Here is a 72089-nt window from a genome sequence, read left to right as displayed (position 1 = left end):
TAAGGAGGCTCAGGTGGAGAGGTGCAAGGAAAGCAGCAAGTGGTAGAATTTTTGCTAGAGAAACAGGTGGAAATAAGCAAAGTAGGAAAAAGTGGAGTAGGAGAAGGCTGCGTTAGTAAAACATCAAAAGAGACTGAAGAAGGGGAGGTGGGAGGACACATTTGGGCCAATAGCTAGCAATGCAGAGGCAGTGCAGCATATAAGCTGTCAGAGGAAAAAAAGGACAGATAATACAGCCAAACATCACCTGAAGGTTAGCCCAGCCATGGATATTTTTGTATGGAATTTAGCAAAACTTTTGATTTAGAGGAAGAAGCGGGGAAAAAAGCATCATTGTAGTAGCTCTTCAAAGTCAGCTAACTATTTGAAGAGCCATACGTGGATTTACTTGTAAAGAGAGATTTTATAGCAAGAAGTGGGGAATATTATGCTAGCATCTGATACAGAAGCAGCAGCCAGTCCCTACCATATAACTGTTCTGTGTAAGACCACCAGAAACATGGACAGAAAAGAAGTCACAGCACAAGGGATCACGCAAGGTACAGGTTCCTCACCTGTCTTCATGGATCTTTGCTCAGTGAATAAATTACTGAGCACTCAATGAGGTATTCTTTAAATATATTCTCCTTCAGGCCTTCAACGCCTTTTTTCATTACAGAGCCACCTAAAAACAGTGAGATTAATAGCTACGGCTTCAGTAAGAGGAAGAGACCCCCAAAGGGGTTTTTTTTGTTTATTTGTTTTACAAAACAATACAGCTTCCCTTCTCAATTGGACAGCTGCATCTGGAGTCAGAATTTTATTCAAACCAGCATGAGTCAATGTTAAAATTAACAGGAACAAAAGTTCCCAGGAGATCTTTATCATTTAAGGCAGTAGGAACCTCATGAAGAACATTAGGTTTCAAAAGCTTTTCACTAATTTGTACAAAAGTCTTGTATATATGACTGAAAATATTCTACAGCTCTTGACTGTATGTTGGAAGAATCTCTAGACTATAATTTGGATTTTTCTTTAGATAGGCAGTACAAATTCAGTTATGTTCTGGATCTGGATCAGATTGTTTCTGTCATTTTTGTTGAAGCAGGGAATAGTTCTTTAGAGGGGCACATATTTTTTTTTTACTGTGAGATTTTTTCTGTCACTGCAAAAATGTGTCCTTTGCACACCTCCTTAGTCTTTAATTTCATCCATTGGTACAAAGGAGCCAATAACTCTGCTGAGTTTCAGCCAGTATGGTGAATTTAATTTTGCAATACTGGACTGTCATTGCATAGTTGCAACACAGTGTAACATTCCATAAAATCAAGCAATCTATTATCTACTAGAAATGAAAGAGCTTTTCTTTTCTTCATTCTCCTTTTTTCTTTTTCACTTTGTACTAAGTGATAGTATAAATCACATTTTGTATTTATTTCAGGAATGCATGTTTGTTCTCCTGTGATGCTAAATAAATCTCTAAATTTAAACTGTCCCTAAAAGATTTTGGTTTTTTTGCTTCTGCTTAGCATATAGACTTAGACAGCCCTATGGTGGGCAAATAATCTTTTTGTTACGTGATGAATCTGCAGGCCCTTCACAACAAAAGATCTCCTAAAGCAGCAGGGCCAATCCTTTAAGTTGAGAAACAGTATATCAATAAAGGTCAGTGTGACAACGTGATTTATTGAAATACTGTGCTGCTCCTAGCAGTTAGTATTTTATATTATATGATACACGGTAGGTATTTTTATTCGTATTTGGGTTCCCCACTGAAACCTTGTTCAGCCTGTTTTATTATTTATTGTTGCCTTTTAGAGATGAAAGAAACCAATTTATTCAGCTTTTGTAACCATTCCTAACAGGTACAAAGAGGTTAAGGACTAAGAGAAAAAATCAATTGGTTAATAAAATAGTTAATTGACTAAATGCTTCTTCCAAGAGGCCATGAATGCAGACTGTGCAGAACCAAAGGAGGTTGGTTTAATTATAATGGGATCTCACTGCATAAAAGCCTTCTCTGCAGATAAGGTTTTCAAACTTGAGTGTGCTTGTTCCTATTTTTTATGGTTTACACATGCAGGTACCATAATTAAATCTTTTCACAATTTTTAGTATCTATTTTCTCCTTTTATGGTCATGGCAAATGGCAAAATTACAATGAAAGCATATCTAAACATTGAAAGATCAGTCAACATGTTCATTATACATCTGGAAAGATTTTTAAGATAAATGTATAGAACACTGATGAACAAATACCTCCCAATTCTGTCTCATTCTGCTGGACTGTCTGGCAGGTTTTTTTAATTGTTTTTATGATGCTGTTACTCATGAAATCCAGGATTTTTAAAAGGCACAGGGAGGTGGAGAGTGACTCCCTTTAACCACTTGTGAAATCCTAGCAGAACAACATCCAAAATTGGTTTCAGGCACAGTAATGCTAGGTACTGAATGCCTTTCAGAAAAATACTGAATGTCTTCAACTCGCTTTGATGTAGTATAGTCATTGCTCTATGGGAGCTCCTAAGCATCTGAGCTCCCCTTATTTTCCTGGTATGTTTAATGTAGTTATAAGCACATTTTAAACAGTGATGTCTAAGGGACACCATTAAAACTTTGAATGTACTTGGCAGTAGGTAAATTCACTTTTTGCCTAAACATTATGCTACAGCTCTCCAGTATTGTAAATGTAAAAAAAAAAAAAAAAAAAAAAAAAGCAAAAATTATAGTTGCTTGTGAGTCTCCTTATCACATTGCACCAAAAAGGCCAAGGCATGTAATATAGGATCTGTGTAGGTTCCTTTCCTTGGCTAACCCTCCCCAGTCCTCATCTCTGGAATCAGGAATCTGCTAGCTCACAAAACATTTCAGTGGTGAATGATGAGGTTGCCTGACTGAACGCTGAGAGGAAAAGCACATGATGAGGCATGTCACGTTGTAGAGGATTTGGGGCTAATGAATAATGATAGTAACTGAGGTGATATTCAAATGATGTGTACACAGGTAATAGAACAAGAGGATTATTGATTGATTAACAAGATACTTTGGTGGTGACAGAAGAGAGCACTTTGAAATATATTTGCATCAGGATATGCACAAACTATGTACATTTTTCATCTTTATATACTAACCCTGGTTTTCCCCCCATGGTGTTGTAGCCCATTCTTTCATGCAGGTTTTTCTGTATCCTTTCAAATTTCCTGGGGTGAGGATTGCTTTCATTATCTGAGAAACAGAAAAACCTACTGGTGGAGTATTTGGGATACTCTAACGGCTTAATACCTGGTATTGTCAGCACCTCTGTTATCCTCACATACCATGGCAAAAACAGGGAAGGAGCAGCTGAGCCATCTCTTGGTCTCTTCCTTGTAACCAGCATCACGGCTGGGATTCAGAACAGAGAACGATATTCACAACTGCTGAGCATCATCAGTTCTTACAGACATCAGTGGAAATGCGGTATTTGGCCCTGGTAATACTGGCAACAAATGCTTCTGTGCCTCTGTGTATTTGACATTTTGACATTTAATTTCCAAATATCGACATTATTGTCCCTTTATCAATAAAATGCCTCTTGAGGGCAAATATCCTTTACTCTATCCCAAAGACAATGGGTCTGCTTTTACCTGTGTCACAGTTATCCAGCTCAGTTGCACATAATGGCATTTCACAGCTCCCCACCTCCCCACTGCACTTACCAAGGTGTCTCTAGTTCATAGAGTCTGTCTACAAGCTCCACATTTAATTGAAATATATTTTTAAAAATCTTGTGATTTCAAGAACGTAAGTTCTGCTGATGTCGCTTAGTGTTTCATTTGCCTGACTCCCAACAAGTACATGTTGATAAAGGACACGATGTGAATGGCAAGGCACTCTCATTGACCTTCACTGTTGCCTCATATTGACATTCAGGCAGGAGAGATATTCAAACAGTTAAGGTTAAAAGAAAGGAGACTTTGATTAACAGCAAAGTAATGCATTGAAATTCCAAATTATGTAGGAGTCTGTTCAGGCTACAATTTGTCTTGTTTGTTTTTAATTTTAGATTCAATGTCAATGCAAGATTTTAACTCTCTGGTTACAGTGCTTTATCCATATAATTCTCTAATGTAATTGTGATATAATCCTCAATTTTATTAAGAGCCAAGTTAAAACACATCAATGTGTTATTCAGAATATTACCTTCACTGGCAGTTTAAGCTAGTATAATGGCCTGGGAAATACTTTTCTGAGGAAAAAGTATATATTTGCTTCTGCTATAGGGGGCACCTTCAGTATTGAAAGGTGAAGTAAACACTAGTGTTGAACCATCACCAAAGCTCCCGAGTCAGAACACTTCATTTGTACAGCCGTAAAGGTGGATTTATGCTAAAATGTCAGGCTCTGCATTGTAATGGCTGAAGACTGGACTTACATTTCCTTGTGCTGTAGGAGTGGTAAACTGGCAGAGGAGCGGAGAGGGCAGCTGGGGAAGTAACTTCTAAAACCATCGTAACAGGATTTGTTAGAGCTTGAATGTCCAGCCATTCAACTCTGCGATGTCTACCATTGTAGCACCTAACGCTTTTGTGGGTTGCGGTTTCGTAACAATGACAAGAAATTGATACTAATTTTCATTTTACTGCTCTAAAAAGCACAGCAAAAAATGGCTGGTAAAAGATTTTCTAAAAAGAACTGTTCACATCTTTCATTATGAAAATTGAAATCGTGACAGGCTCTGTTGGACATGGTGCTTTGTTGCAGTTAAGCTACCCTGGCCCAAAAGCTGAAAACAGTGCTAGCTTGAGATGTTAAATGCTAAAATCTTTCTCTTTTCCTGGTGGCTTCCTTGTCCACAAAATACAGGCACTGACATTCCAGCACATGTTACTGAGAGGGCTGCTTCTCCCACATTCAATTTTGATCCCAAACAAACAGCTTGTGATTTCATGTTGGATAATTGGGCTTTACCTGCCTTTTAAACAAAAATCCTTGTCCTTTTATAAACTGCTTGAGTTGGGAGACATGCAGAGCTTTTGCTGAAAGAAATGCATTAATCCTTTTAGGTTTGATAAAAGGTTCTTTTATACTATACTGTATAGTTTCCTGCTGTGGGACCACATTTGTGTAGAATCTCCATTTGTGGGAAAAGAAAGACACAGACTTCTTCTAATGGCTTGAAGGAAAGACTGATAAAGGAAAATAATACACACCTGGACTTAAAACTGAACAAAATTCAGGGGAGGTTTATTACATTAATTGGAGTTAATGGACATGGTCTGTCCCTTTTCTTTGTACTTCCCCAGTGTGCTCCCAGGAACTGTAGGTGATCACCCTTTCTTTGAGGCTGGCGTTGTAGCAAGTCCAAAATTGATCTCTCTACAAGGATATGCAAGGCCCCACCATACTCTGTTTTCCTTGTTCTACTGCTGCATCCACTACGGATGTAAGTCCTGTGTCTGACAATGACAGGCTAAGGCATTTCAATAATCTACGGCCAAGCAAGCAAAACAAATGCCTGGTTTCTTTTGTTTCAAACCCCACCTGGCCTGGATTTATTTTGGCACCTCTGATATTTTGTTATTATGACCAGACTAGTGCTGGTCATTGCTGGGCAACATGACATTCAGTTTTCTTGACTTACTGTATCCCACACATCAATAGTGACTAGTGTCAAGCCATTTAGACTACTACTGTTCATTGATCAGGTATTATTAGTTTTTTATTTCTCTGTCTCTTTTTATTTAGAACATTTCACTTTTACCAGCCCAGTGGAGTAAAATATTTTGACCTTCCCTTTGGACAAGGCATTATGTGTAGAGCAGCTACAGTAAAACTCAGTACAGATCTTCTAGGAATAGTTCTCCCTGGAAACCTTTGTGCTGTGTATTGAGCTTGTGTCTGAGTCCAAACTCAGTCCAATTAAGCCTAGTTTCAAAAAACAATGTAAGCAAAACTTTTACAGATAAGTTCACATTTTATGATACGAATTTGTCTAGCATAAACAACAAACTCATCATTGTAGCACAACCAGGAAATGAGATCCCACTTCCAGTATTCCTTTGCTTCTGTGCTGTAGAACATGAAGGAGTGCATAAAAATGCTCAGGAAAAGGTCAAACATATGAAATGTTGGGAAACAATCCTGGCCACAAGGTCCACTCCATCAAACAGAAGCTAAACCTAAGCAGATGTCTGCTGTACCTTGTGAAGAGCTAGTGCAGGCTCTTCTCTATCCTCCTTTCGGTAAATGGGAGTCTTGAAAAAAAGGTACCTGTGTGTCTGACTGCTTTCATGATGGTGATTCTGGGCTGACATAGTTTTGTGCAACCTCATAAACCAAGCACTATCCAATTGTGTTAATTTTTCTGCTGCTTATAGCTAATACAAGGTATCAGAAATCTGAATTCTCAACTGCATCCTGAGCCAGGAGATCATCTCTGAAGGCTTGGGTTTAAAACACATCATGTTTTCCATGTGTGTTCCTGTGCCCTCTGTGTTGTAAAGTCTCAGACTAGCACACACAGAGGCGTGCAGTCACATCACATAGTATTACCACCTGTAATTCAATATGGTCAAAACAAGACCAGGTTTGACAAATCCTCTGGACTGAAGCTTAGTTCAGAGCTGAAGATAAAGTCAGCATTTTAGTATCTTATGAGTCTGTTATTTTTGACAGTAGCAAACCTATAAGGATATAAATGCAGCATGGCATTCTTTTAGGACATCCAGTGGAAGCATTAATAACAAAAAATGTACTCCTAAGAAAATGAGCAAAAGTCAGTTCAGACGCTGTTATATGCAAGAGGACTAAAGTCTCCTGACCCAGAAAACTATGGCATACGTAAATTATAGTTCCTATTGATGTTAATCCTCTTCTGTTATGTCTTTGATAGGACACCATGGCCACAATTTTTTTCTTTATAAAGATACTAAATTTGTTATATTATAGATAACTATGATATAATTTACACATTCTCTCTAGCCAGTTAAATGGCTCCATAGCATTATTTATACAAAAGAGAGAGCTGTGACTTCATTAGAAAACAAACAGATGAATAACAAGACACCCTTCTTTATACATTGATTAGGGGGATGGCTGATACAGTAATTAAACCAAAAAATTCTGAGGATCAAAAATCATTTGTGGTGTCCATTTGGGGAACAGTCAGTTTCTCAGAATACCCCAGAAAGCTCAACTGCCTACCAACTACCACAAGTGTTTTGGAATCTGTTCCCTCTGCTGAAGTCTATTAAAATGTTCCCAGACAATACAGAAAAATTCAATTTTTTTTTTTAAATGTAGATGTTAATAAATTCATGTGAGCTACTTCCTGTTAGGAAATATGGAGAAGTAGTATGTAAAAAAAAGTGAGTGTTTAAGTGTTTGAGGAAGGCAGAAGTATTAATGACAGGCAGTATCATAGTCTATGATGACAGCGTCCAAGAATTTACAGTTTTACAGAACCCTGCAAGTGGATCTTGCAAAATCTGCATTTCGGGCATCTTCAGACATCCTCAGATGATCTGTGAGTATATAAAAGGTGTCATTGCATTTATAAGGTGAAATTGCATGGAAATATTGCCGAGGTGTCTCATCATACATTAAAAACAAATGAAGCAGGAATATTCACAGAGACTGTTTTATAAACACCTCCAACTCATCAGAACTCCATGGGATCCACCTAACACAGGCATGGCCTTTTGTCTTTATGAGAAACGTCCTTTCTCCATAGATATTAATCATGCTGACTTACATTTTTGGAGTGTTAAATTCAGCCCACCTTAACGTCACAAATAAATTCAGTCCTTGAAGGTGATACTAACAGACTGCTGGCCCTATTGTTTAGATTGCAATGTTCTACCTAGAGCTAGTTTGAACTTTTTTCCTTTATATGTTTTCAGTTGAAAATGTGACTTTGGCAAAATAAAATTTAAAAATATGCATGAAAAAGTCCATTTTGTCAAAAAGTGATCCATGAGGGAACCTGAATGAGTTTGAAAAGCAATAAGCTAGCTTGGTATTTAAAGGGGTTTTTAATTATTAAAACCTTGAGGGATATACATTTTTGCACCATTCATTGAACTGGAGGTGCAATTTATTTAATAGGCACACATTTTACTGGGCAACTTACGCCACTAGAAAAGGATTTCAAGCCTCAGCCAAGTGGAAAATATATCCCAAGGTATCTGTGTTGCCTAGTAAAACTAAGAGATTTAAAGAGTCAAGATACAAGCTGACTGTGAAAGCACCTACCACTAATATAAAACTATGCAGTTCTAAAATGATGCTGACAATCCTCACAAACCTTTAAATAGCCATTTCCAAGCTGGCAGATCTAAATTGCAGGAAAACAAAGTAATCACTCAAGGAATTCTTTGCAAATGAAAACAGTTCCTTGTTGTTGCTTTGTGTTCTGGAGCTTCACAAACAATAATACAGTCTCAGAAGCCATTTTCCTATTTCCTTTTGTATCAAGTACTTTTTCTGTAAAAGTAAATACTCTTGTCAATAATGAAAAGAACTTGTTGGTAGGTACTGCTAAGCACAAACAAGAACCGTACATTTTAAAGCTGATTTAAGAAATACATAATATATTTGTGTGTATCTTATTTTTATGTAAAATAAGAAGAGAAGTTGCTTCTTATGTCACTTCTGGCCTACTGTAACTGTCTGAATGACACCTTTGCTGGGTTTGTATTTGTGTAAAAGCCTAGTTCAAGGTTAGTACACCATGTGAGATATTAAGTATTATTACAAAGGACTCAGGGTTTGTGCTGCCTCTCCACAAAGGATGACATACAGAAAGCCTCTTCAAAATGGAAAGAGGAGAGTCCCCTGAGTGAAAATACCCCTGCAGATGCTTATTCGACCTGGCATTTGTGGCAGTTATAAAAATAAAACCAAACTCTGATACTTGTCTGCAAGAAAATAAATGCTTATAAACATTGTAATTCATGATATGAATTAGAAGTTTGTAGAATGGCATAACACAGCATGAAATTAGATTGCAGAGTGAGTGCAAAATACAAGTCTAAAAAACCCGAGAGCTCTTCAGATGTTCATCTGGCAAAGAGGCTGAGCCCTGGCGCAAAGTGCATCATGACAACTGCCTGTGCCTGAAAGTAGAAGCCATCCCCATACGAAGTGTCAGTGGTTCTTGGACCTCACCAGTGACATTTCCTTGGCGAAGCCATTGATTATATCGCTAGTCTTAGTGCTGGAATGTTACTGCTACACCGACACAACTATAGACCTGCTGGTGTCTTCCTACAGGCCAGGATTTCACTCCTGATGTAAAGGAGCGAAAGTTTACTCAAATACTACACAAATGTTTGAGTATTCGAAAATTTTTGTAATATTCCTGTGAAGAACAGGCGTTGCTCAGCTTACCGATGTACTTTGCTACTGAGGTAAAAAAGCAAATTTCTCTTCAGGGATAGAAAAACAGGAGCCGTGAGGTGCTGATGTCAGAGCCTTCCTGTGTAGATATAATTCACTGCAAATAAAGCTGGCGATATGGTCTTAGTGTTGTATGGCAGGACTGATTGAACCTGTAGCAGTATTACTTTTCAGGGGTTCAAGACAATTCTTCTAGGTACTGCCAGAGCCAACATCCACTTTTAGCTGTGGAAACAAAGACCCTCCAGAAAAGAATCAAATCTGTGGTACTCAAATAGCACTGGTGGGCTTTGAGCCCTGCTTCCTGAAACTGAATGGCAAATGGCTACGCGGTGGCTGTAATGAAAGGGTTCTCTCTGGGTATCAATCCTGCCTTGAAAGACCTAGTTCCACTTATTCCTTTCCTGATCTGCTCCCTGATGCTCAGGTCATAGCATACCAGATTAGCAGAAAACTTGTCCTCAACATTTAATTTTAAAATAAAACGACTTTCTGTGAATAACTGGTTGGATCCCTGGTTATGCATATTAATACAGTCACCATTAAAATTACAAAGTTAAAAAACAAGTGTATCTGCACAAATATTTTCTAGGGTTCCATTAAAGAATCCATACTCCTTTCTGCTTAAATCCTGAAATGTCTCTGTTCGTTACAATACTAGCAAAATCTGAATCTTGTTACATTTGGTAATTTTCAAATAATCCAAAGCTAAAGTCAGAGGTAAAGGGCATATCCAAGATCTTCATTGAACAAAAGAGTGTTGTAGGCATTGTAGCATATGGAAAAATCTCATATATGCAGCTGGTAACTGTCTGGTCCAGTTGTATGAATAGCTGAAATAAAACTGGTTGTGTGAAATGTTAAACTGGGATCAGCTGTGCTGGAACACTGTCTGCCAGGGTTAAAATGACTGGAATAATAAGCAGGAAGTGAAGAGAGAGTATTGTATCAGCTAATGTATCCTGAGAATATTTAAGGGTCTCTGAAACCAATACCTTTCAGGAGCCAGCTCTGCTACCTTCTAATGGTTAAAAGCAAATGACCCAGGCTGGAACATCTACGTGCAAATAATTAGTGAATAAAGTAAAATATATGTTAGCTGTCTAGAAGCTGTACTTTGTGGAGCCTCACAAATAATGAGCATCCAGTTGTTTCTAACAAAGAAAGAGACATGTATATATATACTGTTTAACATTGTAATTCACTGACACCTGACTTAACCTGATCTTTAAAGTACCAGATAAAAAGCCAGGCATATGGCATAATTTGGTAACTTTCTCTGAGCTAATGTTGCAGAACATCAGGTATTCAATTCTTGTACTAAGAAAAGGACAAAGTATTCTGGGGGCTGCATTATTCTTAAACATAGTGCGTGGCTGGGCATTTACCCAGTTTAACTGCGTCAGCTGGTAACAGTAATGTCGTGATGACTCTCCATTTTACTTCTCTCTTTTGCATTCCTGGCTGGGCTTAAAAAGATTTTTTTGTCAGAAAGCTCACCTTGCCAGGAAGATGAAAAACAGAGAAGAGGAAGTAGAGGAAGCATTTTATGACATGGCCTTCAGCCCTTTATTTTTGAAAGGATTCTTCCTGCAATTTATGTCAGTTTGAGTTAGAAGTATGTTTTAATTCTGCCCTTGAGATGTGGTGCAAGTACTGATGATAGCAAATATTCATCTCTGGCAAACATTTCACTGAAATGAGGGACTGACAATTTATTAAAACTAATTTCCAAAGTCACATCCAAATCTCTTCCCATTCATTCAGCAAAATATGTAGTAGTTTAAGTTAAGTACCAATACAAAAATCCTTTTAGCATTATTGCTCTTTTCGCTAGGGGGACACCATAATGAAACAAATGGATTTTTAAAGACGTGCATTACAAAGAGTACAGTAGTATTGGTGGGATAGCCTAAAAATAAATGTTTTATTGGTTGGCAAATCACAGTTCTGCCAAAGATTAACAGTTGAGGGACAGTTTATTAAATTAATACCAACTAATTGCATCAGCTTCTCTCTCTTGAATAGCTTCCTAATGTGATACAACAAGATTTAGTAATGGGGCTCAAGGCAACGTTCTCTGTTCATCTTGAGTTTAGCGTATCTGTACTGAAGATGTTGCTGTAGGTATATAGCTTGTTTATCTTTGAGCTAGGATCCCTGTAGCTGACCTAAGGAGCAACACAGAGCTCAGGACAGGAAAGCTGTTCAAGTATGTACCTAAATCCTCACACAGGTTTCACGATGCACACCAAATTCTCTGCTGCCAGTTCTAAACTGTGATTGACCCCCAGACTTTAGAGTTTAAAACTATCATCTCAGGTATGTATATATTACGATACAGTACATTTCACTCTGCATTATGATGCAGGAATGACTGTCGCACATTAGAGAAACTATATGCTTGGAAAGTTTTTTCAGTGGAGATCATGTGCTGGAAAGAAATTTGTTTTATTGCTGCCAGTAGTTAAAAATCTGTCATCAGTTTGGAAGGGACAGAAATATGCTTCTGAGATTATATAGTTCTCCAGATGATGCCAAAAGAACCATTTTAAACCTTTTTGATAAAGGCACTTGCAGAAACCTTTGCAGATGGTAGTAACAGTGATGATAAACTGGCATGAGAATTGTTTTTCTTATATGGTGACATATTGCATTTTTATATATATGGGGATACAATTTGACATGATCCATTTGGCCATCTTCATTAACAACCTAGTATGGCAATGGAAAAATGAAACACTGAAAATGTGTAATGAAAGATAAAACAGTAGGTAGCTTCTGATAAGCATATTATGGCTCATCCATCTTAGGCAAACCTGAGTTTATGAACTTTTCTTCAGCAGCAGAGGCATAAGTGCTCTGACTAATAATAACAGAAGTTGAGTCCAATTGCTCCCTCCACAGGAGATATATAATTCAGAATTATCTGAACCAATGGACCTGCTTCACATTGCATTCATTTTCAAAACTACTTTTTGAAAAGCCACATCCTGAACCTGAACATTATCATCTTCAGCCACTAATCTCCATTTCAAAAGCTCCTAGCTGAACAGCACAGGACCATCAATATAATTATTGTATATGTATTTCTATTGACACTCTACAGGCTTTTTTCAGCAAGTGGATTTAAGCTAAGTGTATATTGTCAAGGTTGTTGCCTCTTTTGGTTACTGAGAGGTGTGTAATGGTTCTTCTCAAATAAGAACAAAAGAACAGTCTCCTTAGTCTCTTGTCCTTCTAAAGGGATACGTATACCTACATACATTTTTTTTAAGTGGATGTTCTTGCTGGAGATATAATTAACATGTCACTGAACTGTCCTTGGTGTGTCCCTTGAACTTACAATGTGTCACATGAGATAAACTTAAGAGTGTCACCTGAATGATTGTGAGGCTGTATTGTGTGACATTTTAAATTGAGAAGGCTGGATATGCGTGGCTGATTTTTTTTTTTCCTTTGGAAGAAGAAACAAAAATCAATTTACAAGCAGCAAATATTTTCCTTCATAGTGAGGACACCTCTGGCCTTAATTTGGGCAGCTGGCCAGACAGCAGCTACTAGCTGAGATTTATAGCTGCACTTTAATTTCCTTGAGTACCATGCACACAGATTTTCCTGTATGAGCACAGATTCTGTTCCTGTGGGAAACTATGGTTTAGTTAATTGGGCATGGCATTTGGAGGCAGGAGAGCTGGTCTTAGTTCTGATTCTGAGACTAACTGTCACTTTGGGAAAGGCACTTTGTGTTTGAGTGTCTGAACTAGAGACAGTAATATCAATGTGCTTTACCTATAAATGAGCAATTAAAAAGTATTAACATCAAATAACTGTGGCCAGTAATTTCAATATAGGTGTATCATTCCCTGAATAAGCTGATTATTATCCCAGTGTCAGACTCTGCCTCTTCTCCTTTGTACTTTCATTGGCTTTGTCATTTTCTAGCTGTATTTGGAGGTTCTGACTCAGCTTCTGTTAAACTCAATTTTCAAGTAGATCTGTACAGTAAACCTTGTAACACTTTGAAGACATTCTGATCTTGGCTGTGATTTGGACCGCTAGGCAGATGCATTTTCTGCTAGGGCAGATCACAGTGTAGGATTAGGGCCATACTTTGTACTGCACATGCAGTGCATTGGAAAACGATGCTACCTCAAACAATGAAACAGTTGTGGTACGAAAGAGGCTCTGTAGGGGTTTTATTGTCTGCTTAACTGCAGAGATTAATGTGTTCAAATACTGCTAGTCTTTTTATGGCTAGATGCAAAAAAAAGCATCATTAGAATAGAAATAAATATTCAGTGGGAATTTTACTTAGAAGAAAGAATTTAATTAGTTAACAATTTTGATGCTAGAGTAAAGGACAAAGTGTAAAATGAAGATAGGAGAAAAATTCCATCCCCCCTGTGGCTTATGTTTTTAAGAAGATTTTGTTTGTTTAAATGCTATTTCATTTTCCTCTGTGTCTTATGAACAACATTTTACTATAGGTCAAAGCCAGTGAATGGTGCTTTAAGCTGGAGAAACAAGAAAATTAAAGACATAATCATTTATGAGACCCTTTTAGTGGCATTTCTCATTTGGCTGTTTGCTTTGCTTGCATTCACCATTGTTGTGAGCTTAGTCTTTGTTTTGGGAAGGACTCATTTGCTTCCTCAGGGTTTCTTTGTGCCCTTTTAATACACTGGATTTCTTTACAGTGAAAAAAAATTCTGTTGACCACACTATGTACACTGTCTTTTAAAGAAACTGTGATTTTAACAGGTACTGAGTATGTTCACTTTATCCCTTACTTTACTGTAAACTAAGAGCATCTCAAAATACCGTCTTTGCAAAGCTATTCCAAATCTGAAGTGGCAATATTTGGCTTAACTGACAATGTTTCACCACTTGTTGTGTATCAGTCACCTTCTGGATACTACTAGAAGAATCCAATAAAAAGCAGTTTTGCAGGATGGTTCTCAGCATCTCTGCTAACGTTTGCCTAGAGACAATCAAAACTGGCTGATCTAATTCTGCCTTGATGTTATTCCAAAACACGGTCTTTACTAATGAGGGCTGGTTAAACATTTTCCTCAAAACTGTTTGTAACAAGTGTGAGTTTCTGATACCAATTTATGTCTGAAAGCTGCCCACCTTCCATGCAAGATAAATTATTTTCCATGGGTAAACAAGACCAAACAGTCATCCAGATTTGCTTTTCAAAGTATTTTTTTGCATTGAGTTGTGATTTTTTTTTTTTTACATTTCATTGGGAGGAATAAAAGAAAATAATTTCCATTTAAATTCAATACTAATGAAGCCTTTTAAGCGTAATGGATCTGATTTTATGACAGTGGTTTACATGAGAGGAGAACTGGGCTATCAGTTATCTTTTTGCCAAGATAAATACTGTGCTTTAAGAGCTCTGATGAATGTGGGACATGACATAACCAATAGCATTGGAATAATAATAGGGAGATTTCAGGGAAGAAAGAAAAATGGTTTTATGAGAATCTCAAGGGAAAACTTGAGAAATGTTCATAACAACTGTCAATAGAAACCCTTATGCTCATTCAGTTTATTGTTGCTATATTTACGAAGTTTTAAGTTATATGATGAAATCTGATAAACTCCCATTAACTCAATGAGGATTTCACACATGGTTTATTGGGGAAAATGAGAGAAGAGAGTGAACAGGACTGGTGTGGGAGAGCTGTCACACGAGTTGCATTTTTTTCCTACACTCCGAGCACTGAAGCCACAAAGAAGTGATCCAATGCCAAAATTAATACAGCTGTTACAAAGGCTAGCTCCCTCGGTCACGAAATGTTCTTTGCAGAGATTTAGCATGTCCTTGCATGATTCAAACCTTCCCTGAACTGTGCACTGCAAAAAGTTTATATACACAATACTTTTTCTTGATTTAAAATCTGACTTGCCAGGAACTGCAATCCAGTATTTTCATTGTAATTGTTATATTTTTCTAAACTCGTATGCCTCATTGAAAATTAAGTGAAACTGGAATAAATGGCTTTGTCAACTCCACAATCCTTAAGTAAGTTTAATGCTCACTACTACCATTGGTATTCAATATCACTAGATATTTTACCTTGAATAATCACTGATGGACATTGATTTTGTCTTTGCTCTTCACAGCACAGCAAAATTAATGTGAAAGTCAGAGTTAAATGAGTCCCAGTGGTGTCCTCCACTCTGCTGAGAGTACGTTTCAGATACTGAAGAACTGGCAACCAGCTCAAACCTACAGTATCTTGTATTGCAACAATTAATGGATATGAATAGTCCTCACAGGGGGGATTTGGGTTACCTTTGTATCAACTTCAGAGGTTAGACTCCTGAAGCAGACAATGAGGTTAACGTATGGTACTTTATGAAATGATTAATTCTCTTTTTTAAATTCAGTTAAAAACTTTAGTTCTTTTATCTTCCTTTCTGAAAATTATTGAGTCACTTGTAAAGTGTTAACAATGACAATTTAAATTATTATAAAGTTTAAGGTCAGAAAAATATTATGTACTAAATAGTCTGGTTTTCTAATATTAACGAAGGGGTTGACAAAGCAATACTTGCTCCTCTATTTTTTTCCTCTAAGTCTAGAATGTGTTTGCAGGCTTCATTTAGGTCATAATCACATTATACAGCACAAAATCCATGGTGGCTGTGAGGCCAAGGTTAGGCATGTGGATATGGCAGCCAAATGCATTATGAAAAATAAACATGTAATGGAGGAAAGCATCTGGTTAACAGCTTTGAAGTCAAAGTCGTGGTATGTATATGTACGCTATGGGACAAATTTCTGCTTTGCTTCTCTGCTCTAGTGGTGGATGGATTGGCGTTATATCAACTGCAGGAGGTTTCCTGAGAACAGACCAAAATGCCTCAGGGGAACCAGAGCGCAGCAATCCTTGTAGCACTCTTTACAGCTGCTTTGTAAAGAGCAAGTGTTGTCAGATGCTAATTAATATTCAGGGATAGGTACAGTGGGGTGCATGTGTGCAAAGCAGCCATTCTGCCTCATGTCTACACAGACTCTAGGGAGTGGTGAAAAGAGTAGGCAGGCTGCTTAGGACTGATTCTCAGTATTGCCAGCTACAACAGGTCAAAAACTACAAATCAGCTCCCCAAAGACTGTGAGATTTAGAAAGAAGACAGACAGAATGTTTTTAGATTTTCAGACTCCTCTCTACTTTGTCAGCGTATCAAAATATGTGGTAATTTCAACCCAAACAATTGATTTTTAGGGCATACAAAAGTGCATACAAAAATGCATTTCAGAGAGAGCCAAGCTTTCTGAATTCACAGTCCACACAGCAAAACCTGCACTGGCAAGAGAAGTTACTTGGACCTAGGAAGAAAACAATAGAAATGAAAAAAAAAGAAAAGCAGGGAAGAAAGGTTACAGGGTTTGGTACTGCAGCTCTTTCAGTAGTTAGTCTCTGATTCTGCTTTTCCTGGCTTCGTGGTGCTCAGGGATTTTCTTTGCTACTATCAAAGGACCAGTCCTTATACAAAAGCAGTGGCTCAGGATGGAGCAAGGATTCTTGCAAGGACTTTTATCCAGCACAGGAGGCAGCCTTAGTTCTGAGAGGGAAACCTCTTTTGCGGGAAAAATTCAATTCAGTGAAAGAATCCAGAGATGTTTTCAGGCTCAGACACATTTTTGTAGCCTTGATTAAAAAGTTTATTGAAATCCTGGCCCTAAAAGAGTAGTACATTTCAGTGTGAGATCATCAAGGCATGCCAATGTAGAGAACATCCTGCCAGCAGGAAGTACAGTGAGCATTAAAAAGAATGCATGGGATATGAACTCCAGTTTCAAACTTCAGTTGTTGTTCTTGACAACCTCCTACTTTGGCAGAAACTAATGTGAGGCAACAGGATATTTCTGTCACTGATTTCTGCCTGCTGCCTGCACAGAGGAGGGAGAACTCAGCATAGCACCATACCCAGCTTTCAAAGTTCCACTGAATCTCTCTCTTTTTTTTTACCTTTTTTTTTTTTTTTTTTTTTTTTTTTTTTTTTTAGTTTTCAAACTTCTCTACAAGTAAATGATTGGAAAGTTAGTGATATGTGCAAAGAACATTTTTTCAATTAGCGATGCCCATTAGCTGAATGAGTATGAAGGACTGATATTTTTCCCCCTGAATTAGCAGGTACACATATGGAATTCGTGCTATAAATCATTGCTTAATAATTCACTAGAAAACAAATATGACATAAAAGATAATTAGAGATTTGTACCACTTGCCTTCACCTTAATTATGAATGAAGGATATTTGGCATTGTCTGCAGGACTGTTAAATTTTGTTATATTGAGATGGGTCTGGAAAAGGAAGATACAGCAAAGTCATTTTATGAAAGAATATAGCTTCTGGCAGAGTGGGTCTTGTACATCATTGCAGGAGAGGTATCCAACAGTTATGATCTTAAAATCTAAATGCAATGTGCTGGAACAAGAATGGTGAACAGGTTTGTTTTGCTGTTTCAGTAATGACCTGTTGCCTGGCTCACAGAAACACATATGCCAGCCAATTTCATTGGAACAAAATTAATATTGTATCTCCGTGCTGTAATAATAGTTAACTTTGGCAGAGCAGAAACAGTTGGATATACTTCCCTGTTCTAGGATTTGCTGGAGATACCTGGAGATGTAGTGTACACTAATCATTTAAATTCACAATGGATTTGAACACTCTGCTGTGACATAAACAACCACAGTATGAAACACAGCTTTTTTCCTTACCTAGGCTTTGCTAACTTTAAAACAGGGGACAGACTTTCAGTCCTGCTCTGTTCTGTTTGCTGTTGTTAAGCAGCCAGGTGAGAATTCCCCTCCATAGCCGAGGCTGTATATAAAGGCATTAGAGTTGCCTATGTACTACACTTTTTCTGTTGCTGATCACATCCTCTCCCAGCTTAGGAGATATACAGGTCACACATTAACAAGCCCAACAAGCATGTTGCACCTCAACGTGCACTGATCATGGAATGACTTCACTGATGACTTATTGCCTGAAGAAATTAGAGCAGCCCTCAAACTGCCTTCTCTTGCAAAACCCAAAGCAACCCTACCTACACAAAGGATCAGAGACTACAAAAGAATAAAGGTGCCAGGAAGCTGGCTGGGGTGTAGTAAGATCTCCAAGTGTGCTGGTCAAGTTTATATAAACTAATGTAAATGTGCACTTTCAGTCCAGAATTCAACACTATGTGTTATCCAGGATGGACAGAAGAAAAGACTTAGATTCATCTGCAGTCATCTCTATACTTCCTGTAAATAGTAGCTATAGAGTAATAGTAATAGAGGTGCAGAAAAAAAAATGCTCTTTCTGCTATAGGTCTGTGTTCAGTAATACATTGCCTGCTTTCCTTTAGTTTGGGAGACTTAGTACTCACAGGGCTGTTCCTTTAGCTCTGTATGTTTATGGCCATGCTCCTCCAATTGCACAGTTCCTGACAAACATAACAGACTTCTGAAAAGTACCAATCTTTTTAGATACTGCCTACTTCAGTAAAGGGACAGAACTTTGAAGTGAGCCTAGTGAATGGGGAGACATTGGCAGATGGGAAGATCTGGAACGTTATACTGTCTTTCACTCTTGCTGCATCAGAAATATCCCACTGAACTCTGATTTATCTGCAGTTTTCGTAAGAACTTTTGATTAGACCCAAACAGACTGAATTAGAGTGTATCAGCCTGGAACAAAGACAAGCCAGGCCATCATCTGAGAAGATTAAGAGGAGCCTTTCTGCTGGCTGAAGATGAAGAATTTTCTTTTGGTGATTTTGACACTGCGAAGGCAGTATGATGCCCAGCATGAACCAGTACCAATTGCTGCTTTACCTGCAATATCCAGAATGGATGAATGGTGATATTATGCACAGGTTCTTTAAAACACCTTATTTCTGTCAGGCTTTGATTTATTTTGTTTTTCCTGATGTTTTTCATTTTACTTATTTATTACTCAGACTCTAATGTCTAGTCTTCATTGAGATGGCACAGTCAGAGCTGGATAAGGAAAAAAACCCAAAAAACATGAGTGGCCTGTCAAAGACATGTTGGCAGTTGCTTTCAGAATATTCCTTGATGGTTCTACGGAGATGTCAAGTAAGAGTAGTGGCAGGATTGAGCCATGGCAGTTCTGCTTGTCAGGGCAGATAGTGTGCTTAGGAGTGATAGGAATGATAGGCAAGCTGCTTATCACACTACTGGATATCATAACGGAGGCAGTGAACAATCCCTAGGTTTTGCCATTAATTGAAGAAATAGCTTCCTATATTCATGAATACATGTACCACCCAAAACACAAGTAAATATTTTATTCTTGTAGGACAGTAAGTTATAAGCCCTACTTTCATTATAAGAGGTGGATATACTTAAAAAAATTGAGAGACAATTGGCTGCTAAGGCAGACAATAATTGTATTGACAAGTAACAGACTCTAAAGCTCCATCTCGGTTTTCATTGCAGCTACAAATGTAGTTTTGAATCTGTGAACTTGCAAGTATATATTATAGTAGTTGGGAAGTAGAAATAGCAGAAAGTCACAAGAAACTCGTCTCCTGACGGGCTCCCAATACGTATTGAGAATAATAGGTCTCAATTTATGCAAGATGCTTAAGCATTCATACTAATTGTAAGCATGCTAGTAGTCCCACCGATTTCAGCTGGTGATTACCATTAAGCACATGCTTAAGTATCTTGCAAAATTAAGATTTCAAGAGAGTTCTGTTGAGTTAAAAAAGCTCGGTTATGATCTCAGACTTTAATGTTCTTTCCCAAATTCAACTAGATTTATGATAATTTTGAAGTTTTTTCCCCTCATTGCAAGTAAAATATCAAAGTGATAAAAATACTTCTTTTTGAAAGAGATCTAGGCATACACAGGCTTTTTGAGATGTAGATTGATTGTATGATCTTGCTTCTTCCACTTGCTACACATGGCTCCCACAGGATATTGCTGGTTCATACCAATTCTTAAGAATCTGCTCTTGGTTTTCCCTGTGTCACTTGGTTTTCACTGAGGCACAGAAAGATTTCGGGTCTTTGTCCTTTTTCCTTCTGAGATCAAATGGATGCTATGCTTGCAGTGGCTGTTTTGTTTTAACATCTTTGTAGTTCTGACCTTTTGGCACTGATTTTCGCAAAATAAAGGCCCTGGGCATTGGCACATCTGCAGTCAGCATGTATTTACTGAGTGTGTGTGTGTGTGTGTGTGCGCGCTAAATCAAACACTTAATATCTGTGGTCTTAACTCTTGTCATTTGTGACTTTTTGTCTTAATGACTTAAGGAAACAACAGAACTCCTGAAAGTCACCCATATATAATTTTTCCTGCTTTAATTTGTTTCGTGGGAAAAACTTCCCAGGAGGTTCTAAGAGTCAGCAGCTTTCAGGAAGTAACATCTTGATTTCTGTGAAGCACAGCATTGTGAAGCACTCAATTCACATGCGTCTTGGCTGCGTGTACATATGCTGGTCATCTCTCTACTCTGGAACAGCCTTTTTCATGGCTTGAGCTAGGGAAGATAACTCCAGACAGCGTCAGCTCTTCCAGCTAAGTCCTCACATCTATGATCTGCAGTGTTCCTGCCAGGCATTAGAGCAGATCATTTACCATGTGGATTTGTTACTCTGCCCTTGATCCAGTCCTTTCTTTTTCTTTCCTTTCCCAGGTAGCCCTGCAGTTCACAGACAAGGCTTCTGAACAAAACACAGGGTGAAAAGTAAGAGAAAAGAAGGCAGCAGAGCACAGGCAAGGACATGAGACAAAACTATATTGGAGAAAATAAGGCTTATTAGCAGTTCACATGTCTAAAACCTTATTTCATAGAATAAAGAAGATATCTATTAAAAAGTTTTCTTTTTGACCACTGGTGTCAATTTTGCCTGTAGTGTGACATGGGGAATTTAACTGCATCCCTCTAGCAAGACACTGTGCAATGTGGGTTCAATTCAAGTATGAAATAATCAAGGTGAGAAATATACCCCACATCACAACTTTACTATAATTGATAAATATTTAACATGCTTCTTCCAAAGCAGGCGATTTACCTTGCAACCCCAGCAGAGGTGGCTTTTTATTTATGTACTCTGTGGGTCCCCCCCGCTCCTCCTCACGTAGGAGTAGATACTCCCTGTGCTTTTAGTTGGCTGCAAGGAGAGCTGTGACAGCTTAGAAGCCAGACAGTATAGGCATGATTATACAGCTCCTTTTTGCCGTGGTGGATGAGCACTTATTTTCTCTTTTAAGGGCTGTACTCACACTGTGGTTATGTATGCTATTTATCAGCTATATACACATATACCTAGCTTTGGATATCGGTCTCAGAATCTACTTTAAATACAGTGATGAATGCTCCAGGAGTATTTCAGTGTATAGGGTTTCCCTTGGAGGATGTCATATGCTCACCGGTAGGGTAAGAGGCACTCAGGTGTGCCACCTGTGCCTCACAGTAATGGGCCAGATTGCAATTCCCTCACTGGTACTGATGAGCAGTTATTTGTGTGAGTAGTTCTGTTGTCTAAGGGTCCTAATTGTACCAACATAACATCCCTAAGTCTGGCAGCCACCACCTGTGGTCTTCCTCTGTGGCTTCGCAGATCCGTGTCCTTTCTGCATTCACACCCTGCCCCAGACTTCCTCAGTACCCCTACTTATCTTCATTAACATTGCATTCACATAGGTGATCCTGGGCTGACTTATCATCAAGGACTCTTTTCAGTGTGCCTGTTCCTCTAGGAAAAGTGTAATAGTAGTCTCAGATACAGACACCCCAGCCTTACAACTTCCACTTTTCTTCACTTTCCCTTTTTTGAATTTATCCTGACTGTTTATTTCCTTCTCTTGCACGATGGTCATATTTCTTCTACATGTGCTGCCAGTTTGGTTCTCAATATATCAGTGTATCAAATAACGGAGGTAAAAAAATCATCCCTAAAATCAACATGGTGTTCTGGAAGGAGATGGGTGTCATATTGTTCAGCATTCTCTGTAAATCATTTCTTCCTGATTTTCCTTTCTTTTATTTTGCTTTGCTACTGTGTTTTTTTTCTCAGCTGCTACTTTCTCCCCTTTTTGCTTCTTGTCCTCTGTCCTTTGATAGTATATTTCACATCATATGATCCTCACAGTTTCTGACATAAAATAATAAAGTGGGACATTAGTCAGCATGGCAGACAGCCTTCGATTTCTCTTTCAGTAAGCTAATTCCCTGTGTTCCTGACAGCGGCCTGCAGAAGCAGCTGGAGTATGTGTTCTTAACAGGCAGAGCATATGCTCATATATGTAATGAGCAGCCTTCCTTTTATATTTCCTCTAGCCTTGTGCTGTGCATTTGCAACAAGTAGTAACAGGAGGATGGGAAAACCCATTCTATATGATTTGAAGTGCTGAAACACAAAAGAAGTAACTATCAGATTAGCCATCAGTAAGAAAGGGCTGCCAAAAAGACTAGGACAGAAAACGATCTCCGGAATGATTTTTCCATTTCTGCTTTTCTAAAACGGATGCACAGTTACTGCTTCGTCTTAGCTTATGATCTCTTGCCAGTACCAGCTGATTTTCTGAAATGGAGGATAAGAGATGCTGACAGCTGTGCCCTGTACAGAAACTGCCAAACTGCAGCACAATCTTGTCAGGCTGCCATGTGGCTTTAGGCCAAACAAGATATCGATGACACGTATAATGAGATACTAAAAGAAATAGCATGTATCATAGATTCTAAGGAGAACTGGCAGAGCATAGGGATGGCCTTATGTTCCTAAACACAGTATAGTGTAGTACTAGAAGGCTAGATCTTTATTATAACTACGTTTCTGAACCTGAAAGGGAAAAAAGCATAAAATGTAGTACCCCAGGTAAAATGAAGGGAACAGTGAGTTACACCAGAGTGATCATGCTGCAGTGACACCTGACTATAGTTTGCGAGCAGGGAAAACTGGCAGTGGAAAAGAAAAGGTGTGGAGAGAACCAAGTGAAAGGTACAGCACAATGACAAAGCAGCAGAAGCGTACACTCAGGCTCGGGGGTTAAAGGAAAGAAGGGGGAAACAGAAATTGCTGTACTACAGTAGATCCAGCCATCTAACTTACACAACCAGTGCCGCAAGAAAAAATGGGACAGAATGAGTTGGGCCACTTAGGAAGAATTAAAATATTGCAAATGCTAACATGTCCTGGAAGATGTTATTCTTTATCTAAGTTAGATAAAGAATGTATTGAACTCCTGACAGATGGTCAGAAGGGGAATCTGAGAAAGTGCTTGGGAAGTGAAAATACACTGAAAGTGTGATGATGTTCTTTTTAAAAAAAAAAAGCTCCATTTTCTCTGTTTGTATTCAGTCTATATTGGGTCAACAGCATTTGCAATTAGCCTAACTTGGAATCCTGTCCTGTGGCCAAAAGTAAACAAGGGTCTGCTGCCCTTGCCTTATAAATAGTCAGAGCCTCTCTGTCTCATCCTGAAATGCCTTTTGATGGCATATGTCAGTACGTCAGGATTCTGAGACAACATGCTTAATTTAATACCTTTGCTCTTTGGGTCTTTACTGTTAGGACTCTTCTCTGGAGTGTTTTAATTCCTTACTGTCTCCTTAAAGTCTGAATTTCTGCCTAGTTCCAGAAATTTGTCTCTGAAACTTTACCATCTCCTGAGAGATCTTCAAGAATTGTGCATGTACTACCAGTGTTGTAACCCCTGTGGTATAAGAGACTGAATTGGCCATAGTACGGCTTCTTCTAGCAGAATTAAAAAAAAAAAGAAACCCTGGCTATATCCTTATTGGCAGTGGACCAGAAGCCTTGGCAATGCTGCTCAATCCAATGGGAAATTCTCACGAAGGGAGCACTCGTCCATTATCACTGAGTTTGTTTGAACTGGAAAGAGGCTTGTAAATGCCATGGATTTCTTTCTGCTTTCAATAGTCCATCAGAATATACTTCTCTTAGCCACCTTGCACATATGCCAGAAAATCCCCAAATAATCTAGTCTAGTTTCTCCTGTAATGCTTGTTTTTACGGTCTCCCTGCTTCAAAAAATCTGTACTGCATCTGGTAGGAGGAAACCGGTCCAGAAAGCATGCTAGATTTTCTGTTCTGTACAGAACCCAGCCATGAGCAGATCTAGAATTTTACTCCCAAGTAGTTTATTGCCAAAACAGACATCTCTCTGTCTCGTGATCCACAGATGCCACGGGCTCTTTTCTTTATAATGCTGCTTTGCTGGCCATGGCTCAATTCAGATTATACCTTTTATTTATGAATAAGCATTCCTGTCACAAGTGCCATGTTCCTAGTCCTCTGTCTTGGGCTAGGTATCTTTGGTAAGCTTTGACTCAGCTACTGGAAAGATGCGGTATCTATAATGCCTGTAAGCAAATACCTCTCCCCTTTCTGCATAATTTACTTTTCATCCCAAATAGGATCCACATGATTTTGTCATCCTGTTTCTTGAAAAACTATGAAAACATGGTGTCACCATCAATAAATGAGGAAATCTACATCAGTGAGTGTATTACCTCTACATTTATACTGTGCTTATGCTACAGCCTTTTCTGTACAAATAAAAACAAGGACCCTGAGATGGCCCCTACTGCACATGAGCAATAAAGTCTTCTAGGCAGATCTTCCTTTTGAACTTGTGCCTTGCTTCAGTAGGTTGCTCTTGAGGCAGCAATTCAGAGCTGACGACAGGCATAAAGTTTAAGGCTCAACAGAGAACTACTATAAGGTTCATGGCTCCTGTTCTGCACAGAAAAAAGATGTCTGAACAGGACCAGTTAGTCCAGTTTGTTGGAACAGTGTTCCTCATCCCTTCTTTATAACCTCTTCTTTGTTTTAGATTCCCTACGTACCTTTTTTCAGGACGGTTGTGAATTTCCCTCCTCACACACACAAACACCCACACACTTTTTAATCTGCAAATGAGCAGAAATAATTTACATGTCTTATGAATTATACATATTACCTCTTTTATTCCTTTTGTACCTTATGCATTTGAAATTCTCTACGTATAAGAGTGGTCATGGAAGGTACAGAGCTGCTTGTGGTGCTTCGCATGGTACAATGGCTTCACAATCACCTCACGTTTTTTACAATAAGCCTTATGTCCTGCCAATGGATTCCTTGATAGGGGTCTATGCGTGCAGTTGGAGGTGGTGCTCTCGCTGCAGCTTAGCATGGTTAAGCAGTTACTGCATCCAGCTGCTCACTACTGCTCTCCCTTTTCCTCCAGAGGTTATATTCCCTTTGGCGCTGATGGCATAACTGCATGTGTGGTTGCTCACTTGCCCAGTTTTATTAAAATGATCTAGGCTAATTAACAACGCCTAACAGCAAGATTTTTAACCTGGTTCATTTCTGCACAAGTAGATTAGGGAAACTGTTCATGTGTTTACATCATCCAGTGTGAAGGGTGCCATTTTCCAAGAGAGAGAGTGAAGAATGTAGGTGGTAGAGGAAGATGATGAGCAGCAGGAGATGATGACTGGGGTAAGCTCTAGCTGAAACAGACATATCTGGCCGCTGCCTGAACTGCCGCAGCAGTTCAGTTTTCTGTGGCAGAACTCTTTTGTTGTGATTTTAATCTTTCTTTTGTATAAAGCCATGAAAGGAAACATTAAAGGAGCTTCCTAATAAGTCTAACATAGACTCTGAGCAAAACATAGACTCACAGAATCAGAAAAATGTGCATTGGAAGAGATCTCTGGAGGTTATCTGTTCCAACCTCCTGCCTGGCACAGGGCTACTGCTAATATGGGTCAGGACAGCTGCAGGTTTTTCTGGCCAAGCCTTGAAAGCCTCCACAGATGATGATTCTCCTTTATCTCTGCATAATTTGTTCCAGTGCTGCTATACTCTCAAAGTGAAGAAATTTCTCCTCATCTCCAGTTGGAGCCTCCCAGGCTGCAGTTTGTGGCTGTTGCCCCTTGTTTTACCATCTGGCACTACTGAGGTTTGGCTCCATTCTTTGTAATTTCCTTCAAAATAGTTGTAGGCTGCTATTAGATTGCCCTTTAGCCTCCTCTTCACCAGGCTAAACAAGCCCAGCTGCCTGAGTCTCTCCTTATAGGTCTTTTGGTAGAGGTAATTTTGGTAATTCTCTGTGTGTTTCTCCCCAGTTTCTCAACATCCTTCTTGAACTGGCCAGCCTTCCAAAATCCGTCCTTCTACAGCTGGACACAGTGTTCCAGGTGTGGCCTTACCAGTGCCAAGTAGAAGGGAATAATAACTTCCCTCATTCTACTGGCCATGCTCCTGCTCATACAGCCTTGTATGCAGTTTGTCTTACCTGCAATGAGAGCACACTGGTGCTTTGCATTCAGTCTGGTACTGTGACTCTGGTCCTTTTAGCCGGGCTGTCCCTCAGCCAGTTGGTTCCTGGCCTCTAATGAGGCAGGTGCAAAATCGGATGATTCCTCAGGTGCAGAATTTTGCACTTCTTGAACTTCATGAGGTTTCTGTTGGCTTCATCCTCGGTTTTCTTAAGGTCACTCTAAATTGCAAGTCTGATGTTTCGCATGCCACCCAACTCCTCCAATTTAGCATCATCTACAACTGATTATTATCCTTTGAGCCCAGCAGTCCAGCCAATTTCAATCAATCTAAAGTTGACTAGTCCAGTTCATACCAAAATACATGAAAATACAAAAAATACTAAATAAATTATTTGGAAAAACAGAACATGGCAGCACTGTCCAATATTCTGTTTTCAGTGAATTCCAGCTTTTAAGTCTGCCCTCCTTCCATCTAAGCTAGTGCATAATAATTAGTATGTATATGACTCCTATTGCTAATGTTACTTATGCTTAAACATAAAGACTAATTAGTTTCATTTCCCCTCTTTCCCATCACTCCTAAAAATACGAATTGTAACTTTGCTTTTCCATTTGGGATTTCTTCTTTCCGTGAAAATCTGCCCTTACTCAGGAAAGTGTTTTTTCACTTTGTGACAGTGTTCTGGCTGAGAATGAAGAACTTCCCAAAGAAAAGGATCTCCTTGGGGGAATAACTTTTGGCTAGATTGACAGATTCTATATTAAAGGCAGCAAAGAGGAAGTTTAAATTGCACCAGATTTCAAGAGCATTTCGTCAACTTCTGTAATGTTGGGAACCAGTTCTGGGAGTGGAGACACCCAAGTCCAGTTTTATGAGATGCAATGTGTGTCCAGCTGAAGCAAAACACCTTGTGGTAACAGACCCTTTATCCACAGCACTAGTAAATCTTGCCTTTAGAATAATGGCTTTAATTCTTGTTGCCTAGTGCTAGGAGACTGCTAACAAATTTGAGAGGTTTTGAGGATGAGTAATAGAAGCTGTAAGGGGATTAACAAGGAAAGATTATGAGTACTAAATATGCGTTGCTTGGTCAAAGAATGACGAAGGGGGATATACTAATTATCTTCTAGTATTACATAGCTGTAAACTTCAAAAAAGGAAAGCAATTGTTTAGCGCTGTCACAAGGTATATAACCAGGATTAACGAGGTGAGATTTAACAAAGGAAAACGTAGGCTGAATATCTTCCAAATAAGAGATTAGTCAAAAGAATAGTTGCCAAGAAATTAAAACAGTGGAATCTTACCTCTAGCATCAGAAGAGGGCAAGGTTAGAGGCAACAAAATTAATTACTTTTCCCCAAACTGAAACTTTTCTCTAAATTCAAGAACCATATACGCAATCTGTGTCTTAGAATTTAGGGAGGAATGTGAAAGTTTCATTTATTTTTAAAATTTTCTATTTCTTTTGTTGATAAGAGGCTATGATAATGAAGTGCTTAATCCTAAGAGACTGTTTCTATCACTAGAGCATGTAAAGTATATATGAAATGCATATATGATAAATACATTAATTTTATCCCTAGTCTTAGTAAAATGCCATTGAGACAATTGATTTAAAATAAGGTTGTATTTAGCCTATTGTGTGTGTAAGATATATATAAAATTACAAAGAAAATAAAAGAAAAAAGGATAAAATAAATTGGCCTGTACTACAGTGTTACATGTTCAATTATTTCACAATATTCCAGTCTCATGTAACTGATATTTCTGGAATGTATGGGGCATCAAATAGGGTACAGCCATAAATCTCTGTAAAAAGCGAGTTTGGAAGGATGTGACATAGCAAGCTTTGTTCCTTAGGAAAGAGAAAAGTGAATTGCACTACTCAAGTCTGGACATAATGACAGCATGAACAAGAATCTTGGCATCTGCATGTGAGAGCACACATTTTAATCTGGTCACATCCCCGAAGTGGTAATAAGATAGCTTGATAATGTGTCAAATGTCAGCCTCAAAGCTCCGTTCTTCATTGAACAGTACATCTAGGTGTTTGACCAAGCAGACAAGTGCCACCAATTGAGATGGCAATGTGAGAAGCATTTCTGAGCAGGTGGTGAGAGCTAAGCAGAAGGACATCAGACTTACCAAAATTAAATCTGTGAAAGTTAAAGGACATCCCTAATTGAAGCTCCTACAATCATTTACTTTCTTAGGAAGTGCTAACATGTAAGCTGCTGGCATGGGCAACTACATTACTTATCTTTCTCCTAGCAATGACTGTTCAGAGCAGATATTCATATGGATCCCAAAGCAGAGTGCTGAGGCCACTGCAGTACATATGGCAAGAAACAATGTAATACTTGTGTTTTTCAGGGTAATTGATGTAACACTTGCCCTACTTCCTCAAGCTGCAATTGTCCCCTATGCAGTGGTAACTGTGCCTTATGTGTCTACTATAGAAGAAACGTATTCTGAAGGAGTCCCCAAGAGCCTCTCTGTGAATGAGGAATAAGTACTTTAAAATGATGTAAGTAAAAGCTATATTATACCATGAAAAGGGCTGGAGTAAGGTTGAAAGGACAACTGAAAGAAAAGCAGAGTAACAACTTTCAAATGTTTGATTTCATAGCCTCAGCTTTCCTTAAATATGTTTTGTTTATATGCTATATGAGTATGTATATAAAATAGTAAAAAATTTATTGTAATGCACTGATGGTATATAAATCAGTGATACACTTTTACAACAGTGATAAGAAGTTATTCTTATGGATGTTGAGTGTTTATGCATACATACATCACTTTTGATGTACAAACACGAAGCAGACCTGATTTTAAGAGGGGTAATGAAAAAAACCGTAACTAGTTGCAACTACAGAGAGAAGGAGTATGGAATGATTTACTGGGATGCTGGAAAGTAACCTGCTGCTTGCAAAAATATTCAACTTACATTTAATACATTGCAGCTGTTGGAACTTCAGTTTTACCAGAAACATTACCTTGCCAGTGGGTCAGTGCTTGTTAATAGTCCGTAGAAATGCTAAGCTGGTCAGAGAGAAATTTCTCCATCTTGAACAGCGGTCTCACTTCTTAAGTGGATATCTTGCCTTCTTAGATGGAGGGGGAAATTGGAGAGGTGGCACTAATCATCCATTCAAGTTGACTTCAAGTGAAATGGCTGAAACAAAAGGAAGTGGGGATATAAATATGATGGTTAAATGTGGCTGGACCGTACTATGGCAAGAGAAAGTGAGGTCTTGTACTGCTTACATAGGGCACTTTTTCTCGTTTGTAGTAGTTTGCTTCCTCGTCATCAGAGAAGGCATAGACTGATAGGGTAGTCAAAATAACAGCCTGCGGGCACAAGTACTATCCTAGAAGAGACCTAAAGATTGATTTATTGGCTGAGCATTGATTAGGAACTCCAGTTTTAGATGCAAACATATAAATAGGTCCCACACTTTCTTCATTGTGAAGACAATGTTTCACTTGTGATTTCGAAATGGACTTGCTGCCCTGTAAAATACTTCAGTGAAAAGGATCCATATACAGTTGGAATTACACTGTGATCTGTCAGAATCCAGACACGCTGCACGGCCAATAACCTGTCAAAGTGGAATTGGCTGGATGAAACATTTTCATACAGCTGAAGTAAAACAATAAGCTGCTTATGGTCAGAGCAGCTGAACAATTCACCTGAATAAGAGGAAAATCTCATTAGACGGAGATAGCTATGAATAGAGAGAGCACAGACCATGTCCCCTGAGCTTAGAGGGTTAAAATGCCAGTTTTGATCTGTCAGCTCACTCTTGCTTTGTACTAAGATACCTGCCTTCAGATGGAGTAGCAGGCTACAAATGGCTGCAAAAGTAGTGTAGTTACGCTAACGCCGACTTCTGCCTAGGCTAATATTTCCTGCTGAGAAGGAGGAAAAGCACTATACCGTGCTATATGTAAATATACCCTAGGAAAGCAGAGAAGTTTGATTTTCCGCGAAGATAAGGCATAATTCCCTCTCCCCGTTAGATGATCTGCAGATTATCTCCTCTGAATTTGGCCCTGAACGGTGTAGCTTATTGTATTCATTTTCATCAGAAACTTCAGGAAAAAAAAGAGCTTTTGTTCTTTATTTGCTTGAGAGATGCTATACCAAAATTTAAAACTGTAGATGTTTGTTTAATGTCTCATGGTTAATCTGTATCCACACTGCTTTGGTGTTTTGCAGTATGCTGTGGGCCAGCTAGAAACTGTGGAATTAGCTGCATTTCAAAGGTTATATTCATGTATAGCTTAGGAAATACTTTGGGACCTTCTGAAAGAAAAAGCTGAGTATAAAGTAAGAATTGATATGTGAAACATCAAAATGAATTCTATTTTTACAGCTAAGCCCTAAACCCTGACAAATAAGGGCTTATAACTGGACCAGTGACAGTTCCTTTGCTATTGCAACAGGTGATGAAATAGTGAAATGTAATGTGAAATTTATCATAAAGCATAAAACAAGTAGGAATAAGATAACCCACAGCATTATTTTTAAAGATTTAGCACACTGCTAAATGGTTTGGGTTTTTGTTTGGTGTCCCCCCAACACACACACACCCACCCTCCCTGGCACTATCTTTCTAATAGGAGTCTCAGTAGAGAAAAGGAAAATTTTCATCACTGGTGTGCTTGAAGCACAAATGGAAGATCACTGTAAGTAAATGCCGTCCTATCTTTCGATTTTAAGTGCAATGAATAGAACAGATAAACATCAAATGAAAATAAGAGTCTCATTTTTTTTCAGTGTGGGAGCTGAAGCCGTAGAGCAGATTTTGGATGAGGTAAAAGGCTTGAGCTGTCAAAGATTTCTGGCTTCCCAGAATTCCTCTCCCATTTCCCAAGGTTAAACGCATTGCCTCAAGGCAGCTGCTTAGAATGATAAAAGGGGCACTACAGGACAGCAGTGCTCTTTGTAATGTTAATAAACCTTGATTTTGATATCAGATGCAACCCTGGGAAAACCTGCCAGTTTTAGACTTAAAAATCTAACACTATTTAGCAGAAGTTCGTGTAGAGAAGTATTAGTTTGGGAATGGTGATGGGCTAGTTTGAGTGACATATGAAAGCAACAAATACACTCTCTTCTCTGCCTTGTCAAATCTTACTGTTGTGTACCAAGAACAAAAGGAATTGCCCAAGTGCTAATTAAACTGAATGCCGTATTAAAATGCACTGTGAAGTTTCTGCTATAAATTCAGCTTTTGAGGTTAACTGTCAGCTGAGCTATAGAACTTCCCCGAAAAACGAATGGGGTGCAGTTTCCCTGAGCTAGCTACCTGCCTGTGAACTCTGACTGGAGCCAAATCAAGGAGTGTTTTCTTGTGTTAGTTTGCTTATAAACCTCTGACAAGAGAGTATGGAAATAATTTATTGCGATAAAGGCAAAGCCATAGGACTGTTGATTAGATAGCGTGGAGTTTTATCCACAAAGAATGTGAACTTTATTAAATGCTTCTCTTCCTAAAGTTCTGCTTAAAAATGACACATTTCTAAATTGTATTGGCCATTAAGTCAGACTGTCATTGTTAGCTAGATATTTCTGAATCAACAATAAATATGTAAGTTAAAACTTCAGGGGAGTGACTCAGAATAAAGTAAAATGAGACATATTTATGATCAAGGCAGCTGTAAATGAACAATGCATTTTGGTCATGTGGAGTTTGGCAAAATGGAGCTCCAGTTTATCCTCACAAAGAAGCTCTGCCTCTTTGAATCCATGACAAAACTCCCACTGACTTGAAAAAGGTTTGGATTTCACCCACTAAGTTGTGCTGAAATCTGAACAAAAGCAGAAAAGACTCTCACAGTTCATGGGATGTGAAGCTGTGTATTCTCCTTCAAATCACCAGCAAGACCCGTTCCCATAATCAGTACTGAAGAACAGTGCCCAAAAAATGCAAAAATAATGTATTAAAGAAATCTGTTAGTAGTGCACATTGTTAGCTGAAGTAATCATACTATCTTCTAGCTACCATCCTGTTACCCTTTTCTTCTTAAAGATTATTCCCAGTGTCTGTCTGGGATATCTGGGACACTGCTACGCTTATCAAATAACAAAAACTCATAAAGTTCAGTGACCAGCTGGAGCCCAGCCGGAGCCCAGCCATGGGCTCTCTGAATACCTGCTAGAAGTGCAGTGCAGGTTAGCTACACATGCAGCTAGAGAAACAGAACAGAGCACAGGGCTTCAGTGTGTGAACAGAGTTTTGCGGGGGAGGGTTGAAAAATGTGGGTCTTGGCTTTTTACCAAAAATTGGTTCAAATTAATTTTTCATAATTCATTGTTTCTGTAGGAAGGTACTTATATGTTAATAAATATATCACATAAAAATATGTGTATTTTTAAAATATTCTTGGTTTAGGAAATTCTTGCTATATCAAGATTTTTCACCCCACCTTTCCAAGGGAATAGGTATCAATAAGAAGAGAATCAGGGAAAACACTTTTATTTATATTACATGTTTTCTGAATTGTCTTCCTATAATACTGAATTATTTCTCTCCATTTTTCCCATGAAACTTCACAATGGAAAGAAACAATGGGAAAGGTCCAGGTATTCTAAAAGCATTTTTGAAACATATTGTTAAAGCAATACTTCAAATTTAACCTGATTTTTTTCTTTTGATAACAGTTGCAAAAATTTAATAAGCAAGGGATAGCTATTACCTAGTGATACGAGATTAGATTTGTAAACCTGGTTACTTTCCTTTTAACCACAGAAGTGAGTAAGGCTTGATTTAAGTAATAGTATCATTAGGTACACATGGCAGTCCATTAAGATAGTGTGTATTGGCTCCAGGCATATGTTAAGTATGTGTCCGAAAGTTACTTTATCATAATTAGTAGCATGCCATCTTAAATAAATATTAGACAGGTTAGGATTTTATATCTGGTTCCTAGCACAAACAGCGAAGGATAGTGACTTAACCTGGGAGAGTACACTGTGTCTTGCATGGTATGTTTTGGGTTTTTTTTTAATTAAATCCATCAGGTAGGACTCAGTGTTTCCAGAACCTGATCTGATGTTTGTAATCCTAGAAACACTTGGGCATTATTTTGGAATTCCCCTTTTGCTCTGGAAAATTCTGACTACTCATTGCTAAACACACATCTCTACTACCACTTGGGTTTTTTTGTTTTTCTTTCAAAATCCATTTTTTTCATCAAAACATAGCTTCAACTGCCTTTTTGGGGCTTCCCTCCAAATGACCCACTGTTATCCTCACCTTGTGCAGTTAGCATCCCCCTGTCAGCAGTGCAGCAAGTTAGCATTTGGTGACAGGTGTGTGATCCTGTGCAACTTCGAAGAGATGATGGAGTAACATTAGACGTAAACAAATATCAGAATAAAAGCTCCTCCTTTATTCTGGAAAAGCTGGAACTTTGCTCCAAATGAAGCTTACGCTCTCATCTCAAGCTATTTTCTACAGTTGAAACAGCAGGACACTGGTTAAAGCTGCTGTGCTGTTTATACTTAACACGGAGCAGTACTTTAAAACATGATCAGTACAGTTGTGCTACCTCTCCTTGGCAATATCCACAGGTGAACTGCTCTTTAACAACTCCTTTAATGTCTCAAAAACATCAAAGCCTTTTTCTGAGCACCCGGCGCTTTTCTCTGAGCAGCTCATTTCTCTATTACTGTAGAATGCTTTTGTAAGTATATACATACACATTCTGGCATATATTCTTATTTATCTGAGTTTTTCCTTATCTTTTGGGTTTTGCAAAAGTTTATCACTGAAAGAGAGCCTTTTCCCAGGCAATCTGAGAATAGTGACCATCTAGAATTTCAGTACTCCAAGTGGAAGATAACTAAACAGAACAAAAAACACCCCCCCGCCTTTCTCTAACAATACAACAATCCAGCATAATGTAATACGATTCTCTCCCTACAGAAAGAAGGAGTGAGATGCTTGTGACACTGTGAGTGCTTGTGACACTATTTAAAGAGAAACTAGATGTCATTCAAATATTACAACTGCAGGAGAACCTGCAGACCTCAGAATAGAAGGAATACCAAATTCTAGGTTATCAGGAATAGCCCCATTTTGTTACAAAAGCATGTGAGAAATCTCCGCTTGTGGAAATACAAGGCTACCTTTTCACATGTGGTGTGACTATTTATGATCTTACTCTCTCTTGTTTTGCTTCACTGTTGCCGTGTCTGTCTGCAACTCTGTCCAGCATGGAGCTTGTTCTCACCCTGTTCTTGCAGGGCTTGCAGTTTATTGGAGTGAAAATTCAGGTCAACGTGTAAGACATAGGAGTGATCAAGTCTGAGCTTGAGCCTCAGGGTAATGTCCTATTTCTCCAAGCAAAATCTCTTTTCTTATGAATTAATGGTTTGTCTGGTCACCATCGATCTTTCTTCAGCTGATCTTTTCTTCATTGATCTTTTCTCAGCAAGAGAAATGCCAGTCAGCTAATACACTGATCTCAGAGCTGAGTATAAATAGAGTCAGTGCCTCGTACTCTTTCTTAGAGGGTATTTGGTAGTCTGTTCCTTCAGCACTTGTTCATCTATCTTTTTCATGTAGAATAGTCCTTGAGCAGTGTCACTGATTTCAGGAAAATTATATTAAAGTATCCGATACTTGGTTGAAAACTCACGTGATTCTGGCATTTGAAAAGGAAAAGAAAGGAGTGACTGCCCAGTGTTATCTTGAGTATCTGCACTGTGCTGTTATTTCAGCTTGGGTTTGAGTTTCCTAGCTATACTAGACTATTTTATATCATGTTGTAGGGGAAAACCCCAAGTTGTTACAAGTGAAAGGTCATAAATCTGTTGAGCTAAGATGACTCATTGACATACCTTAAAACCCCTTTTCAGTATTTAAATAGGAATAAAGCACAACATGAAATATTTATTCACATATACATTTCTTCAACTAAAATAACTAAACCAATTTGAATATGCTGTACTTTCTAAAGAGACAATAATAAATTAGGAGATGTTTTTAAAACCATCTCCACATGCTGTATTATTCTGTTTATTGGAATGAAGTTCTCTAGTAGATGTATGGAGAGCTACCATGTGTATCACTGGTACAAAGTAACAATCGTTCTGTACAACTGAACTCTATTTGACCATCAGAGGAAGAAAAAAAGGTATAAAGCACCATTATAACAGATCTCAATTTTTTTCTTCTATTCCAGCCTTAGTACTTTAGTGCAGAGATAGCTCCATCAATCATTTAAAACCACTGACCATACCTTGCACCAGCTATCAGCCGTAGTTCATACTGAGCTTTCTGTGTGTTCCAAATGGCTTTAGGTTTTATGTGGAAAGCTGGGTTGAAAATTTATAGTTACTTTCCTTCTGACACCTGGATTTCCCACCTGGAAAATAAACTCCTTTAACTACTTTAAATCTTCATGAATTTCTTGCTGTCTTGATCTCAAAGGGCTAGATCGTGACTGCTACTGCCTGCCCATGCCATGAAGTAATAATCCTGTTCTGCCGTGTGTGAGTCTATCTGATTCATAGGCTCCAGACACAAAGCAATAAGCAGACACTGTATCCCCATTTAAACCCAGATTCTCAAAACCAGTTAGGAATCTAACAACTCAATTTCAAAGGGAATTTGATACCCAAATGGATCTGAGAGTCTGAGCTCTACTCCCTGCCCGGAGGTAGATAAGTGGGGACAAGAGAAAAGTGCAGGTGAGTTTGTTAACATCTGTTCTAGCCAGCAGAGTATTGTGATTTGTTGTTCGTATAGGCTAGGAAGAAACAATCTAGTTTCCACAATACAATCCTAGTATTCCACAATAAAATAATTTGTTTTCTAGTATTCTTCATAAAATCTTTCATTGGGTTATTTAGTTTCAGGCTCAGAAGATGGCATTTTTACCTTTCAGTACCTGTCTGTCTGTCTATAGCATTGTTAATGCTACTAGATACATCCTAAGCTTCACTTACGCAGCTATATATAGCTATAGGGCTGTCTTGAAAATAATTCTGTTTAGAGGCACCAGTGTTTTTAGAGAGGGTTGTCTTTGTCACCAAACCAGTCTCAAAACTCCACCTACAGTACAAGAAAATCCTCACAGACATCCCCGGGGGGGGATGTGCAGACTTAAAATAATGAGTCAATCAGAACTGGTGAGTTATGGAAAAGGTTTCATCCTTAATAATAAGCTGCAGAGATCTCTGAATTGAGATTCTTTTTTGCCATATCTGCTCAGGATTCAGTGATTGCATTGGCCCATTCTCAGCACATCCAGAGGAAGATGTAAGGAAGAAATTTTTTACAATGAGGGTGGTGGAACACTGGAACGGGTTGCCCAGAGAGGTGGTAGATGCCCCATCGCTGGAAACATTCAAGGTCAGGTTGGACGAGGCTCTGAGCAACCTGATTTAGTTGAAGATGTCTCTGCTCATTGCAGGGGGCTGGACTAGATGACCTTTAAAGGTCCCTTCCAACTCCAAAGCATTCTATGAAGTGGAGGAGCTTGGCTCCCAAACGGCACAACCTTTTCCACCTTTCAAGGCCAGCAGTTTCCGCTTTCTGTATCTGGGAACTCCTCTCATATTTGCAGAGGTACTGTGTAACAGTGAGGGAAGGCTTGAAAGATGTTATCAGAGTTTCTATGATATACTCCCACAAAAAGTGTGGGAGCTCATTTTTACTGCAGAACTTCAGACTTAAGAGGTGTACTAATCACCTCCCTTAAAGGGCCATAAATCCACTGCAGGTGTTACAGAGAACGAAGCGAAGTAATTACTAAGATATTGGGTGATCTTGTGTCACATGCTTTGAGGATTTAAAATGGTGCTTCCAGAAGTACCTCCTCCAAATTTCAAGTATTATTTTGTGTTGGTTTTAGTCAGAAGGCCACCTCTTTATGTTCAGCTGGAAGTCAACCCACATCTAATGCATTGGGCCACTGTCTCTAATGCAGTTTACCTACAGCTTCATACTATGGAAGTTAAAAATAAACTACAGCTTATTCTGCTTACTGAAATGTCGGTTCAACATGTCATGGGGCTTATTAGCACACTGAGAATGTTCTTCATGCCTTAATACTAGGACATGACTCTGATGTAGAAATGAAATGGAGCTATTTAAATTGACTTGGATACTTATTAAGGAGAGGGTTTCATTTAATTCCCTTTTCTGTTTTCCTCTCCTTTATAGAAGCAGCCGTCTGGGCTTGATAGGAGGTAGGGCAATGACAAGTCTATTCTGTGAAAAACACTAATTTTTAAAGCACTATTACCAAATGAGACTCAATAGACAAAGTATGTAAGTGAAAAGTGATTTGCCTTGTAGAAAAAAAAATACACTCTAGCTGTATGCTATAGGGATCTTATGATGCTAATTGGAAAACTCAAATTTGTACACATTTGCAAGTTGAACAGGTGACAATAACTGGTGATAACCAAGGACTAATTATCTCAATTGGGAATTAACCATCAGGTGTTCTGAGCCAAATAAAAGGGGAGGGGAAACTTGGAATAGTAATATGTCTTATTTATGTTGAAAGAATTAGCAGGTTTTTATGTGAGATTAAAAAAAAGTTAAATGAAACAAATACTCTCTAGGCTAGTACTGTGTGTGACTGCTGTGGTTCCTTTTCTTAAAGAATTTCAGAACTTGGACTGGGAGGAATGGAAGGAAATAATAATGCAGAGCTGTATGATTTGCTTGCTAAAAAAAAATCTCTTTGTTCTCTTGTGAATTCTGCTAAAGAGAGAAAAGAGGTAGGTTAGCAGTTCTTAGAATTAGAACTATTTGCTTGAATAACTATTCTAGTTAGAAATGTACACTGTGGTATAGGTCTATGGCTAGGAAAGATTAAGCTATTACAGATTTCTAGAAAAAGCAAAGGCAGTGAGATATGAGAACTAGGCAGTGCAAAATACACAGCAGCCAGGGTTGTATGTGTAGGCATCCCTACTACAGGTTTCAAAAATTCATAGTTGGATGCAATATACATAAAGCGTGCACTGTTAATTCCACCTTGCCTCTAACTTCCTTTACCTTAATGCTTATTGTAAAACTTAAATTCTAATGAGTAGGGCTGAAACAAAATAGGGCCCTGGAGGGTAACAGGAAAATGATAAAACAGCAAATGAGCTATAGCAAGCTGATTCCCAAGTACATCACCTTTCTCCTTCTTTTTTGCCATCAACATTTTTTTTTTGTTCTTACATTTTCTTTTTCTGACACACCATGTGAACAAAAGTGACAGCACTTTAAAAATAATATCAAATTCTGAAAGCAGTCAGAACCTTAAATTGGAATTTCAGTCTTTGACATTGGAAACAAACATACAAGACAATTGTTAGTATTCTGCATTGTGCAGATAAAGACTTAGACTAGTAGCAAATTCTTCTGAGACATGCCTGATAAGATTATAAATTAGGTTCTACAGCGAAAGTGCACTTAAAGAGAGATTTAATTGTTTGCCAATAAAAATCTCATGTTGTGTGGAGATTTCAGAGCTCATTTTAACAGTTGTTACTATTCAAATGCCTTGTTTTAACACTTTAGGTTTTTGTTTGTTTGGTTTGGTTTAATGAATTCATTGTTCTAACTCAAAACTTCACTGTTCTTCTGACTTTTGTGTCTGGTTTAAGATTTTACTTCCTTTTGCAAAGTCTGTATTGCCATACAATAGATGGAAAATGTGGTATGTAAGTACAAGTCTTTTTGACTTGTTAGACTTAAAAAAAGCTTAAGTATGAAGGTTTAAAACTGTGTGCTCAAGATTGTCTGCCATGTACTGTTGGGCAGCTTACTTGTGGCATGTTTATGACTTCTTTTTTGTGCACGTAAGCTCTGATGTTAGACTTTTGTGCTCATTCAAACCATTGACAAAGTCCAAACAGAAAGGCAGAAGTACATAAGAATGTGTTCATTTTCATTCAGGTGTATAGATGCCTTGGTAAGATAGTGTGTAACTTCAGCTGATTCTAAACAGTAGCCACAAATGTGAATGAAGCTGCATCAGAAATTTGGAAAAAGTTCTGAAACATTTTCAAGGTAATATTTGGATAAATTCAGTTAAGCAACCAAGGATTTTTATCTTTAGCTCTACCACTCAGCTTCAGGAAAGTGTTTTTGAATGCTTAGGACAAAATATTTGCCTAATATAAGTTCTCCTAGCCTGAAGTAACAGGTGGCAATATGTACAACCTGCTCTAGAAGTGTGAACCTATAAATGTAGGTAACACAGGTGCCCCTTTATTGGAGATTAACATCTGAGGGTCTTATCTGAATCCCATTAAAATAATGAAAAAACCACTGACAGGTCTTTGGATCAGGCCCATTACAAATACAAATTCTTTAGGGTTCATATACCACAGGCTGCTAGCAATTCAGCTTGTAAATATAATTTCCATATACATTTGCTAATCAGCATTGGTAATCTATTGAAATCTCCATGTCTGTAAACTCACAGTGAATGACAAGGTGGATTTCTGCTAAGACATTAGCCGGATTCTCTTCACATCATCACTTCAGCCTTACAGTTTCTACATATTTAACCTTCTGTTTCTAACAAACATCATCCTTTGCATCGAAGGGCTTTAGGACATCCATTTTTTGCTGACACACTCATGCTGTGCTTTATTTATGCATCATCAAAGTATGGCACTGCCCAAAAGGTGAATGACCTCTCTCCCCTTTAACTCATTTCCCGAGTAGACCAATATCATCTAACTTCAAACACTGACAAATGTAAATTGAGGTCCGTGAAATTAGAAAAGTGCTGAACTAGAGTACACAGGAAAGTGTGACATTCTCCTGTTGTGAATAACAATCTAATATAATATCTCCCATAATGAGAAACTTGGATGTTGGATATGCTTTACCTATTTGTGATGTACATAGTAAAACCTTTCTAATGCTCTTAATGCACAGAGAAATTGCACACCCCGAACTCTATTAATGCTACTTTTGTATATCCAACAGTAGTGTGAATAGACTCTTTGCAAGGTTAAACTGAGGGTCAGAACACTCTTTTGAACTTTCTTGCAGTAGATGCTCATAGTATAGCTACTTAGGTGGTGGCCGTGTACTTGCTGAGATACTAAGTTCCTGACTAGATATTTAGAACTGGAAAACAAAAGCACAAGCTTCTTAAACATCACTCATAGCCTTCAACATAAATTATTAAAGGAAGAAGCTTCCAGAATCTTAAAAGACAGCAATTTTTTTCTGAGTTTGTAGATTCATAGGAATAATGAGAGGGCAGCTGTGCCTTATATCCATTTCAGAGAATTCCTGATAAATTTTTGAATAGCTTTTTCTGTTGATTGTTTACATATGAGTGTCTTGGTCTGAGAAAGTGGCTTTTTATTTTGGTTTTTGAATATATCATTATATAGTTTTCAAGCATGCTCTGCAATGTTTGCAATTAGCTCAAGTTGAGTGGAAAAGAAAAATGGGTGTTAAAGAAGCTGCTCTAATCTTTTTCTAGTCACATTTTTTCTGCTCCACTTTTGACTGAAAATGAACTGGCTTTCACTTGGAATTTAGTAGAGTTTACTAAGCAGTGATGAAATTTCATTTTGTTTGGTTTATTGATAGTTTAGGACAGAAAAAAAGAAAAAAAGTAGATTATTTTGGTCTTATTTCATGTGCCTTTACACACTTTTTGTACAGAGCTAATTAGCACTATGTTCATGCAAGCTGAACTTGCTGATAAAACAGTCTCTTGTTCACTATGAGAAAGGCAATTGTCCATAATACGTAGATTAAGTAATTAAACTGGTGGTCCTGATTCTGGGAATACTTAAGCATATCTATAATTTGGCATGCGTGAGAAGTCCCACTGACTCTAAAAATACTACTCCCGAAAGTAAAGTTATTATTTTTGGGAGCAGTCTTGAAGTGCGTTCATTTAAAAGATGGATTTGCAAATAAGTTGAATTGCTCATGTGCAGTATGTCTACAGGACCACAGACTGAGTTTGCAACTGTCAGTCACTAGTCTATGCACAGTTATACCTTCTTTTTCCTTGTACACAGGTGGCTTCCATTTGGCATTTCGTAGCATTCCACCAGAGGTTTATGCTAGCCAGGGTAGCAGGTGACTCGACACAATAGTGTTGTAACGTGTGCTGTATCATCTTTTGATGCCCTGGATTTTGGTGTTCAATGGGAAACAACAATAAATTCATGGAGCTTTACTGCCTCTGCCAAATGTGACATCTTTCAGAGTATAACATGCTGAAAAGCTTGCACAATCTGTGCCAACTGCATGATTTAGCTGCTATAAAATCCCTCTGAATCAAAACCATTTTGAAATAAAGAATAACCAGCCTGAGAATTTCATTGCACTGTTGGATATCCACTCAAAGATCAATCACCTGTCCTCATTCTGTATTCCTGCTGTATTTTTCAGCTTAATCTTTTCTGCAGCTTACCTATTTCATTAAGGCTGGAATTTTAAAAGACTAGCAATTGCATGCAGAGGCAGAGAGTCAAGAGTGAGAAGTGTCGAACCTGGACAGCACAGTTCTGTACAAATTGTACTGTGCCATTAGAAAAGGCAATCTCTTTCTTCCTTTTTTGTTTCTGTGGGACTCTGTAATGCCCAGATATGCTCAGTATAAGCGCTCCAGGGTTTGGCATCCTAATGTTCCTGAATTCTATCCTACTCTGAGACTAGCTTGGTGTGGAAAAACAGGGCTGGCTGTGAGAGAACAGGTTAGCCCACCTGATTCTCTGCAATTTTCCCATCCAGGTAAAGTTTTATACAGTATTGCTCACATTTCAAACAGCCTGTGGATGTCCAACCCTGGAATCTCAACCAAAAAGTGACTTGTTCAGAAATTAAATAAAAAGAAAATCAGATACTGTTTTTAGGAGATCCTTTTGAAGCTAAATCTGATCTCCTAAATTTTAAGGGGAAAAAAAAAAAGAAATTACAAAGAAAAATATTAAACACTACCTTTGGGGATGGTGCGCAAACTAATTGATGGTGTATCAGCAAAGGACTTTTTGAGTGTAGGAAAGATGCTTCTCCATTGTACTGTTGCACTGAAAGGGTGTTTAAACAACCCAGAGTGATGCATAATATTTGAATCATGCAAAAGGATTATAATTATTATATTAATTTGTTGGTTCATTCTGTGAAACATTTCTAAAAAATCCACTCTAGAACAGACTATTAAAATGACAAATTATCATTGCAACATCTGATCAAAAACTCAGTAAGTTAATTAATGCTCCTTTTGTCCTAATAGCTTATATAATGAGAGGGAAGTTTGCTAAATTAAGCATAGTAAAAAAATTTTGTCACCAATTTGATGTAGGTTGGGTTCATGTATTCAAAAGTTGTTAGAAGATTTAATAACGTGGAAATGTACCTGTGTGGACTGTTCATGTGCATGTGCATATGTGTGCATAAAATTCTCCTGTTAGACTTGTGAGGTCCTATGGCTGTAATTTTGGCTGCTAGCAGTAGTTACCCAAATTATTTGTCATCACCTGTTTAGAATATTTGATTACAAATTTACATAGGAAAGGCAACAGCCTATAATGAGAGTATAAATCACCTTGGAATAGTGCCTTGACTGGAATGAAAGTGAGTACCCCTTGTATTCACCCTGAGAGCACGCTAATAGTGGTGCATATTTATTTCTAGGCCATGTAATTAAAAGCGATTTGAAGAACTAATGTTCCAGCAAGTATAACAATGACTGGAGAGCAAAGTATGGATAAAAATACCTTCTTTCTTTTCATGATGAAGTGTTTGATCTTGACTTTCCACTTTTTATAGCGTTTATTTTACAATCATCTGGTCCTGAGTCTGTCATGAGTACTTCTGAGAAGCTAATCATTGTCCCCTTTCTCTTTATTAAACGTGCGTTCTGTTGAAAGGGTAAGTTATTCTCTTCCTTGTGGCCACAGCAGAAGGAAAACATAGGTGAGATCAGTTGATGGCAATAGATGGCAACTGAGAAGTACTTAATAAAAAGGCCATAAGTCAGGGATCATAGAAGGAATTTAGTGGTGGCAAGTGATGCAAAAGGGAACATGATTTTCCATTGATACAGATGCAACAATAAACACTGTTAGGAAGACACTGTACTGTGTCAAAGGCAGACTGGTTGCTTGATCTCTTTATGCACCTCCATCAACTTCGTAGGAATTTGCTTCAAACTGAAGTGAGGGGAGAAGAAGGTGACATGAAGCACAGCCTGAGCGAGTGTGAGCCTTTGCTCCTGTGACATATGGCTTCGATGGAGAGACTGCAGAGTCACTGCGTGCAAAATGTTCTGATTCAGACCTCAGTCGTGTCATGCATTTGTAGGGTTACTAAGAAAGAGAGAAAAATTAATTACTAACTTATTTCAGTTAATGTTTCAGAAATTACTTTCAGCTGCTTTCTACAGAATCTACAAAGGTTCATTGCAATGCAGCTCATCAGATGTCTGGCAGGCTTCTGTGTTTATTAATTTGACTTGGGTCATCACTACAGTTCAGCCTTGGGGCTAAAGCAGACCAGGTAACTGGTTTAGGTATTGAGCTTCTGTAAATCTAAGTACCAAAGCAGCACTTAATTTCAGAAAGATGAGTAAGTGTGCAGCTATGTCTAAATAACAATTCATTGACTAACTGAAACGTATTATGGTAAAAATTTAGGCTGCATGTATCATTTACTCTCATTTGTAATGTCATTCTACTTGTACTAGTGTTGTGTTGATTACAAGAAAACATATAGAGAGAGAAAATGCTGAAGTTCTTAATTTAATCAAATCCATCAGAAAATTCCGTGAAACATTTAACAGGATTCCTGATGAGGAGTCCTGGCCAGGTCTGCCTATGGTTTTCCTCTCAGGGAACGTCCTGAAGCCTCTGAGGCTCAGGTGAGAAGCGAATCCAGCCAGTTTCCATGAGGGCTGGGCTCATACTGAGCTGTCACACGTGCTGGTTCCTTTCTCCGGTGAGGAAGAAAGTGAGAAGTGAAGTCCCTCGCTGGCTGCCCAAGTGCCTCAGCGGCGAGCAGGGACCGAGCCTGGCATGGTCTCCTCCACTTGCCTAAAAGGTCTGGAAGTCTTCTCCAGACGGCAGGACAGGGGCTTCCCTGGCACAGAGGGGGTGCTGGGGTGGTCTCAGTGGCGGCATGCACCAAAAGCGCTGAGGTGGCAGGGGCAGAGGGTGCAGGGCCTCCTTGCCCACCTGGAGCGCAGCTCTGGTCAGCCCCACCCTCAAGCCAGTTTTGGCAGCCATTTTGGCCCCAGTGGGCCAAGGGTTAGGGGAGAAGTAATAAGGGATTTTCTTTAAGATGTGGGTTGGTGTGTCCAGCATTCGCACATGGTATGATCATGTGGAATCAGTGCTGCTGGTTTTAGCTTGGTTATCAGTCTTGGCAATTTCGTATGGCTGTTCTTGTTATTGCAACTAATTTTTCCTGTTAGATTTTGAATAGGGCTTAGTCCAGATGCAGTAGTGCTGTTTATTTCTAGTATGGCTCAGGATTTCATCTGAGGCAGTCGATCTCTATTTCTTGATTGGTTTTTTTTACCTTTTTTTTTTTTGTGCAGCACTTCTTTATTGTATGATTTTAAATCTCCCTTTAGAGATTTTTTCCTCCCTCATTTTCCCCCTCTAATCAAAAGAAATAGGTACATTTTGTTCTGTCTCTTAATGGCTGTTTTTAGTCTAAGTATTTATGGCCTTTACAGGAGCAGAGTTAATACTATATGATGTCAATATTCTTCCAACATAGTTATGCAGCCGTCTTACATTTATGACCTTTTCCCCCTATAATTAGTTCCAGCTGAAATTAGATTCAGTGAGAGCCTCACTCCAATTACAGCCAAATCTGAATAAAACTGATTCCACCGCGGTTGTCGGGAGGAAAAAAAAAAAAAAAAAAAGAAAAAGAAAAAAAAACCCTTTCCAGTTTCACTGTAGATAACTAAGTCTCGCATCTCTGCAGTACATCTGCACTTAATAAAAGTGAAAAGGGTTTAAGGGCCAGCCCTGTAGAGAGCGGAAAATTCTCAGCTCTGCCAACAACTTCGAGCAAAAGTCCCTTCAGTTTTTTCATGCCACCTCTTGTCTGTTGTTTGCCCTGTCTTCCCTGGGGCAGGAACGGCCTCAGTATACATTACGCTCAATGTCTCCCAATGCTGAGGTGGGCAGCAGCAGGTGCTGCGCAGTGCCTGTATGTTTGCAAAAGATCTTTGCAAAGGTTAACTCGGGACCAGATTCACAGTCACTGTATCTGCACCATGGTGCAGGTATGTGTTGCAGTGCATACCCGGAGGTCCTTGTTCCTGGTAAAGATGGGTTTGGATGCGCACGGCAAGCAAGCTGGGGACATGTCAGCTACCTGTGCATCCTCCCTTTCTTTGGGAAGAAACTGGATGCATGGGGATGAGGACAAAAAAGCCACAGCACCCCACAATGTAGGCATAGCCAAAGTGACTTTGACTCCTAACAGCCTGGGTGAGTCTGGGTATTAGCCCTTTAATGCAGATTTGCCAGTGTGTCCAGCACAGCTATAATACAAATAGTAGTGATGAGTCTTGAGATCCCCATATAAGCTTCCCGAGTGCTAACTGCCACAAAGAATTATGTGAGAAATGCAAGGAGTTGCTTTGAATTCAAAGCTGTATTTTGTATTAGCCAAATGCATCAAAAATAACATGAAGCCTTTTTGCCATTATCTGAGATATTTAGCTGGGATTAAATGTTTGTTTACCTCAGATGGGTTTGCAGACGGGTTTATACTTTTATCACCTCCAGATTAGATTACTATAATCCTTTATTTGCACGTTATCCTCAGCTCTTTTTTTTCTTTTTTTTCCCCTTCTTTTTTTGGCAGCTGGGTCAGTACAGAAAACCAAAAATTGATTTCTGGCACCCAGAGGAGTAAATTACCTCTTATCTGCTCTGAAATCATTGTCATATTGGGTTCTGATTCCAATCCAAATTGATCTTCAAATTAGATTTTGGATCAATAATAGCCTTATAATGGAATGACACTGTTAAGGCTCCTACCAGCTGCTATGACCCGTAGAAGCTGATGAAAGAGTCTCATCACAGTGTATAATCTCAGAAAAATTAATGCACATCCAGTTCCATTAACTCGCTGCTGCCTTTTCCATCAGGGCAATAATGTGCATAGGGTCAGTACTGCCTTTAGCCATGTTCGTGCAGCCAATTCTCCAGTTCAGCTGTGGCTCCCTGGCCCTACCCAGAAAGCTTTGTAAGGTTTTGGCAAGGGATAAATGTTGTGTTTCTAACCCTGAGCCTTCAATTCCAATTAAGTGCCTTCTGAGACATAGTGAAATGGCCCTGCAACATCAACTGAAATGAATCTAGAGATTAATTAAAGTTTTATATTAAAAATTGACAATTTAAGGAATAGGAATAAACATTTAGTGAAGGGAAGGAAGATCCAGTATTCTCCAAAGCCCTCCAGGAAGCAGGAATTGCAGCTAAGGTGCAATTTCCCTCCAAGCTTTTCCAGGCACTTAGTATTTCAGAAGTGATTTATCTGGAAATATGTGTGAGTTATTTTGAGGCTGTTATGATTATATCATTTGATGAGATTTTTTTCTTCTCTTTTCTGCACTGAGGACTTTAAAGTGAGAGAGACAGTCTGGAGATAGCTTGTGATTTGTTTAATTAACTGGCTTTCTTTTTATGGATGGTTGCTTGCAAGGCTGCTCTTTCATTTTGTGATTGTTTTTGTTATTAATGGTTTCAGACAGAGCTCTTCACGTATCAAGTGCAAGTTTTTGCAAAGCCAATGAAGGAATCACACAAGAGGGGCTTTTTTCCTCCTCTTCTTTCCTGCCGCTCATGTTTATTTTCTGTGGTGCTACTCTCCATGGTCTGCTGTAGTTGTTAGCACTTTCCATTAAAAAAAATGTTCAGGAGTTCAAAGCTTTTTATCTCACATTTGCAAAGGGATGTTTGTTTTGCAAAGGTGTCAAGAAACATTTTAAGTTTTTAAAATTTACGCTAACATAGTATGTTAATAAAAATTAATGACATTCTTAGTCCTAAGTAAGAGGGAGGGGCAGCCCAGGAGAATAAATTTTATTATCTTCTGTGTCCATGTAACTGAGGAGGTATTAATTCTGAGGCTCTCCCTGTCATGTCATTGTGGTAGAAGGGTCTCTGTGTTGTCTGTAAGAGGAGAGAGTAGAAAGAGGTAAGAAGGAGGAAGGAAGGGAGTATTTTATTTGTATGTGACTTGGGGAGGTCAAAAGGGCTAGGGACTTCAATAATGTAGGTGCTGATTAACAGCTGGGGCGTGTGTGAAATAAATGTTATGTGCCTCCCCCCAGATGTTACATTATTTTCTTTTATCAAAGAGAGCTGAAAGCAGTTATTCAGGTGAGCCCCTCTTGCTACAGTCATCCTGTGAAGGTCCAAGTGATTCCTCAAGGAGTCACCCATTCCAATGGCTTATTTTCACCTGCAGTGTAAGTCCATAGTTAGACAGCCACTTTGGTCTGACTGAAATCCACGCCCCTACTGAAAGAGGCAGTCCCACCATCTCTCCTTTCTCTGCCTGCTCATTCCCAGGGCTTTTCTTCTGCTGGAAGTAGTATTAATGCAGCCACATAGTGATTCAAATCAAAGATATCTTTTATTTTCAGAAAGACCAGCTTAATCTAGCCCAGTCCAGGTCTGCATGAGCACTTAAATGGCAGGACTGAGAAGAAGGAACAGGAAGGTGAATGAGGCAGGACTGTATTTTTGGTGGTAAGTAAACCTCTGTAAAAACAGAGATGAGGTAGCCAAAGTTTCAGGTGGTTCCTACCCTACCAAGACAAAGATAAAGGGAGTAGTGTTTACCACAGTATGTATGAGGACAGAAAGTATCGATGGCAGCAGTAGCTAGTGTAAGAGGAAAGGGTGGCTTAGGACCAGTACGGTTTGTTAAAATCACGGTAGGAATGTTTTGCCTGTGTCTTTCTTTGGAAGTAAGGTACTATTCTCTTAAGTATCTACTTCCCACTCAGCTCAACAGGCGTTTGTTTCAATAAGGCCTTAGGATCTTTGTGTGCAATGCATCTGAGTCATATTTTCTTCTAGCATCGTGCCTTTGAGTATTTTACCCGTTGCATTTATCTCTTCTGCTAAAAATCTTTCCCTTTATCTTGTTAACTCAGTATGTATGTGTTGTAGTTTTCAGGCTGAGGGAGGGAAAGTAAATAAAAAAATGAGAGCATAGGGACCATTTCAGGAAAACAGGAATGGTCAGCTATTTTTATCTTTCCTTTCTGAAGGGAATGAGGTGAACATTTTCTGACAAGAAACTCTTTAATAGTTAAAGTTTGTTTTAAACCCCTGTCAAATCATGTGGCTCTCCTGAGAAGTGAAATCTCTTATCTCTTCTCATGGAGCTGAATCATTCTGTTGTGTCTCCAGATTCTGGCCGTAAAGATTTCTTTATTGCATAAGTGCAAAAGAGCTGAATCTGCTTATGGGTTCTCATTGGAATGCATTATAAAATCTTTTGTAAATGTCCGAATGTTCCTTGCAGCTACAGGGATCCAGGGTCCCATTAAAATAAATAGAATACCCCAATAACTGTTGTACAGACACTCAAAACATCTGTTCCTTGATGCATTGTAGAGCTTGCACTGGGGAGTTACTTAATAAAGGTGGCTTGGATATAGAGACAAGCCCAGAGAATGAAGGTAATATAATTTTAGGGGCATATAGAAGCCTTACATTCATTGCTGCTGTTGGTAAGAAGGATTAAATTGCTGAAATAATAATCAAGAGAACAAGAATAAACTGTGACTAGAAAAAACAGAAGCTGAGGATTTCTGCTCAGGCAGTAATTTGAGGCAAAACTTTTGAGATACAAAATTTCACAGGAATACAATGATTTGGAAAAGAGTAAAGAAACTTTTTTTTTCTTCATACATGTAAGATGTATTTTAATGTGACAAATGGCAGTGGCAAAGTACAGCTCCTTTGCAGTGGCAAAGTACAGCTCCTTTGACTGGAACTGTAATATTTCATAACCCAGAAGAACTTCCTTTCTTAGACTATAGAGAAACCACTAAGCTATTACTTGTTATTCTCATATTTCAGCAACAGTATGTGTGCAAGTGGTAAATTTTCACTAGCTGTAGTGAAATAAAATGCATCTTAAGAAAGACTACTACTGTGCTAACTCATGGTGGGAAAGCATCAACGGGAAAGCCTTGTCCAGCCCATATTACTTCCTGATTATAAAGCATTTTAATAGTTTTCTTTACTAGTAAATAAATGAAAAATATAAATGTTAAAGGTCATTTCTTGCTGTAATTCCCTCATTTACAAAGGAGACAGCTGCCATAAGCTGTTCTATCAGTAGCCAAAGTATGGCATACTTTGAAACACTGAGAAGATTAAGTTCCTGAAAATGTTTTCTGGCTAGTAAAATTCCCCTTTGTCTTACGTAGATCCAGTTTGGCTGGGAATATGCATCCTTGCAAAATTAGACAATGACATTTTTATGTACTAGTGCCAGAGGTATGGAGACGTCAGTGTTCTTCACATCAGAGTCTTAAAGTTTCGAGTAATACATTAAACAGATTGGGACAGAGGAGAGGGGAAGAGTAAGCCTATCAGGGCTCTGAGAGTATAGAATTAAAAATTTGGTACTGAATGGTTGCTAATGTGGTCTACTTGCTAAAGCCAACAGCTGACAGTGTGCTCTGCATTTCAGGTGGACACTCAGTGGCTGTATAAATAAATTTGCAGAGTGCTAGTGAGGGAGGAAGGGTATTTAAAACATAGCAACTCTTCGGAGTGGAAAAAGCAAAGCTTTCCTTTTAAGTTAACCTCCTCTCTGAACATACTTACAATTTCTTCCTCTATCCTGCAAGTGACCCATTCATTTTCCTTATTTGTCCATTCCTCTTCAAAAAATCCTACTGAAACCACTCTGTCAAAGTCTCAAGTAAAATATGTCTACAACTTGGTGCAGTTTCTGGTACTTTGGTCTGTACCAAGTCTTTCCAAAATTTGGTTGATCTTATCTGCTAAATAATTGGAGGCTTCCTTAGAGTGCGAGGTCCAGGAGGACAAGGAGTGAAATCATTCACTGGTCCTTTTAAGCGCTAACTTTATAACAGAGTGGTTTGTTGCTAAATTCTAGGTCTGTAACAAAATAATGATGTTGGTTGTGATTGCCTGAATGGAAATATTTGAGGGAATGTTTTCTCTGGTTGGAGAAAAGAGTGATCTGTCAAATGCAAAAAGTTTGAGAGTCATATATTAATGATGTTTCATTTACTTTGAGCAGCACTTTCCAACCAAGTGGTGTGAGTATTCTATTTTGTTGCTTGTAGAATGGAAGCTTATAATTTTCCATTTTGAAATGACTTTTTATTTCATATTTCCATTTTACAAAAACTAAATTCAAAATCAAACCAAATTTCTTCACAAATTAATGGATTTTTTTTGTATTTGGGTTTTGTTTTGTGTATTTTTTAATATTATTATCATCTTTTAAATTAGAAAGAAATAGAAGTTGTACACTGGAATATCCTGCCTAGTTCACAGCAGTGAAAAGCTGTGAAAGTAGTAGGTGACTCATTTTTAAAGTAGGTCATGAGCTCACTGTATCACATAACTTTGTTCCAGCCATCTTAGTTCCTTTTTTGTTTCTTTTTCGCCAGTGGCACTGTGTATAGATATGCTTAGGCACCGTGTGAACTAGCCTTAAAGCTGTAGAACAGTATCTCATTTGGTTCTTGTCCAGCATTTACATAATCTCTTTCTGAGAATGTGTAAAGAAAACAATAAATGTGGGCCTCTTCTTTTGCTGGCAAGGTCAAATACACTTTTTCTTTACCTCCATATTTCTTAATTTGAATTTTTTTTTCTCAGTTATAGCGTATTATTAGTACATGTTGTACAGAATGGGGAGAAACAAAATACACATGTATGGCCTTGGGCTTTCAAAACAAATTCAAGGTAAGCTCAAGAACATCTGGATATTTGTAAACAATCCATGGCAACATGCCTTAGTAACGAGACTGAGCCTTTAACACGTCCACTGTATTTTTTACACCACTTGATTCCAAATGTATTACCTAAATATCATTCTGAACACTATAATAAAGAAAACTTGAACTGATGCCAAAAGTACATGAAGTTCTTTCATTTGTAATTTTCCTTACAAAACATATTAACTGCCTTTGTTTTCATAAAAGCAATACTGAAAGGTTACATATAGTACTGTGTTCCTGAGAGTTAGAATGGATAGAAAAAAGTCTAATTGTTGTAATTATATGACTGAAAAAGAGAGTCTTGGCATATTAAGGCACTTAAAAGAAGGGAAGAAAACACCATATAGAGAAGGAATTTGTTCATCAGATTCAGAAGTAGGTTTAAAAGGAGGCTGCAATAAAAATGGAGGGTAATCAGAAAGTAACTTAGCGGTTTACAATTACTCACTTGCTTGTTGATCAACTTTGTATTTCTTTTGTGATTCAATGAATCACAAAATAAAAAGAAAATGTGTGGATGGAATAAATATCCCCCATTACACAGATTAAGGACAGGGATAAGCAAAAACTTCACACCAAAGCGTGAAGACATTATAAAACTTCTGTGGAATTGCTAGCTCTGCCTCACCACTAAATTGATTACTCTCTTGGTGGATGTTAGTAAAATAAAGCTTTAAAATCAAGATGCCAGACTGTAAATTACCTTTTTGAATTACCCATTTGAATCAATTATTCTCATATCAAAAAAAGCCAATAAATAACATAAAGGATTACCACATGTGTGTTTGATACGTACATATTTGAATTTTGATGTGTTTATTGCATTAAAGGACTGTCGGTTAATCATTGTTTTGGATGGATCTATGGTTAATTCTGGGAGAAAAAGAATATTTTCCAGGATTGATAACTGTGATGACTTTGCCACAAGGAGAATTCTAGAGTAAGGTCAACCCAGAAAGCAGCCAGAAACTAGCTGTTAGCTTGGAGCACCTTTTCCTTCAACAGAAGCTTAAATCTGAATTACTTTTTTTTGGTATTAGTTCTGTGACAGAGTTTGACCGTGAATGCTTTTGAACATGCAGTTTGGAATTATACAAATTTGTGTTTAAATAGGATGGTGGTTTGGTTTTTTTAAATGAGAGAGTTCCAGACACCATCAGCTCACCACTTGCAAAACATGATAAACATAGCCAATGAAAGTTTTAGTTTCCATCTCCATGCGTGTACATACACAAAATGCATCATGAAGTAAAGGAAAACTTCATGTGAACGTATGAAGGTATCATATTTTTTCCAATTATTATCAGGCTCAGAGCTGAACTTACTGTTGATGCCTTTGTTGTATTGCTAAAATAACGTTCTGAAACAAGTACCAGAACTGTAAACCACATTTTGAATTATACAGATATTTCATTTGTATGAATCTGTAGATATGATATGGGTTTGTGCTTCTGTATAAATTTAGTTAGGGAAGACTGACAATTCTACTGTATGAAGTTCCCATTTTTTTTTCACAGAACAGGTATGATGTTGGTAGTATTACATAGCTAACTTGTGTCTTAATACTGGGCAAGATAAATCATAACTGAAGTGCCAGTGACGGCAGAGGGTACTTCTTGAAGCACTCTGTCTTTATATGTAAGCCTTTGTATCAACTTTCTGAGAATGATCCTGCTAACAAATTTCTGCTTGCAATAATAATAGCAGGAAATGGGGGAGACAGACATTTATTCACACAAACATTTAAGTTTAACTGGTTTTGATGGCCTTGGATTTTCTTCACACAGACCTTGAGAAGTTCATCTAGTATGGGACAGAACCCCATTTTACAATGCCAGAGCTAGGATCTACTACTTGAACCCAGAGCCAAATTGCTTAAAAAAGGAAGTGGATGCAAATCTATCCTGTGTCAACATTTTCTACTGGATTGGTATCCAAAAATTAGCAAATCAGCATTAGAAATTACTTTTTAAAATATTGCCAGTTTCAGTCACACCGCAGAGTGAGTAATAAAAAGCTGATCACTTTAAAAACGTCCCAGGTACTCATTCATGAACAAGCTGTAGGCAGACATACATTGTAATAAACCTTTCACTAAAGGGTTTTGAATAATGAACATGTCTGTAAAAATTGAAACCTATCTACTGCTCATTCACCAACAAAAAGGGATGAGTTTGTCAAACATGCTTCAGTAAGGTAGCTCCATCTACCTGGAATAAAGGGTGCTTGGCTTCTTTAGGTTTTGTGGGGGGTTTTGTCCTATTTTCACACTAAACAGAATTTTTAAAAAATTTCTTAAATGAAACCTAAAGCTTTATGTAGAAAAGTTCAGATTTTAAAGGTTTTTTGCCCAGAGCTAGAAGTAATATTCTAATTGTTTTCAGTAAAGATGACCTTCAGACCAACATTTAGTGTACATACTTGCCAAAACTTACAACTACTTCTGCAGTAACATCAGTACAGTAAAGTGCAAAATCGTATTGTCTAAGGAAATTTTACACAGCATTTTAACACTTAAACATAATGATAAGCTACATCCATAAGTGTGACTGCAAGAAGTATGTATGCATGAGTGCATGAATGCAAGATTTTATCAAATAGTAATTCTTTAGTTTATTATACATTTTACTACTATTGGTGTCATTAGTCTTCCTTGTTAGTCAGTCATTTTCTACCTGACTTCCTGCAGCTTTCTTACAAATGCATACCATTAAGAGTTATATTTGCTTTTAACTAGAATGAAGGAAAAAGAAAAATACCATATGAATACATTCAGTTAAACTGATTTTAATGTTTTTTCTTAATGAGTTGGATTGTGCATGTAGGAAAGTTAAAAGGTAATTCGGTAGACTTTGTTAAATTATTGCTAATGGTGCCAACTTGACTAACTCTTGATGCCAAATCATGTTGATAGCAAGACCACACTAGATGTCAAAACAGAACAAGATCTTTAGTATGCACACTAGTATTGTCAATACTGCTATCCTTTGTGTAAAGATCTGTGAAAGTTTGAGGTTTTTCACTGAAGTAACGTGTGGAAGAGGAGTGTCAAGTTCTGTCAGTGATCTACCAGTTTGACACACACAACACATCCCAGCCTTGTTATTTGCACTTCCAAACCCTTCCTTATTTGCTTTAAGACAAGGTGTTTTCTTCACATCCCACTGGCAGGATGACAAAAACAGCTTTACAGTTTCGAGACATTCCTTCTACCAAATCCCAGAATTAAAATACTTACCATACTGTTTGTGCCATCGAAGGCCAAGCCAGAAGACATGTTTTAGAATAAGTGCTCTTTTGTTTCACAAGCAGAAGTGGTTTGTCAAAGTTTCTCATAATTTGACCCAAGATGATTTGTACATTTGGAAAGAAATCTACTTTTGGAGGCATGACTTCAGCCTAGGCAAAAGGAAATTTATAAGTGAACAGCTTTTAATACATCAATATACTTTTGACAATGTGAGTAGCATTGATAAATAGTTGAGCTAAAGTCTTGCACAAGAGGTATATAAAGGGTTAACTCCATGAAGTTTGGCAGCTGTCCTTCTACCTGGGACGTTTTATATGGAAGTCAAATTGCAAACAGTGGGGAAGAAGGCATTGTCTCATCCCCCTCTGCTTTTATGCCAGGACTACATTCAGCATTTGGAGTTGCTGAGGGACTGGTTGGCCGATTTTTACATATTGCTCCACAGTGACTGTACGTACAAATTAGATGAAGGATTCTACGTCTTTTTGAGCATTAGATATCTCTCGCAAGAGTAATTTTTGTGCTTTGGACTGGAAGCCAGGTCTCCTGAAACCTTAATTCTGGCGCTGACAATGACATGGGTCACACCTGTTGGCAAATCATTCTAAGCCAGATCTCCAGAGGGACTTTGATGTTTTATTGGCTCCTGGAATACAATGCACAACCCTGACAAACACACAGAGTGAGGCAGCCCAGAATGGGCTTTGGCAGAGGCAGTACACTGAATGGATATGTTGCTTAATGTAGCAAAAAAGGCTAGAATGAGAGAAGTGAAAACCATCAGATGTATGTTATGCTTAGGCATATCCTAAGGTTGTTATCTGTGAAGTAAATCTACATCTCAGGGTGTCTACTTTAGACATGTACCTTTTAGAAAGCTAAAGGTGGGCAATATGACTCCTACTGTTAGATACCTAACCCTGATTTAGATTCACTTCCAGAGATGAATCGTGACTCTATACCTCATTTTATCTGTCAGAAAATAGAAGCACAACTTCCTTGCAGTGCTAGGAAGAATATTTGCATATATTTCTAAATCTGTCTGACTCTTAGGATGTGAGGAGAAATATGGGTATGAGATAATAGCAAGATTTTTCAACTCAACTTCAAGATTTATTTACAATTTAAGTTGAAAAACATAGAACTTGTTCATCAGCCATGGCTCACATACTAACATTAAATGGCCCTTTTTAATGTTGTCACTGAGACTAAAACCAGTGCTCCCTCTTTTCTCCTACCCAACTTTGCCCTTTGAAGTGTGAAGGATGAGTATTAGTCTCAGTGGAGTCCGAACTAGAGACATTTTTCTAGGTTTGTTAGGCACTTTACTTACATTAATTAGGAAAAATGTTTGAACCATTTCCAATAAATCAAGTCTCTAACTTTAGAAGAAGCATTCCTGTTATTTTGAGCACTGCTTCATTTCAGTGCTTTTTTGAGCCTACAGGCTCCGTGCTTAGCATACACCTGCAGAATGAGTGGATAAAGTATGAAGTGGTATCAGTTCTAAATCAAAAGGAGATTAATACTTTAAAACTGTAATATACCAATGATGCAGTGCTTATTCTTTTCACTTGGGCTAGCTGAAATCCTCCAGTAGGTATTAGAAGATAATGCTCATTTTTGGTGTTCCACATGAAAGGTCTCTTATGGACAAAAGAAGTAATGGTATTTTATTGCCTTGATGTTTGCTTTCTGTACTGGAGTCTTGCTTGCCTCCAACAAATCCAAATGTTATTTGTGAAAGTAAAAAATTGTCATTGAAAAACAGCAGCCATGTACTTGAAGATAATCTTTTTTTCACTGAAGCATTTGAAAAAATGTGTATTTAATCCTAAAGATGCATATTGGAAAGGTTTGAAATTTATACACCAGCATCATGTGCAGTTATCTCCTCTATGATGGCTACAGTGTAAGGAAAAAAAATTACATACTTTAAGGATCTGATTCCAGGTTCTGCCAGACGTTTGGCATCTCTCTACTGCTAATTGATCATTTATACAAATTCTAATCATCATTAGCAACTAATTCCCTATGTACTAATGCAACCAAGAATTCTTGTGTCTCTAAACTGGTGTTTGCTCTAGTAGACAACATTGTGGGAAAAATGCTCTTGATGGATGTCCTGCAGATAGAATAACTTAGGAAAACAGGAATGGTTGAATGAAGCCTCATTTCTGTTTTACTCAAGGTGCACATAAGGATGTTTTCTTGCTATCGTCTCACATCCACTGATTGACATTTTAATTTCCCTTATTTCATTGTGCTTGGTCTTGTATCTCAAGATTTTCTCTTTGGCTTTCCTGGTGATTCAATGCATTTTGATGTTACGTGGAAATTTTGAAATGGCAGCCAAAACAAGGCATCATGTTGGAAAGTGCATTTAAGATGACTTCCAATGCCTGTATTTACTGCAGAGCTACATACTTCTCTGCTGTATCACACAAAGACATAGATTTGTGAAGAGCAGGCTACAAAGAGCATATACCCTCTCAGAATGAGATCACCTCATATGCTGGTAACAGCTTTTTTTCAAAGTAGAATGCCAACTCTTTCATAGCAAAACACATCATTTCTCTAGGAGTATGTGTGGTTTGGGGGTTTTTTGTATTACATATTGGGACTTATGTCTGTGTCTGAAATGAGAATTTAAGGTCCAGCTGATGGTTAAAAACATTGCGAGTTTAACCTTGCTTGACAGCCTATTTATCAAAATCAAGAATTTCTTGAATCTTGCTGGAATCTTTCAGACAAGGCTTGATTAAGGATGTTGGGAAATACCATACACAAGAGCAAATCTACTAATCAATAAGAGATGCTTCATCATGCACTCTTGTTCCAGCCAGTATTTATATAGATCAGTCATTCTCTCCCACTGAATTTGATGATGTTATCTAAACTAATGGAAATGTTTCATTTCCAAAATATTACTTGTGATGTCTGCATGCACATGTAGCAGGAGATTTTGCATGGCACAGGCATTAAGGATTGATATTAGTCAAAATAAACTACTTGTATAAGAAAAACTCTAAAAATCAGAGAATGACAAGACTCATAAGCACCATGAGCATTTTATCTTTTTCCCTTGTCTCTGGCTGAGTATTTGTTGTTATTTTAGTATTAAAAGGGTACCATAAACAATTACATGATATCAGTGAAAATGCAAGGGCCATGACTGAAAGTCAGTGTTTACACTTTCAGCTCTGAGAGTCTTTAGAGAGCTGAGATATTCCTGTAAGGCTTTAAGCACTAAAGTAAATGAGCTGAAGTTTGGGCAGCAGACCTTGTAGTGATAAGCATATTTGAGCATATTCTTTGGAGGTTGCCTATTGTATTGTATTGTATTGTACTGTTTTTTCTAGAGTTACATATCTGCAGAATGGTTTGGAACCTATGGTCTGGCAGCATGCTGGGGGTCAGCAGACTGATTTGGAGGAATCCATGAAAGTAAGTAGGAAAAGTGAGCCTGATGTCAATAATCTTAAATTTACCACACTCAAAATGTCTTGGGGCTCTGCCAATCAACAAAGATTAGACACCACTTAAAGCAGTTTCCTTAGGTCACTTGTGCCTGTGGCAGTGTTTCTTTATGGCTACAAGTTTTATACCTCAATAAATACTTCCCCAAATGGGGTTATTTGTTGGAACAACTTTTGAAGTCTCTTGGGACCTGGAAGAATTATGATCTCATTTGCTGTTCTCAGTGAAGGGAATAGAAATCAGTCTGAAGCAACTGAGGCTGTTTCAGTGTTTCCCAGAATGTGACCATTGGTGATCTGTGGGAGTACAAGTAGTAAGTTGAACCAGGTCATGCTGTTAGTATTTTCAGTTTTAGATTTGGTGAGAGGACAAGGTAGTCCAATGGAAAATTTGAGAGGTTGACTGTGACCCAGAATGTGTGGGAATTACTCATTCGCTTAGTGGAAACCAGCATTGATTGAGTGACTAATGATATTCTATTTAGTGTGCCCTGCTAATTAGCTCGTTCACTTTTCGCAAGTTAATTAGTAAGCTGTAGCCAATATTGACAGTGTTGGTGGATTGGATCGTACATACTTTTTCTCATGCAGGACATCTGTATTTGTCACGTATCCCAAAAGATGGATAAAACGTGAGGTAGCTGCATAGACCAATTGAACCAGATCTTTAGCTGGTATAAGCAGGCTTAGCGCCATGAAATAACACGGACATATTTAATTATACTCATGGAAGATCTTGGGAAGCAGATTATGGAGAAGTCAGAGGCTGAGGCTAAGGAGTGTCTCAGACAAATTTCTTTTATTAACCCATATACATGTATATCACAGTCCTGTTGAGTTGCGGCATTTCTTGAAGTATAACCCAGAGGTTATACATGTCAAAATGCAGTGGTTTTAAGAATTCACCTGCCTTTATGATAGCTATGATTTAAATGCCAAAGATAATTAGATAGGTAAATTTTTATATGGCAGTTTATTGATGGAGAGTTGAGGCTGCAGACAAGTGTCAAGAGAAGGTAAGGATTGTCTTCCTTTATCTGAGAGCTCATTTTTTGGTTAGTGGCTTTGTTGGAATCACTTTACAGTAGATACATATGAAATAAGGTACTTTTCAGCATAGGATCTGAATAAACAGATTACACAGTTTAATCATTTTAGTTCCTGACAATGTGTATTTCAGAACTGAAAGTCAAGAGAGATCAGGAAATTTGCAAAACAGAGCAACAAACTAGCATAGTCATAATAATAAAGTTTTATTTGTTTAACAAGTAGCTACTCCCCAAAATGAGGGTAACTTAATCGGAGTAACTTCCAGGGGGGTTTATTTGCCCTTCTTGCGAGCTTTTTGTTGTAGTCGTAGCATTTTTTATTACTACTTCCCCTTCATTATTTCAATGAATGTAACAACTTCCCATAAAGTCAGGCCTCAGAACACAAATAGATTCACAAGACATCCTCATTACTGCAGCATCCTTATCCATGACTGAAATGCACAGTGCCTTGTCTATTGGTCTATGTCGTTTCATTCAAACTCTATAGCAAAACTCCCAAAGAGTAGAAAATGCTCTCATACAAGAATGGGATCCCTTTTGGTTGTTCCCCCAGTCTTCTATCCCTCTTTACTTAATTTGGCCTGTTGTCTTACCTGTTGCCTCTTCTCATACTGAGGATCATACTTAGGTTGTGTTGTTTTGCTTTAGAATTGTATCTTAAGCTGTAGCATCTTTTTTACTAATACCAGAGTGTACTTGTGAAATGTAAATATTTCAGGTTGTTTTTGTGCTCTGCACTATCTAAAGATGGTGTCTGCTAAGGTGGCATCTTAGGGCAATGAGATCATGCAGGCTTGAAATATGCCAGGTGTCCCCTTTCTCTAACACATCTTTTTAGCTGTAGTAGCTAAGGTGGATTCAACAGCAGGGAAATCTCAATCATAGTGGAACTTAGTTTGAGATTTGTTCTGGCTGCAGCGACTCAGAGGACAGCTCAGTAGGATCTACCTTCTAAATGGCATCTTGACATAGCTAACTTGAGGACCTAGCAACTTGAACAACCCAGCTGATCAGGACTGTCGGCCTCCCAGATGATGTCTTGTCTCTGTTTTCCAGTGGAATTCTCAGTATTTCCGAGACTGCTGCAATATTTAATCAGTCATATAGCAGAAGAAATATTTCCTGTACATATATTTTAGAAGACAAATAATTTTCAGTTTGCATTCATCTTTTGATGGAATCCACAGGTGACAAAATGAAGACAATGAACATGTCAGTGTATTTTTGAACATCATCTCTCTTCTCATGTTTTTAATTTTGGAGCTTTATACAAGCTGAAGATCCTTGATTGTTGTTCCTACAAATTACTGCAATATAAATAGGACTATATTAAGACCAAATACTAGCTTTCATAACTCCTCTGTTGCCTATGTGTGATTATGAGCACACTGTCTTTTCAGAAAATACTAATAAAGAATTATAAATATATAATTTGTTCCTACAACTGGGATATGTTTCTCTACTATTTTGTTTTCAGTTTTCCACTGAAAGAACATAGAATATCACTAAATGTGATGATTTTCAATACTTCACATGGGTTTATAGTTAATATTTCTGGAACACTAATGTTCAAAAAAATTTTCACTCTACACTTTAATCCATAATGCATGGCTCTCACTATCTTTTAATCGTCTGTCGTGTTTAAATGTTGCCATATCCCTGGATATGATATAATACATGAATGTTTCAAAGAAGCTGATGCCAGGCTGCCCTCTAGACACAGAAACTAGCTCAGTGAATGTATATGAAGTGAGTGCTAGGATAGAAACAGCTGCAAGAGGGAGTAGGTGGTGTTCTGTTCACCTCATCACTTCTTGTCAGAGAATGAACCTGGCTGGAAATGAATCTGAGACTTTCAGATCACTGCTCTATGAGCTTTTAAATCTGGCTATCCATGCTGTAGCACCAATGCCATCATGATGTTGCCTGCTGCTTTTAAGTTTACAGAGGATTGAACAGCAATTTATTCACTTCCAAGGAACCCATAAAAATAAGAATTTATATATAAGCCTGAAGCAGTCAAGTCAGGCCTGCTCTTATTATAAAATTCTTTAAGGTTTGAGAGAAGAGGCTAACTTCTCGGAATCATCTTACAGAATGTAATAGTAAATTATAGATTTGCTTTAATATTGTATAGAATGGCGTAAAAGAGAATATCTAGGAAATGCATGATCTTTCATTAAAACTGTGAAAGGCTTTTAAGAGGAGATTCTGTGCAACTATAATTTAACTTAGTTGTAATGGTTTCATTCCTGATGGTTGCTGTACAGCAAACCTCTTACTATACATAGAAATGATCTATCCTTTGTAGGGAAGAAGAGATGATCTATTAAGTACCATGTCAGGCTTGTTTCTGGGGAGACATACTTGAATCCTTACTCTCTCAGACACCCTCTGTGACCTTTTCTGAGCCATCTAATCTTTGGTACCTTAGTTGTCTGCAAAATAATGAAAATAGTACTTCTTTATGCCACAGGAGCTTTTCTGAGTCCTGAGATACTTTTTCAGGAGGACAAAGGAGCTCTTCCGATGAATTTATTTTTCGGTTTGCATTTCCCCCCTGTGAATGACTGCATCAGCATTTTAGAGCAAAAATGTCGCTTCCCATGGCACTCACTGTCTCCACAGGGATTTTTAAAGATGTTACATGTTACATGAAAGGGTAGCTACCATCCTATATCCTGTGACTCTTTCTGTTGCTTTTGAATGGCAAGTACAAGACCTGGATGCCAAGTCACAAAGAAGATTGTCTAGCAGGAGCAGCTGGCTGCTTGGCAGATGCATCATTGTAGCAGCTTTGAAGCTGCCCATGGGTCTGTCACATGTTTTAGCTACCAAGAGACTGCCTTGGCTTCTTTGTCCTTTATAGATGCCATTTTCTATTAAACATTCTTTGATTCTTTGGAATTTTTTATGTTGTGCATAAGCTCTTAGTTTGTCAATAGGGATTCAAAAGTTTCGTTTTCATGTGGAAAGAAGGACTTCGATTTAAAAAGAAGTGGCACAAGTGGCAGAAATGTTGATGCAAGATTGTGTGCATAAAGCAAAATATTCAGAGAATAGAAGTTCAATTTGAAAATAATTGCTAAGCTATCATATGAAGTTATCTTTTAAAAATAGGAAACAAATAAAATAGCTCAATCATGTCTAGTACTCAACATTTGCTGAAAAGCAGGCCCCTGCACAGATCTCAAACTGGTTTCTAGAAAACTTAAAAGTGTGCTTTAAAAATGAGGCTACTTTGATTTTACAGAGTGAGTATGTTTCTACAACTGGTTTTATTGATTATAAATAATTAAATAAATATGTTATTTGACTTTGCTTTCAAACAAAAAGAAAGCAAGAAAGTAATGTCAGTATGTTTAAGCCCAACTAAGGCTTTCTACTTCAATACATATGCTATTCTTTTAAAGTAGTTCATAGCTTCTGTCTGATTTGTCAAAAATTACTTAGAAATGTGTCACACTTTTTACATTATAGTTTTCATCCTTCAGATAGCTTTGGAGAAAAAAAAACAAAATATTTCTTTTTTGTATAAGCCTTTTATCAAATATGTTGTCCTGTAAAGGTTTCAGGACTAAATTTATTTTCCTAATGGACATAAATGTGTTGTTTATGCACTTTAATTTCCGTTTCAGATTTCTTTCTGTCAGTTCTTAGTTCTACATACAAAATCATCATAAAAAATATCAAATGTTTCCTTTTTTATATTCCCAAAGTGAAGAGAAATAGAAGTTGTTTACGTGAGCTCAGAAATTTAGTAGCTGTGAAACAGCACAGGTTGAGAACACAGGTAGTTTCATCAGGTGCCTGGCTTTTAATTTGTCTGAAGAGTTAATACCAATTTTTCCATGTAGGTTCCATTGGCTTAATTTCAAGGCATATGCTCATCTGATAGCGGGCATTGTTGATGAAACAAAGAAAGATTACTCCATCAGAGTTTGACCCCTATTGTTTAACTGTGATTAATCGTGCCTGTCCATATATTAGGCCAAGAGCCCATTTTCAAGCTGATTTGGCCCTCTTCAGTCGATTCCCAGCATTGCCATCTGAATGTTCCAGAAACTCAGATTAAGGTCTGTATAATAGGGTTAAACTTCAAAAATGTGTAAAGGTTTCAAGGTGGGGATTTGCTGAATGCCATTTCCAGAACCGAGGTAGGAACTAGGAAATCATGTGGTAAAATGGCATTTCCTTGCAAGAAACAGCACTAATAACAGTAAGAGAACAGAAGGGTTCATGACCAGTGATACTGCTGAGAGCAAATGCATTATATATTGCCTCTGAATTAGGCCAAAGTAGAATTCACCTATCTTTGCTATTGTGTCACTGGTCCTTCCTCTGCCAGCTTACCCATCCAAATATGTATGTTATAAAAGAATATACAAGGAATGTGTTGGGGGAAACTGAGGTATAGGAAGGGCAGCTTCCTTGGGAAAGGTGCCAGATGAAAAAGAGAAGCAGGCTTTTTCTCTGTATGTCATTCCTCTGTGGCCACCAAGTGCTGGATTAAGGATAGGCTTTTCTTCTCTGTAATATAAATGACAATTTCTGTATGTCTCTTTCCTGGTTTTGGGCAGTAACAGGCCTCGTATCGCCCGAGGCCAAGCGACAGTAGAAGGGAAAATTTAGGAGTCTTCCCTTCTAATTCTTTTCTCACAGACAAAAACAGATGATGAGAAAAAACACTGCCTGTGTCAGGCCCAGATAACAGAGCTTCATCCCTCATTCCCCAGAAGAAGGAAAATCGTGGCATGTACATTTTTAACCCAAATTCCCACGATATGTATGTCCTGGTTTTTGTGAGAGTTTGGTTGTTGTATTTGTTTTTCTTCTGCCTTGTAAGATGGCTCTTAACAACAGAAGTTGGAAGCCATGATTTCCAAATTTTTGTCTCTGTCTATTCATCTCTAACTGTTTCCTTAGAGATGTTCCAAAAAAGGAATATTAAACCTAGTGTACTGAATTCAGATGGAGCTCCTCCTCAGACATGAGTCCCATCAGAGCGGCTCACAGAGAGGTTTCTGTAGCACTGACAGTTGGAAATTAACATATTTCAGAAGTATTTACAATTCACATGCTTAACATTAGTGAGAAGATTCTGCATTAAGGGAAGAACGGAGAGAAAATCTTTTGCAGATAAATGAGTGGCATACAATGTGTTTTCACTTCAGTTCATTTTTGCTACTCTTATTTTTTAATCTGCTGATCTTGAATCTTGATCTCTGTTAATTCTAAAAAAATGACCAGAGTGATTATTTGAAATGATACACAAGAAAGCCTGTTAACTGCTGTTTAATCCATCTCTCTATACAGCTACCTTGCCCCTTCAGAATTCATCCTAAGTCATATATTTTGAGTAGTATCAAAAGGAGTTAGTCATACCAACACTGAAGCTGTGATCAGCAGGCAAGGATTCTTGTTATGTTTCAGTTTACTTTACATCTCCCTTTTTAAGTGCATGACAAAAGGATATTGGCTTAATTACCTGTGATGTTACTGAGTAGAGGTAAAAGGTTCTCAGTTTGAACTTGTTAATAAAAAGTAAACATGCTTATTGTAAACCACTTCATTGTCTTTTTCCTTGTGGCTGACATTTATGAATTGCCTTCACAGGAGCCTGGTTTAGATTTATTGTGTATAGATAACAGAATAACCTTATATATGAACTACAAGTATAAACACTGTCATTGACAGTACTCCTTATGATTTTGTGCCAAGTGTATTTAGAAATATGGAAAACTACATGGACTGCTAACAGAAAGATGGCTTTGTTGATATCTTGCTTTATATTCCTTTTGAGATCTGAAAGTGATTTTGAAATACCACAACTTGTAGGAGTCACAAGTGCTGTTGTTTGGCATTTGTGCTGCAAATTTTGCCTTTGCTTTCACGTCTGTCTGAGGTCAGTGAGGCTGCACCAAAGTCAAGAAGGTATGGGAGGATCTCAGTTTTGTGTCTTTGTCCTATGTTTAATTTTTCAATAAATATAGATCCACATTTCTAAGGCACACTTAGTCACCACTAGTGAAGCAGTCAACATCATCTCACTAACAAAGGGTTCTGTGCGTATTCAGATAAGGTGGCAAAGAGCCCCAGTAGAAGAAAGTAGACCAGATATACAAAATGGTGAAAATATTCTCTGAGTTACACATTGTTAAAACCTTTTCAGAAATCAGTATGTCTGCTATAATTGTATATTGACTCTCAAGAGGTTCTACCACAGAAGAATTCTGAATTTATATTCAGTCATAAATTTCTTGCTAAGCCTTAGGCTGAAATCTTTCTTGTAGAAGTATGATTTCTGTTGTAGGTGAACGCTGGAACACTTTATAAAGCATTGAGTTTGTAATGAACCTGGTTGCCTTGAAAACAAATAAACACAATTTTAAGAGCTTTCTCTCTAAATGTATAAGGCAGACTCTTATCTGCTTGTGACTCTTCCTATTTAGGAGTCCTTTCCTTCAGCAGCAAGAAAAGAAAATATGAAGCAACTTCTCTCTGTTATTGCACCTTTCTCCTCTTATTGCTTCTTTTTCTTCCCTATATGTCCTGTTAATGTTTTTAATATAGTGGGGTAATAATTGCATGTCATACTTTACCATAGATTAATAGAACCCAGGTATATTACAGTGGTAAAAATAGACACTCTAGTATCTACTGTTACTACCTGCACTTAGGAGACCTTCTTAGCTTACCTGTACATTTCTTTGATGGCAGATAGGCTGAAAATTGCTAGTCTGGAAACCCACCAGAAGCGAAGTTTTGGCTTTTTTCTGAATAACAAAAAAAAAAAAAAAAAAAGGATGGTAATGTTTCCTCTTTTGTTGAGGTTGTTACTGATTTTTATTCTGTCTGGCCAACGATAGGAATCCTAGCGTCAGTGTAAACTTGATTTAAACTGTGAGTTACGAGATTTTAATTATGTGAGGTGGTTGTAAACTGCTGATTTTTTCCTCCAATGAAAAGTGGTGCTTAAATAAAACCATTAAAGCAGGCCACTTCTAACTCCATTGTACCAGAGAAAGCTTTCCAGGCATAGCACATTGTGTTTAGTATCACTTTAGAATTCTATAAATCTTTGATCAGCTTTTATTTAATCTTTGTCTAAATTGGAAGATAGCGATGGTCCCTTAAGATTTTGTATGGAATTGAATGAAATTTAATAAGGCGCCTGACAGTTATTTGATTGTGAATCGTAGCACTTTCATTTTACAGGCTTAAGCAATACTGACCTCAAAAGGACTGTCATTCAGACTAGGTGGAGGGCGGGGAAATAAAATATTTTATTCTTCTTTGTTCCAGTCCTTTTTACTTGATAAGCCCTTAATAAAAGTCGAAATGAAGTCCTTGCCAATTCTTAGACCGATTCTCTATTCAGAGATAGTGGATTCATTTCTGGAACATTTTAGAGTAGGAAATGCAAAACAAGACAACATCTAAATGGCTTTCACATTGACAACCTTGACAGACTGTATAAATTTGGAGTAGAAAAGAGCTAGGAGATGAGATGACATGGGTTGTTTCTCAGGGGACCACCTGGTGAATTTTGAAGGTCCCCAGAACAGACTGTGGGTTACTCTGAACTACAGGAGGGTCCTCCTACCCACTCAAGCAGAAACTGTATGTTTTGAAACGATGTGTCCAATTACTTCAGCTTGATGCACAACAGAAATAGCTGAGAGAATAAACCCGATCTCTTGAAAAGTTTTCATTTATGTCTTTTAGAGCTGCCTTTCTCACAGGCTCATGTAGACGCCATCTTGATTATTAAAGCACAGTTGCATTAGTGACGAGCTGCTTCCTTCAATTAGTTTTGACACAAGGTAATTTTATGGCTTTAAGTATACTTATCTTTGACTCCTGATGGGTTTTCTTGTGTCCTTGTTTACTGCCTAAACCACCTTTTCTTTTCTTTTTACGTTTGTATAATGCACTGTTCAGTGTTTCAATTTTAATCACAGTTATGTATTATTGTTTATTATTTGCATTACACTAATATCTAAATGTCAAGGCTCCATGGCATTACACACGGTAAAATATATTATCTTTTTAAATCATTCACAGATACTGCTGCAATGTCACTGTGCTTACAAGAGTTTGGTTCAATAACAATGAACAGTTTATTTTCTATTTGTAAGCAAAGTAATGAAAGAAGGAGCAAGAAGAATGGAAAATGAGTGGAAAGAGTTGGTTTTAAGCAGAGATTTAATTGGAATCAGTGACTGAGTACTTGATATTGCACTGGCTTGAAATAGATGAACTTCACTGAATATCATGAGGGCATGTAAGGATCTTCATGAGTCAAATCTACTGTAGGAGCATAAAAACTGCCATCTGGCCCAAATTTTAGCTACTCCAGTACCTAGTCTCTGACAGTACCTGCTGTGAAAGTATGCAGATAACCTGCCCTGCAGAATTTTCATCCTAGTCTCTAACAGTAGTTAACTTAAATTTATGAGGTATAATATCCTTTATAAAACACATGCTTGGGAGCTGATTCTGGCATACTGCACAAAGAAGGTACTTTCAGAAAATATTTGGACAGGTTATTTACATCTATTTGCCTATATTTATCTGTATCTTATGCTGGCTTTTTTGAAAGCATGGGAGACAGAAAAACACAGTATTGGTGTTCAAGGCTGGTATTCCTTTCGTTCTGGATACAACTCTGGCAATAAGCTCCCCATTTAGTGAAATATTTCTGTTACTGTTATCTTTAATAACATGAACAGTTCTGTTCAGCTCAGTTTGACCTCTCCTATAGTTAGGACAGTACCCAAGTACCATCATTAGATGCTTTTTGTGTACACTTGGAATAGTCACTTTGAATGAGATTTTCAGTGCTACTTAGCTGACTGGGAGCCTGCTTATAAAAGTGATCTGGACACTTCTAGATGGTTTTGAAAGCTTTTAAGTGCCAATAAATGAAGATAAGTAAAAAGGAGAATTCCTAAAGTGCCAACTGACCTCCTTTCCATTATTCTGCTCTACACATGCCTCCATATCTTTGGAAATCTGGAGCTTGGGAACTCATAGTGTGAAATAGTAACATAATAGAAAATAGGTACAGAAGGAAGCTGAAGTGGTAATCTGGCCCCCATCCCCAAGTAGGATCAGCTCTGTCTAAACAATTCCTGATAATAGTTCATCTAATTTGTTCTTAAATTTCCAGTGCTAGAGGCTGCACTGCCTGTCCATGCAGTTCATTCTAGTAGTTTACCAGCCCTTTTGTGAGAGTGGTATTGTCCTCCCCCCTCTTTGTTGCAATTTAAGCCCATTGTTTATTGTCCTATTCCAAGTGCATGTGGAGAATAACTGTCGCTTTTTCCTCATGAAATGTTTCTTTGTGTATTTGAAGACAATGGTTGTATTGCTGTCTTTCAATGTCCTTTTTCTCTAGACTTAACCCTTCTTTCAGCCTTTCTTTATAGGTTGTTTTCTAGATCTCTGATCACTGAGAAGCTTTTGGCAATGTTCTCTTAAATTGCCTTTGAAAGTAGTGTTTAATTACCTTCATGTTTGTCTTTTGTCTCATCTTCTTCAGTTTAATGACATTAAAGTATAAATTGTGCTACTTAGTGCAGCTGAAATGATACCTAAATATCTAGCTAGTTAAATTGGAAAACTGTAATGCAAAGATTATAACCAGGTGACAACACCTGTAAAATGACTATACCAAATTTTGCATACTTTTTGTTGAGAATGCAAACAACTTATAAACTAAAAAAAGCATAAATCCTGCCCTCCAGGGAACAGTGAAGAAAAATTCTGCTGAGGCAAAACTGTTACGCTGTCTAACCAATCTTAGGTTTTCAGAGCCACAGTGACTGCAGTACCGCACAACCTAGATTATGTCATTACTGAATAGATATGCAGGATAGGCATAGAAATAACAGAGAAATAAATGGAAGAAGAGAGATTTACTGAAGCGCATGACAACCACCAACTTGTGTGTTCTCAATGGGAACTGCTGCGAGCATATTGCTTTTGTGAACCTGGCCGAGAAAGGATGACAGTAGCACAGTGTTAAAGCGTTGAAAGCCTGTCTGATTATGGCATTGGTTCTTTACGGGATCAGAGGAAATGCTGTCTTTTTTAAGGAGTGTTGTAGCAACATAGATTGTACTGGATTAGAAGCTGGAATTCTGTTGCTAGCTTTCTGTTGCCATAGATCTGTTTTACCAGCAAATGGCCCAGAAATTCTGCAGTCTCCCAAGTAAACCTGGACATTGTTTTCTTTTGACTCTTCTTTAAGTGGAATGATACTGCTAGAGAAGGTACTTAGAATAGTTTCTGATTCAAGGATTTCAGAAGGTCTGTTTAAAGAATCTGTTCCGTTTGAAAGGATTTCTGTGCCTGATTTCCCTTGCAACACTTTGAAATGTACCCAACTTGTTAAAGACTTGTCTTCACCTCTTTTTGACACTTGCTGCATGTGCTTTTTTTCAGGGCTGTGCTGCTTCTCTGTGGGCTATGGTTCTTTTTTGCAAAAATGGACTGCCACCCTGTAGTTCTTTAGACTACTTCTGTACGTTTACATATCAAACCCGTCTGTAGACTTCCACATGACCTGTATTTTGGGCAGTGGTTCCAACTGATTGTAAATGACCATAAGTTTTTTGAATGTCTGACAGGAAAATCAACTATTTACGTTCTGTTTCAGTGAGGAGGCAACCTGAGACTGAAATTCAGCAGCACATGGAGGTTTACTGTACTTCACAAGAACATTCGCTTAGTAGTAACTCAAAGGAAGACAGATGCTCACTGGTGCCATGTCTTGTAAGGTTGTTCTTCCTCAGGAGTCTATTCCTGACAAAACTTCAATTCTACCTAGCTAATATCTGGGCACATTTGGAACTAATATCACTACAGGCCATCATATTTTGAATTAAATTAATTCAGAAGTCTCAGTGTTCTGGAAATTGAACTCAGTTCTCCTTTTCAGTGGTGTTCTTTCAGAATTGTGAATATTCAGCTGTGTTCCTCATCCAGAGAAACTCTAGATTAGATCTGTAAATATGCACACCTGATTGTCAATAACATTAATAGGAATTGCACCTGTATTCATAGGAGAGAACAGAAATCTTTGTGCCTTCAGGTTTGCTATTTCTTAACAACAGTAATGATGCTTTGAGGGCAGTATTACTTTAAGAACAGAGCCCATTTAATTGCTTGGACTTTGAAATCTTCTGGTAGAGAATAATTGCCTAACACACAGCTCCTAGGAGGTGAATTTAAATGAAAGACATTTTCCAAGCTGCAAAGCAAAATTACTAAATGCCTGATTAGAAGATCTGTGTCACTCGTACTGCTTCATTATGAGAACTCTCTTAAAAATTTCATATCAACACTTGCCTTTCACAGTCCACAGCCTGGTGCCTATTAAGACACAGAACAAACTATATCTTCTTACCTGATATAGAATGGGATATAGATCAATAATGAACTATGTTTGTAGCTGTACCAGGAAGCCACCATGTAGGAAGACAGCATCTGTGGCGTGGCCCTGGGAAAGCACTGCATGAACTTTCTCAGATGTAGATGACTGAGGTAGCGAGCTTTTCTTTTCAGTGCTGTGGGAGTATATTCTAGTTGTTGGGGTTTTTTTTCCTTCCCCTAAAAATGCAGGATATAAGACTATGAAATTTCAATTTTCAAATAAAGGAAAAGAAAAATGGCCAAACATAAATTGTAAATGAGGAAGTGATTTCTGCACAGGAAAATGGCTCTTGCCATCAGGGTCATCTCTTAAGAGACATACGGAGAGTTTCTCTTATTTACTCTTGCTTACTCCATTTTTATTGCAGTCTACCAAGCAGCTGATTTTTCTTGCCTCCTTGTATGGTTGTTCTTAAGGTAAGCCTCCAAACGTTTCAGACGTGTAAGGCCAGGAAAAAGTCTAAGGCCTGATTCATTGTTGCACTTATGTCTATTTAAGTTTGGGATAATCAAGGATGCCCCAAATTTGGGATTATGAATGAATAATTAGACTCAACATCCATTTCAGAGGTTAACCATTTAGAAGTTAGGTTGAATTCTTCTTATAATAGAGTTTTCAAGGTTAAAGAGTTCCAGTCAACAAATAAAATTTCAAATGAAGAGTTAATTAATAGTCACTTATAAAAATAGTATTTTAGCATTCAAATAACCATGATTTTGCTCTCCATAGCTGTGTTAATTTATAGTGAAGAAAGATCAGTTTCTAACAGCATGTGCAATTCATATACTTAATTTCTGATAATCTCTAAGGATTCTCAGTTGAGTGTTTCACTGCGTATATTTTGACTGAAAAACTGGCTAATTAACATGAACTGTAAGAGATTGCTATGCCTGAATCAATTTCCTAGTTTTCTTCTGAACCTTTTTTAGTAGGGGGAAAGGGAGCTGTATTATCAGAATGCAGTAGGATTTTTTTTTATAGTGTTGCACAGTTTTTTGTAATGTGACATTATACAGCAGCCTCATTATATTCAACTCTACAATGTGTTGTTCAGCCATGAGCTTGATGGCTTCATGGAGCATGGGGTGAGTTTAATTCCTCTTTCTAAAGGAGATATATCTTGCTTCACTGATTATTTTCTGGACTTTAAAAGATGCAACTTTACAAAATATTCTACAGCTCCTACTTGGGGAGAATAGAAAGTAGCTCAATGCAAGACTGCAGTGGAGGCCGTTATGAAGC

Source organism: Gymnogyps californianus, chromosome 12 (assembly GCF_018139145.2).
Source record: "Gymnogyps californianus isolate 813 chromosome 12, ASM1813914v2, whole genome shotgun sequence".
Taxonomy (NCBI): Eukaryota; Metazoa; Chordata; class Aves; order Accipitriformes; family Cathartidae; genus Gymnogyps; species Gymnogyps californianus.
Note: the sequence above shows the minus strand (reverse complement) of the source record.